General features: G+C 40.6%; 1 protein-coding gene across 6 annotated transcripts; it reads left to right on the forward strand.

Moving 5' to 3' along the window:
• The first annotated feature begins 13,698 nt into the window (after positions 1–13,698).
• LOC109210802 lies at positions 13,699–19,153 on the forward strand. Of its 6 annotated transcripts, XM_019374271.1 has the most exons (9): positions 13,699–13,879; positions 14,447–14,493; positions 14,994–15,259; positions 15,393–15,635; positions 15,722–15,773; positions 15,845–16,003; positions 16,777–16,924; positions 17,967–18,035; positions 18,912–19,153. In XM_019374271.1, exons 4-9 carry the CDS (start codon positions 15,523–15,525, stop codon positions 18,914–18,916), a joined length of 546 nt encoding a protein of 181 aa, XP_019229816.1. In that variant the 5' UTR covers positions 13,699–13,879; positions 14,447–14,493; positions 14,994–15,259; positions 15,393–15,522; the 3' UTR covers positions 18,917–19,153. The 6 variants fall into 6 exon arrangements, with proteins under 6 accessions (XP_019229816.1, XP_019229814.1, XP_019229818.1 ...); XM_019374269.1 differs by having other exon boundaries at positions 14,447–15,259; XM_019374273.1 differs by lacking the exon at positions 14,447–14,493.
• The last annotated feature ends 52,936 nt before the right edge of the window (positions 19,154–72,089 follow it).

Genomic DNA, 72,089 nt, shown 5'->3' on the forward strand with positions numbered 1-72,089 from the left:
TTTTTACCACCCGAGGGTATATAAGGGAGTTTTTCCAATTGGAGTGAGATTAATCGAAATGGAATTATTTATTTAATTTTTTAGAGTCGCCACGTGGAATAGTTTATCTGGTGTCCCAAGTCACCGGTTTATTTTAAAATCCCAAATCGAAGAAAATCGACTTTATTTAAAAGTCTGCGAATCAGAAATTCTAAGTAAGCAATTCTGTTAACCCGGGAGAAGGTGTAAGGCATTTCCGGGTTCCGTGGTTCTAGCACGGTCACTTGAACTATTAATAATTGGCCTATTTATCTGATTTATTATATGTTTTAAACCTATTGTGCATTTTTTTAACTTTTAAAACCGCTTTTAACTATTTTATGGAATTATTCTAGAACAAGTTACGATTGTCGTACACTTGTTTGTTTGATACACATTGTGAATCATGTCACGGGAACCGTACCCACGATCTACAATATGTTTAATTTATTAAAGTTATTAGAATTTGTGGTCGGGTCACATAAATGTACCCCCGGATTTGGAAATTAGGTATCACAACTATGTCACGGGAACGGTACCCGTAGCTATGATGATATTATTATAAACGCGCCTAAAAGCAAACTATGAATGTTCAAAAAGGTTTTCTATACTATGTTATAATATTAATATGAGGGCCATAGATTAGGTGATTCACTTGTGAATGGCACGCCTCGATTTATTTTAATAGATTTGTACTCAACTAAAGCCAGCTAACGGATGTTCCTATTTAAATCTAATTTGATGTTCAAGGTAAGGCTATTAATTATATACATGCTTAGAGTGAAGAGCTAGGCCTTTAATCAATTTTGATAAGGGGTTTGGGCCAACAGTAGCCCATTGATTATTTAGTTAGGGATCGATCGGCAATTGAAGCTGCATCGGGCTTGGAATTTAGCCCAATCCGATTTTAAAACCAGATCTGGCCCACATTGAACTTATATTAGGCGGGCCCAGTTGCGGATATCTACTGACTGGACCTATCTACCTTTACATTTTAAGCTAAAACTTACATAATACATGTTTATCAAAAACCAATTCACTTTTAAGTAGGAAAATCAGAATCTAAAATCAAAATACAATTCAATTTTGAAGATGAATTGCACTATTATGATTTGCAAAGAAACATAAAAGACATGTATTTATACTGGAATTCACAAGAGAAAATTTATAACTAAGCCAAGCTATTTGGGTTTAATGCCCAGGCCCAAAGGCCTAGGCCTAGACTTGTCAAGATTGGTTTTTTCGCAAGTCTGGCCCAACTTTAGTCGCAGAAGCAGGCCTTTTAGCCTTGAAGGTTTGGCCCATAGCCTTGGCCATTACATCACTTATGCTTACAAAAATATCACAGCAAAATAATTACACTCCTAACAGCAGTTGATTTAATCTTAGTACATAAAATCAGAACCTCACTCGTTACAGTACTCCAAATGAAAATAAAGCTTTCCAAAATCAGAAACATTACATTATGACCTATTAAATACATAAACTACTACACTAGCCACTTATATATTACAACTCCCATGTAATTGATAGCCTAGTGAATACTTGCCCTTTTTTGGATATGATTTATCCATCAAAAGCTCAATCTACCACATGAAAACACCAGTTTTAGCATGCAGCAACAGCACAATTTTAACTCTTAGCTTTTGAACCTGCTGATTTGGCCAACTAGTGGCCAAATCTACAGGTTATAGCTCATAGTTAGAAAACAAACCCAGATGACATCAAGTAAACAACAAATTATTCACTTAAATAAAAGAAGAAAGGAAAACATGACTTTAATGAACAAAAATCCAGAATCAGCAGTAACAGACAGACTATTTGGCTAAAGAAACATCTTCAAAACAAAGTTATTTTCAGGATAAAACTACAAAGCAACCATGTATTAACTAGGCTATTCATACCAAATTACTCCAAAATTTAAACTCACATAATAAAGACCAATTAGATCCATGTAAAACTACTACTTAGCATGAAAAGATATTCATTTTTTCCACATATAACTTGCAACTCTAGTTTTATATTATTTCAACAAAGCATTTAAGCAATACATGGAGAGAGGCTGAGGTTAATACCTTGAACAAAAAAGCAACAAAAAGATGAACAAAGCTGGCTGAAAACTCAGAAAAATGGAGCACCAAACAGAAAACCCAAACAAGCAGCACCCAGAATCAAAACCAGAGGGAAAACCAAGAAATAGCAACCCAAACTCCTAAAACCAGAGTCTTCAGCAGAAGACCAGCCCAGAAATCCTGATTTAAGAAACTAATATTTTAGCCCGGAAAAGTTTTTAAGGGGTTTTGTTTTTCAGAACCTTTCAAAATGCAGAAAAATTCTGATGAAAATCTGTGTATTCTTAGGTTATGAAATCTGAATGTCTGTCTGTATGAGTGAAGAAAAGATACTATATATAGGCACAAAAAATGCCATGTGTTAAAAGAATAAAGGAATCATTCCATCAGCCACAAAAGCATATTTTAACAGAAGTGGACAACTGGCTATCCCTAATTGGTTTCAGTACTTTTGTACTAACCAATTGAGGCCAGCTGCCCCCGATTCTAAAACCTTCCAGCATGGTCTTTATCCTATTTCAGATTTATCCACCCCTCTATGACCCCTTAAGTTTTTCTTTGTTCAAATAAACCCTTACAAGTTTATAATGATGCACATATCAAACAAACATGGACTAGCCAGCAATTAACAAAAATAATGATTAAAACAATAATCAAGCAATAAAGAAAAAATGCAATTGAATCCTACAACAGAAAACCTAGACTACACTAATCCCTACATGAATCGAATTATGATGGAACCGGCAGGAACTTTATGCAATGAAACTACTAAAGCATGCCAATTTACACTAACACAAGCAAGATGAAAAAAAACACACAAAGCTGGAGCATTGAGAAACCCTAAATCATGCAAACTAAAAAAAACAGTGAAGAAGAGAAAAAGAAGATTAACAGAAGACATGACGAAAGGAAAAAAAAACCACAAATGATTTAAAACAAACAAAATAACCAAATTCTATAACCATGAACTAATAATTAAACTAAATAAACATGAGCTTAAATCAAATTAAAAACAAACCTAATGACAGAACCTGATTGAACATGCATAAAAAGGTTAGTGACTTGAATAAAAAAGAAAAATAATGGAGAAGACAGTGTGAGGCCTTACCAGAACAAACATCGAAAGGAAATTTGGACCAGGGTTCATAAGAGGCTGGCTAGACTCCGGTCATGCTTTGAAATAGGTCCAAAAATACAATAAGCAATCTTTCTTGTTGAGAACGATTAGTTATTGTAAATTTAGACCCAAGTCGTGCCTTGAAGCTCGAAGGACCTGAAGAAAAATAAAAAAAAGTGGGTAACTTAGGGTTTCTGGGGTCTCAATTCAAGATTCGAGGAGATTGGGATTGATTCGAAAGGAATTATGGTGATATTTGGAGAGAGGATGAGAAGGTGATTACACGGTGTTATTCTGGTAGGGTTTGCAGAAACTCCGCCGCCGTAAAGCGAATTCCGGGCGGCGGAGCAAGGCGGAGCCTGCGAGGGAATAAGGAGTGACTAGGGTTTGGTTTAGAGAATGTTAGAGACAGAATGAGAGGGTGTATGGGGGTGGGGTTTGTGGTTTGCTCGGATACTTTTATATAAAATGAATGGTCAGTTCCCAACCGTTAGATTTGTGATGATCAACGGCTGGGATGAAAGGGAGACAATACGGTATCGTTTTGTTTACTTGGAGGGGGGGCTGGACCGGGTTTTGAGGGTTTTGGGCTTGGGTTTGAACAGATTGGGTATTAAAAATGGCCCAAATTCAAATTAAATTCCTTTTTTTCTTCAATTTCTTTCTTATTTCCTTTTTCTTTGTTTTTATCTTTCTTTTTCTTTAATTAAAAAAAAATCTAATCAAATTCCTAAATTAATCTAAATTATAAAATTAAGCTAATTATCTAATTATAATATTAATAAAAATTAGTTGATCCTAAATTAAAAGAGAAAAATTACTAATCTAAAATTAAAAGATAAAATGTAAAAATGAACCAATTTTTTTTTGTGATTTTCATTTTAATAAAGCAATTATTTTACTAATTACTCCTAAAAATATGAAAACAAAATCTAAATGCAATGCATCGTGTTTTTGACATTTTTGGGGTATTTTCATGATTTTTATAAATATTAAATGTGCACAAAAATGCAAACAATTAATAAAATCCTATAAAATGGTAAATAATTGGGAAAAAATCTATTTCTTTGATTTTATAGGAGTATTTTGAATAGGGCAAAAATCACATGCTCACACATACTATTACTATCCAGAATCCGGAGTCACAATTCACGAACATTCTAAGATTTTACTACAAGTATTTGGCCGAAAGAAAATGCAACTGTTTGCGAAATAAAGAAAACAGTAAAGTATGAGGTATAGAAGGGGACGCCAGGGCCTGCGGACACCGACAGGTCTATCTTGGGTCTCCTAGGTGATAAATCCTATAGCCAACCTCTCGATCAGCTCGAACTAGCTCAAAAATCTGCATAGGAAGTGCAGAGTACAGTATCAGTACAACGGACCCTATGTACTAGTAAGTGCTGAGCCTAACCTCGACGAAGGAGTGACGAGGCTACGGCGGGGCAATCACATCGTATCTTGCAAGAAGTGAATACAGTTCTCGAAGTATATCCTCACTATTCAACTACTGCCAATCTTTAAGTGCGATTTACGACTATCGTACAGCTAACACAGTCAAGGAAAAGTATAAACATATAGGTTGTTGCAGCGTGCAACCTGATCCCATCGTACTTCTCATATTCCTCCCTTATTCCATCTTATTAACATAAACAACATAATATAAATAAAAGTGTTGCGGCGTACAACCTGATTCCACCATATCACAATAATCACATTCATAGTTCACCCTTATTACACCACAATTCACCCTTATTACACCTCAATTTACCCTTATTACACTTGTTGCGGTGCGCTACCCGATCCCACCATATCAGTATCAGTTATTTATTGCGTACAACAATTTCACAATTCAAATCACATAAGCCTTCACAAGGCTTAACTTCCAACCAAACAATTAGGAAGCTTGTACACTACGAAACTTTACACAAGTAATACTACTCTGCGAGACCAATCCAGACTATATCATGAACGTACCGATAACTAGTCTAAGCAAATAATAGGGGACAACGAAGCTACGAAATAACTAATACCTTCAACAAAGAGAAGCAATGTCTATCAGGTAGCAATTAAGCATGGAAATACAAGTAAAGCATGCAGCAGTTATGACAGGGAAAGAGACAATATGAGAAGAACAGGAAAGAAATAGGAAAAAACAAATAAATTGGCAGCGCATAAGTACTCGTCACCTCACATATACGCCGCTCACATTGATTTCATATAGCAAATAAGTCAAGGGTTCCTATTCCCTCGAGTCAAAGTTAGACACGACACTTACTTCGCTCCACGGGTCACTCAATGCTAATTACCGCTTTTCATCTAGTATCCACCTCCAAACCACTCGTATCTTGTCACAATTAACTCAATAACATCAATTATTGCTAAAGGAAACAACTACAATGCATAAATTTAGATTTCCTAAATGTTCCCCCAAGAAGTCAAAAACCGACCCCGGTCCTGCTTGATCAAACCCGAGGTTCGAATAAAAATCCATTTACCCATTCACCCCCGAGCCCGGATATATAATCGGTTTTGGAATCCGACCTCAATTCGAGGTCTAAATCCCCAATTTTTCAAATCCCTAGTTTATACCCAAAAACCCCCAATTCTAGCATGAACACTCTAGATTTTAGGTTGAAAATTCATGAAATGTAATGGGTAATTAAAAGAAAGTAGGTTAGAATCACTTACCAACTAATTGGGAAGAAAGTAGCTTGGGAAAATCGTCTCTAGGTCTTCTAGTTTTGAAAGTTTAAAAGAATGGCAAAAAATCCCATAATGGTAATGTTTTATCACTAAGCGTCAGTGTTCATCACGTTCGCGTGAACATTGACGCGTACGCGAAGAGCTACGCCTTAATGGCTTACGTGATCGCGAGAGGCTACACACATTCGCGAAACTTTAGCCCCCCGACCTGCGCGTTGGCGGAAAAGACCCGCGTTTGCATAGTGTAACCTCAAGTTCCCCAGCCCAGCCCGTCTACCGCTATGCGTTCGCGAAGGGTAGTCCCCCCACTGCTCCGCGTTTGCATCCTGTGAGTCGCGTTCGCGTAGGGTATTTTTCCCCTAGTCCCACATTCCCTTTCGCGATCGCGTTGGACATACGCGATCGCATAGAAGTCTACGATCGGTTCCAAACCTGCACTACTATAGAGTAGCAAGGATGGTCAATGCAGTTTTACCCAACAAAGGTCGGGATCGAATCCACACAGAGTTAATTAGTTTGGAGTTAGGATTATATCCGAGTAGAGATGCGGGTTCTGCTCTTAATTGTACTTCCACAAATGGTTGGTTTTGTTTTCTACTTATACTTCTATTCTATAGCATGCAATAGTTAAAACTAGGTACAATATTTTTGTTGGTTGTTTTCAAAGATTTAAAGGGACTAAGGTAGTGACTTCCACCTAGGTGGATATATAACGGGTATTGAGAATTCAAGGCAAACTTGTTATGATTGGGGTCGTGATATAACAATCGCACGTAAGTGCTCACTCTATACCTCTCGGTAATTTGAGTGACTTTGCCCAATTTGGCTTCCAAATGGATATTCATGCATAACAAATGATATTGGCTCAAGTCGGGTATTACTATCTTTAGGCTTAACCCTTTAATTAGGGCTATCAATCTCTTGAATTCACCCCAGTTCCTTGTTAGCCTAATTTTCCTAGACTTAGTCCCTCTTTATCAAGAAGAGTCTAAGTCATAAAGGCACGAATCAGTGTTTGAAACCACCGATTCTACAATTAAAGCATGAATTAGGCTAAATATCACTAACCCATACACAATTAAGCCTTAAAATTCAAGACCCATTAAATACCCACACTAGGGTTGGGTCACAACCCTAGATATGGGGTCTAACTACTCATAATAAAAGTAGAAATCAAAGATGAAAATGAAATATAAGCCATAAGATTCAAATACAAAATAGAAATCTAAAGATTGAAGATTAATCTACTCTCAAATTACTCAAAAAGGTAAAAACCAGCTGTTCACGTATTCTCTCTAACAAAACTTGACCTAAAAATGTCAAAAAGGTCTATTTATACTAAGCTAAAATTTCCGAATAAAATGCCCATGCGGAGAATTCACAGACACGTAATTCTGACCGCGTCCGGGCTTGATCTTTCGCGGCCGTGGAATAATGAGCGTGGTCCACGTTTCTTCATAACTAGGCTTGGGTAGAGCTTGAATTAGCAGACTGCGCACTTTCAACCACGTTCGCGTGAGATACAGACGCGGCCGCATAATTTGGATGCAGACCGCGTTCTTCACTTAAGCCAAAAATGTAGAGTCTCAGCAAAAATCCATCCGCAGCTGCGCCATAGATTTCGCGGCCGTGCTTTTCCATCGTGGTCAGCATTGGTTCTTGAGCTCAAAAACAGCCTCTCTGAATCTCACTTTCGCGGACCGTGTAATAGTGGTCGCCTCAGCGGTAGTCCTTGCACGGCCGCTCTTTTCTGCCGTTGTCAGTGGTCCAGTCCCAGCCTTGGATTTGTGCAAGTTTGACTCCTTCCTGAGTTGATTATGGCTTATTTGCCGCATTTTGACCAAAACCTGCAAGCTAACACATTAAGTCAGTTTTCGCGAATACCTTTACGCATTTTCAACCCAAAACCTAAGCAAAAGAGAGCAAATAATAGGCTAAAATCCCTAGTTATCAGTCTAAACCAGACACCAGCTGAAGCAAAACACCAGATTTTTCGAAGTCTATAACATCCCGTAGCCTATCCAAAACTCACCTAAGCCCTCGGGGCTCCAAACCAAACATGCACACCAGTCCTAAAACATCATACGAACTTGCTCGCGTGATCAAATCGCCAAAATAACGCCTAGAACTACCAATTGAACACCAAATCGAATGAAATTTTGAAGAAAGCTTTAAAACTTCTATTTTCTCAATCGGACGTCCGAATCACGTCAAACCAATTATGTTTCTCACCAAATTTCACAGAGAACTCATAAATATTATATTGGACCTATACTGGGCTCCGGAACCAAAACACGGACCCGATATCAACAAGGCCAAACATCAATCAATTCTTAAAACTATTAAATTTTCAGTCTTTCAATTTTCAACAAAAATTCATATCTCGAGCTAGGGACCTCGGAATTCGATTCTGGGGGTACGCCCAGGTCCCATATTTCAATATGGACCTATCGGGACCGTCAAATTATGGGTACGGCTCTACTTACTTAAAACGTTGACTGAAGTTAACTAAAATTAACTTTTAAGGCAAAAATTCTTGTTTTTATCTGTTTTTAACATATAAGCCTTCCGGGTCAATACTCGGACTTCACACACAAGTCGAGGAAGGCTAGAATGAGATTCTAAAGTCTTCGAAACACAAAGTTTGGTTCTAAATCATATGATCACCTATTGGGTCATCACATTCTCCACCTCTAAAATAACCGTTTATCCTTGAACGGACATAGAAAAGTACCTGAGATGGTCAAAAGGTGGGGATATATACTCCACAAATCGGACTTGGACTCCCACGTAGCTGCCTCAACAGGCTGACCTCTCCACTGCACTCGAACTGAAGGATAACTCTTTGACCTCAACTGACGAACCTACCGGTCTAGCTATCCGGCTCCTCCTCATAGGTGAAATCCTTGCCCAACTAGACAGTGCTAAAATCTAACACGTGGATGGATCACCGTGATACTTCTGGAGCATGGACACATGGAACACCGGATGAACTGCTGATAAATCGGGTGGTACCGCAAGTCTGTAAGCCACCTCTCCCACTCGCTCAAGGATCTCAAAAGGCCCGATATACCTAGGGTTCAACTTGCCCTTTTTTCCAAACCTCATTACACCCTTCATGGGTGATACCCGGAGCAACACCCTCTCTCCGACCATGAATGCAACATCACGAACTCTACGGTCGGCATAACTCTTCTGCCTGGACTGAGCTGTACGAAGTAGATCCTGAATAATCTTGACCTTATCCAAGACACATATGCTACTATATCTTTCTTCATTCTCCTCCACGAATAATGTTGTCACAGGTCTTGATACATCTTGGTGGCGCTCGGATGAATGGAATACCAGGAACTATGGGCCTCCTCAAGAATCAACTCATGAAGCCATCCACATTGGGCACACAAATACAACCCTTCATCCTCAAAACTCCATCATCTCCACCAGTAACCTGCTAGAACACGGCTGGGCTCAGAAACATCCAACCTCACAAACTGGTTGGCCAAGGCCTGGAAATCCAATGCAATCGGTCTCTCACCAACTGGGATATATGCAAGGCTGCCTATACTAGCTGACTTTCTACTCAAAGCGTCGGCCACCATATTGGCCTTCCCGGGATGATACAAGATGGTGATATCATAGTCTTTCAATAGATCCAACCACCTTCTCTGCCTCAAATTGAGATCCTCCTGATTGAACAAATACAGCAAGCTCCGATGATCAGTGAATACCTCACTTGGCACACAGTAAAGATAGTGCCTTCAAATCTTCAGTGCGTGAAGAATGGCTGCCAGCTCTAGGTCATGAACAGAATAATTCTTCTCGTGAATCTTCACCTGCCGCAAAGCATAAGCTATAACCTTACCACCCATTATCAATATCGCACCCAAACCAATATGAGATGCATCACAATATACTGTATAAGATCCTGAACCTGTGGGTAACACCAATACCGGTGTCGTAGTCAAAGCTGTCTTGAGCTTCTAGAAGCTCGCCTCACACTCGTTTGACCACCTAAATGGGGCACCCTTTTGGGTCAACCTGGTCAACGGGGATGCTATAGATGGGAACCCCTCCACAAACCTATGGTATTAACCTACCAAACCCAAGAAACTATGGATCTCCGTGGCTGAAGTAGGTCTAGGCCAGTTCTAAACTGCCTTAATCTACTTAGGATCCACCCGAATACCTTCTGCCGATACAACGTGCCCCAAAAAGGCGACCGAGTCCAACAAAAACTTGCATTTTGAAAACTTAGCGTATAGCTGGCTGTCTCTCAGAGTCTGAAGTACGATCCGAAGATGCTGCTCGTGCTCCTCTCGACTGCGGGAGTAGATCAAGATATCATCAATAAACACAATCACAAAAGAATCTAGGTAAGGCTTGAATACCCGGTTCATCAGATCCATAAATGCTGCTGGGGCATTTGTCAAGCCAAATGACATCACCAGGAACTCATAATGCCCATACCGAGTCCGAAAAGTTGTCTTAGGGACATCGGACGCCCTAATCCTCAACTGATGGTAGCCAGACCTCAGATCAATCTTTGAAAATACTTTGGCACCCTGAAGCTGATCAAATAAGTCATCAATCCTCGACAATGGATACTTGTTCTTGATAGTGACTTTGTTCAACTTCCGGTAATCAATGCACATCCTCATCGACCCATCTTTCTTCTTCACAAATAACACGAGCGCACTCTAGGGTGAGACACTAGGTCTAATGAAGCCCTAATCAAGCAAATCTTGCAATTGCTCCTTCAACTCTTTGAACTCTGGCGGGTCCATACGATAAGGCAGAGTAGAAATGGGCTGAGTGCCCAGAACCAAATCAATACAGAAGTCAATATCCCTATCGGGTGGCATCCCCGGCAGGTCTGCAGGAAATACCTCTGGAAACTCTTGAACAACTGGCACAAAATCCATGGAAGGAACCTCCGCACTAGAATCGCGGACATAAGCCAAATAAGCTAGATACCCCTTCACGACCATAAGTCGAGCCTTCATATAAGAGATAACCCTACTAGTCCAATGACCAAGAGTCCCTCTCGACTATAATCAAGGCAACCCCGGCAAGGCTAAGGTCACCGTCTTTGCGTGACAATGCAATATAGCGTGATAAGGTGACAGCCAATCCATCCCCAAAATGACATCAAAATCAACCATATCGAGAAGTAGAAGATCTACGCTAGTCTCAAGACCCCCAATAATAACCACACACGAACGATAGATACGATCTACCACGATAGAATCCCCCGTATGTGTAGACACATATACAGGGGCATCAAGGAATCATGAGGCACAACTAAAGATGAAGCAAAATAAGATGACACATAGGAGTAGGTAGACCCTGGATCAAATAGAACTGAAGCATCTCTACTGCAAACTGAAACAGTACCTGTGATAACAACATCGGATGACTCAGCCTCAGGCCTGGCTGGAAAAGCATAACATCGGGGCTGGGTCCCACCACTTTGAACCATATCCGTGGGACGACCCCCTACTGGCTGGCCTCCACCTCTAGCGGCCTGACCTCCACTTCTAATGGCCTGACCTTCACCTCTAGCAGCCTGACCTCCACCGCTAGCTGTCTGACCCTACCTCTCACTAGCTGAGCGGGCGGTGGTGCACCCGGTGCCGGAATCATAGCATGAGAACTCTGCCGCTGTGGCGGAACACCCAATAACCTCGGACAGGTCCTCTTGATATGCCCATAATTACCACACTCGAAACATCCATCATGATAATGTGGTTGTGGAAACTGAGACTGACCCGAACGGGCCGGCTGACCATGGTAATAACTCTGAATAGGAGGTGCACTGATAGGAGCTGGTGGTGCACTGTAGGCTGGCTGCCTAGAAGGAGGCACATAAGGACCACGACTCCCTAAAGCACTATGGGATGCCTGAAGCACTGAATGGAATAGCCTAGAAGGATGGCCTCTGCCAAAAGTACCCCTGCCTCCAGATGAGGCACCGTTGAACCCACCGGAATTACGAGGTCTCTTGTCAGACCCCTAACCTCAGTGTGCAAGAATCACCTCGACTCGCCTGGCGACATTGGCTGCCGCTTGAAAGGGAATCTCACTCCCAGTCTCCATAGACATCTACAATCTGATAGGCTGAGCAAGTCCGTCAATAAACCTCCTCACCCTCTCTCCCTCGGTGGGAAGCAAAAGAAGAGCATGCCGAGCCAAATCCACAAAAGAGGTCTCTTAGAGAGTAACAGTCATACTGCCTTACTGGAGGCGCTCGAACTGACGACGGCCCTCCTCTCTCATGGTGATATCCAGGAACTTCTCTAGGAAGAGCTGAGAGACCTGGTCCCATGTAAGAGCAGGCAACCCTGCAGGTCTGGTCAACAAATAATTCTTCCACTATTTCTTGGCGGAACCAGTCATCTGGAACGCAGCAAAGTCGACCCCATTGGTCTCCAATCTACCCATGTTCCGAAGAACCTCATGACATCTGTCAAGATACTCCTGGGGATCCTCTGAATTAGAACCACTGAAATGGACTAGGAAGAGCTTGGTAAACCTGTCCAATCTCCACAAGGCCTCAGATGACATAGCTGACCCATCACCTGTTTGTGCCGCAGCAATTGGCTGAACTACTCCGACTGGATGAGCTGCTAGAGTCTGATACTGGGGAGCCATCTGCTCCGGAGTGTGAGTAACAAGAGTCTGGGCTCCTCCTCCAGCCTGCGAGACGGCCGGTGCCATGTGAAATGCACCAGTCTTGGCCAAACTCTCCATAAGGCCCACCATGCGGACCAAGGCATCCTGAAGCATTGGGGTGGCAACGAACCCCTCTAGGACCTGAGCTGGTCCTGCTGGAACGGTCTTGGCTGGAGCTCGTTAATCAAACTCTACCTGAGGCTCCCCCGCTGGTGCTGCCACTAGGGGCTCTGAATGCTGCTCAACTGAAGACGCGGTACGTGTTCTCGCCATCTGTGAAAGACAAGATTAGAAGAGTTCGATTAGCACTGAGAGAACAAAATCGCACGATAAGGAAGAATAGAAGTGAAATTGTTCCTAAACTCTATAGCCTATGGGAGATAAGTACAGACGTCTCTGTACCGATCCTCCAAACTCTACCAAGACTGTTCGTGAATCGTGAGACCTAGGCAACCTAGTCCAACTTGTCACGACCCGGAATCTCCACCATCGGGACCGTGATGGCGCCCAATATCACACTTGCTAGGCAAGCCAACGTTAGAGATTTATTAGCCAATTCCTTTACGTTTCAGTAATTATAATAAGCAAGCTAAGTGTAACGACCCGACCGGTCGTTTTGAGCTTTTGCACTTCGCTCGCCAGTTCTCGGGCATGACTAGCCCCGTGTAATGTACTATGACTTATGTAAATCATCGGTTTTGGTTTTCAGGATAATCGGAATAAATTTGAAAGATCAGTTCTCAGTTTGAAGCTTTAAAATTTGAAAGGTTGACCAAGTTTTGACTTGTTAGTACATTATCTCGGATTGGAATTTTTATGATTTGGTTAGCTCCGTTAGGTGATTTGGGACTTAGGAGCGTGATCCACTACAAGAATATTGGCCTTTAACGACAAAATTCTAACGAAGGGATATGAATCCGGTCGTTAAAAGTATATCTGTAACGACCAGATTTTTTTCCAATCGTTAAAGGCTATTTTTTGTTTAATATTTACGAAGGGATGATTTTCCGCCCTTAAAGATAAAATAATCCAGACGTTAAAACAAATTCTAAACAATAAGACAAATAAATAGGCGCTAGTTTTTCCCTCCTTTTTTACCCAACCCACAATCAGCCCACGCATCCCCTCAATTCCCGTCACCAACCCTCCTAAACAAAATACTTCTCTATGTTTTATCAGTCAACAACGATACAACTTGCAGTTACAAGAATACAAGCACAGGTTGAGCGATTGAAGATCTGCAAAAGTTGGTGTCTTCTCTGCATCCTAGGATTTTATTCTCCTTCTTGTCAAGGTAAGCTCTAAACTTCCATTCAACATGTATGCATTTCTGTGTGTCAATTATCTCTCTGTTTTCCAAATATTGGATAGAGAGAAAAAGGAGTACACAATAAAAAGTAAGAGGGAGTGGGGGTTTAGGGGTGTGTGGGGGCACTGAAGAAAGAACAAACCTCAATGAATGACATGGGATATGTGGAAAAGAGAGGTAATTTCTTCCTCAAAGCTTTAATCCCAATTACGTAATAAGTTTACACGAACAGAGAAAGCATAACACTAACACAAATCTCTAGATATAGCTGAAGGGTCTCGACCAAAATTATATTAATCTAACAAGAAAGTGGTGAATTTGGTAATAATTACATATTTTTCAATATATAATTACATCCAAATTTTAAGAGTATTGCTGATAAAAGTTTCTTTTTTGTTTCATTGAATTTTGCTCGCCTTTATCTTATATGTCAAATATGTGTATTCATCTTGTGGAGCAAATTATATTTGGGGATTGGGTTTGATTTTGAAAGAAAGGAAATTTTTTTAATAGCATAACTGATCAATTGGTTTGGAGAACATATTATTTTAGGGATCGGGTTTGACTTTGAAGCTGACAAACAATCTGATGTCTACGAGGTACTACTTCCTTTTTTTTTTTGGATATATCATGACATTCTTATTTCTTAAGTTGGTCTTGAGGCTTCTGTGGAAGTCTGATCATTCTTTAGTGTCATTCTTTTCTTGATGAAAGCATTCTCTAATGACATTTTACATTCTCTAAGCCGAGCTCCTTGTATAGGCATGTAAAGGCCTTTGTAGTATATATTCAAGTAGAGTGGCACCTGTTCCAAAGAATGATGTTTCTCATTTGATTGTTGTCGAGAGCAAGTCTTATGGGATTTCTGAGGGTATGTGGGCACGTGTCAAAAGTGGAATATACAAGGGCGATCTGGCGCAAGTACTTTTTATAGCTAGCTGCTATTTATATTTCTCTTATCATATATGTAAATGCAATATGAATTTTCTACTGGTTAATGCTGCTTACTGACCTCTCTTTATTTGTCTGAGAAATTAAACAACAATAACAAAGCACCTTCTTTTTAGTGCTTGCTAACTGTTTCATCATGGTCATGTAGGTTGTGGCAGTGAATGATTCACGGAAGAAAGTGCTGATTCCAAGAATAGACTTACAAGCCATTTCCAACTAATTTGTAACAGTTTATACTCGATTTCATAAATATTTTATGTTTCAGTTAATGTGAATTACTCTGTAAATATGAAGATATGAAGCATAACGCCGTACTCCCTACTTCTCTTCACCTCCCCATCATGAAAAAGAAAAAAAAGAAAGAACCAAAAGCTGTGTTAGGGAGGGAGGGACAGTGCAGGTCATGATTTATAGGTAATTGTGCTTTGGGTCATTTTGACCTCAATTTTCTTTGCTGTTATCATCTTTGCTAATTAAAAAAATTGCTGCTTATCATCCTTAATACAATTATAATTATGACTAGTCTTCTTAAAATACATTTATTCAGAGGCACTGATTCATTGAGCTATTGGGGTGTAATGACTACTGATGCTGAGCTCCCGAAGTTTGAAACTTCTAAAATTGATGGACCGTAGGATGTAGAGTGGCTTACTCAGCTTTAGGGTGATCGGAAGAAAATGAGAATCATAAATGATTTCAAGGTTGGTCAGAAAGGAGGTGACAAAGGAGAGGGCTCTTCAAGCTCTAGCAGGGAAAACAATTTTGAAGTAGATGATCTTATATTTTTTGGGTAGGTTTGTCTTTACTATTTACCAATGTGGAATTTGCACCCTGTATTTGTCATTTTTGTTTAATCATTTTTCTATGCTATTACAGTAGGAATGATTTAGACACTAGTATTGGCAAGGAGAAAGATGATATCTTTAAGGTATATGCAAGTCTATTAGCTTTATTTTTCTTTGGGTGAATGATGTCTTATTCAATGCGATTATTTTTCAGATAATGAAAGATGGTTCAGAGAGAGCTGTGGTAGCGAGCATTCAACTGCGTGAGTTGAAGCGTGCATCTTTTGATAGGAAGCTATTCACTGTGAAAGATCAACTAACCAATACAATCTCAGTTGGTGATATGGTTAGAGTTTTGGATGGTCCCTTGAAGGTTTGACTGTTATTCATCTTTATTTTTATTTATTTGATCATGATAGTATCCGAGTCAGCTTGTACATACCTTGACTAATCCACCAGCGACTTGCTATTTCCTTCCACTGCCCACCAAAGGTTAGGTAGATGTGAATAATCCACTAGTGCTTCTGCTGGCATTTGTAACCTTGGTTCCCAAGGTTTTTACTCCAGCTGTTTGACCACTAGGTCACCCCTTGGAACGTTTGACTGATATTCATGGAAGCAGTAGCATCTTTTTATTTGTTGATTAGTCTTCTAAAATGATGTAATGTAGGGTTAATAAATGCAGAATAGACAGGGAATTGTTAAGCAAATCTATAAATGAGACGTCTTTCTATATGACCAAAGTGAGCAGGATAATAGTGGTTATCTCTGTGTCAAAGGTCAGATGTGTGAAAAACTTACAGGCAGTGATGTGTATCCAATAAGAAGGTTTGTACTTTTCGGGGCATATTAGAACTAATCATATTTTTATGATACCCATATTTGTTCCCCCAATTTTTTTGTGCTTGTTATATTTAATCAGGGAAGTGAGCCCGGTCTCTCAGGTTTTGCAGATTTCTCATCATCCCCTAAATCCCCTGTTTCGCCTGAGAAATCTTGGAGAGCAAAGGATGATAACTGCAACTTTATGTTTTTTTATTAGTCTGCTCATAAATCCTCTCTTTCTATTTGATGTCTCGAATGAAGGCACTGCTCCCAATTTTAATATTTATTCCTTTTAACTTTTGTTCCTTTTTCATCAAACAGCCAAGCGTGGATAAAGATGGGATGTTTTCCATTGGTCAGTCTCTAAGAATCCAAGTGGAGCCTTTAAAGGGATATCTTTGTCGTGTATTAGCCATTCGACGTTTTGATGTTACAGTAAAGCTTGATTCCCAGCAAAAAATTCTTACAGGTTTGTACATTTCCTTGCATCGTCTTTTAATGTTATACGGGAAATTGTCACTAAACATACTGTCAATGTAATTAAATCTGAACACCTGGCAAAAGTTCATGGAAAGGGTTCTGTCACGTCTCTTTGGTACAATTTCTTTACCTGAATAAATTAAAGGAGAAGCTTTCAATTTTCTCTTTTATAAGTTGCATTTAGTCGTGATTTCAGTAAGATTGACGTGACCAAGAGAAGATTAGCAAAGAACTGGTTAATAAGTGCCAGCACCAATCATAACAGTTGAAAGTTGGATGTTCCATTTCTTAAGACAGATCTATATCTAACTCAAGAATTTACCTTTACTCTTATGACACACTAAATTATTGAATGGAAAGTAATGTAAGAGATTATTTATTTTTATGACACTAAAGTAAAGAGGGGAAAGTTATGCAAGTAGAGCCAAAAGATATAGAAAGAACATTATGGGATAAAAAGTTCTCCCAAATTCCTAAGGTGAACTGGGAGAACTTATCTTTTTTTAAAATAAGGTAAAGTAAATTTTACTAACAAAGTACCAAGGAGGTACTTCAAAAGTACAGGTGAACTGGTAGTATATGGTTTATCACTCATCCAATTTCCTTTTTATTGCTTTTCCAGGAAAAATATTGACTACAAGAGTTCTATAGGACCAAATCAGAAACTATTTAGAAAACTTAGAATGGTTTTACACTCATTATTCTCCATCATTTAGTTACACCTACTTCCCCATTAGGTCCTTCCTGAAAAGTTTCACCTATTTCCTTAAGTGAAAATATATTTTCTCCCTCCAACAGTTCCAAATTAATATAAACTATTATTACTTTATATTATTTCCAACTTTATGTGACATCTTTTTGACAAATTCAGTTATTTCATATTTCAAATCATCATTCAAACATTATACTACTCACCTTAACATAATGATCTATTTAAACATTTTACACTAAAGTTCTGCACAAGTCAAACATGCTCATGTGTAGTTATTCAACAAAAGTTGCCCACCTTAACTGATGCTTTGCTCTTCCAGATTATCTACCAAGGCCACTGCATAACAACATTCTGCATGTCGCACAAATTTCTGTATCCAGACTTAACGGTGCATTTCGATCCCTTTGATATTCTTATTAGTCCTTTCACTGCAGCTTCTTCCTCTAGACATATTCTGGCCCCTTCTATTTTCCCAGCAGATTGGCGACTTTCCCTATTCCCAATCTTCACAGTTTCTCCTAAAGGATAATTCCCACCCTCTTTGTGATGTTGTGCCACTGTTGCTTTAGTATTTACTGCCAAATTATATTTGGGGGATATCTTCTGCCAAGTTTATATCCTCATGCCATTACCCATTGTGAAGTGTATGTTTTATAATAATCATCTCAGATGTTTCAAATGCGCTTCCACAAGCCCACTCCATGAGCACGTTTGTCAATTATAACATATTTACCTATGTGAAATTTGTTACTGATGTGGAACCTACCCTTCTACATGGATGTATTAGATTGCAGAGCCTTCTTTTGTTTTTTAATATGTATTTTTGCGTTTTAGTTTTCTTTTTATATTGGTTGTCATGTACTAATCATCGATTTATTGAGACTTGATTTGAAGTTATTATCGACTCTTTCTCAAAAGTTTCTATATGCTTTTTTTTCTTTATCTCAATTGCCTGCCCCCATTATGTGTAGAATTGCATAAAGCTCTATATTGGATTTGCTTACTAGAATATGACATTTCGTTGTGCAGGTTTTAGTATGACTAGGATTGTGTGATTTAGAATATCATCAGTCTTTTGATCATTGTCCGCGAACATTAGGAAATATAATGCGTCATTTTTCTACGATAATATTGTCTACTGTTATGTCATCTGATGATTGTATTATTCACTATGGCAATCAGTGTAGCCTTTAATGAATATGATCTTCTTCTTTAATTGTTTATTCTTTGTTACTAAACTGACATAAACTTATTATTTTAACAGATTAAAAACTTGAAGTCCGAAGAACCGATTCTTGAAGAAAGTGCATAGCAAGTTGAAGAACAAGAGAATTTTGTTATGTTAGGGATGGTTTGAAGGCACTCATGTCTTATGTACATATGCTGTAATTTTATTTTTTCTCTTTTTAGGAATTGTTAAAAATGATGTTATACTATTTAGATTGCTTTCTGGTAATGTGATGCTTAATTCTTTGTATTAACAAATATCAATTATTTGGTTTGTTTTCAAAAGTTTCTGGTGTGGGTATGAAAGCATATAAAATAAGTATTACTATTCGAGAAATGTTAAAATTTCACATTTAGCGAAGGGAATGTGATCACCGTAACTATTTAACAATAGGTTTCTCAAATAGTTTATTAAGTATTAGCGAAGGGAAATTTGTCTATTAAATGTAATTATACAATTAACGAAGGGACTTTCGGTCGCTAAAAGCACTTGTAAGGACCAAATTAGCTGTTGTAATTGAAGACTTTTAACGATTGGATGACAAATTAGCGAGAGAAAAATCCCGTTGCTAAAAACGATGTATAACGACCGGAAATTATGCCATCGCTAAAGCGTCTTTAACGACCGGATTGAAAATCGGTCGTTAACTTTTTTAACGTCGGAGCTTTTAACGACCGGTGATGACCGGATTTTTCTCGGTCGTTATTGACTTATAGCGACCGGATTTGGACTTTTAACGATAAAATTTCCCCTCGCTAAAGACCAATATTCTTGTAGTGATCGGAATGTGTTTTGGAGGTCCGGAGTAGATTTATGCTTGAATTGGCGAAATTGAAATTTTGGCGATTTCCGGTTGATAGGTGAGATTTTGATATAAGGGTCGGAATGGAATTCCGGAAGTTGGAGTAGGTCCGTTGTGTCATTTGTGACGTGTGTGAAAAATTTCAGGTCATTCGGACGAGGTTTGATAGACTTTTTGATCGAAAGCGGAATTTGGATGTTTTTGGAATTCTTAGGCTTGAATCCGATGTGATCTTGGTGTTTTGATATTGTTTTGAGCATTTCGAAGGTTGGAACAAGTGTGAATGATGATATGGGATATGTTGGCATGTTTGGTTGAGGTCCTGAGGGCCTCGGGTGAGTTTCGGGTGGTTAAACGGATCAAATTCTTGTTTTGAAAGTTGCAGATTTCTTCAGTTCAGTGTTGCAGAGTTTTTCTTTTCGCGTTCGCGGTAGGGAAATCGCGTTCGCGAAGAAGAATTTGGCTTCTGGAAGTTTGTTCTTCGCGTTCGCGAAGAGACTCTTGCGTTCGCGAAGAAGGAAATCTCGGTTGCACAGGTCTGACTTTGGAGGCTCATATCTCACAATGTATAAGGAAATTGGAGATGATCCAAACACGAAAGTTGTAGCCCTTTGTGTCTAGTTTAAGGAAATGTAAATTAATTGGTATTTTGATTTTTGTACGAAAAGTTATGGTAGTTACACTACAGGTTGTCCGGGGAGAGTTCAAAAATCTCTGCTGCACAAGGCTGACTTTTGAAGCTTATATCTCGCAATATATAATGACTCAGGAAATGAGCAACCTAAGAAATTATAGACCTTGGGTTCTAGTTTTCAGAACATCAAACCATTTGTCATTTGGAGTTGTGCAAACGAAGTTATGACAATTATACTAAAGGCTGTCCGGAATAAGTTGGGAAATCGCTGATGAGGAATTTGTTCATCGCGAACGCGAGAGAAGGTCGCGAACGCGAAGAACAAACCCCTGGGAAGCAGAATAAAGTCCAAATTCGTCCCATTCTTCCATTTTTGGACCAATGAAGCTCGGGTGGGGCGATTTTTCGAGGGATTTTCAGAGAAAACAATGGGGTAAGTGTTCTTAACTCAATATTGGTTAGATTACTCGAATCCATCATTTGTTTTTAACATTTAATTGGTGATTTTAAGTTGGAAAAGTTTGAAAACCCTCTTGGATAGATTTCAGGGTCGAAATGTTATCGAAATTTTGTAATTTTGGTATGGTTAGACTCGTGGTTGAATGGGTTGTCGGATTTTGTGAGTTTTGTCGGATTCCGAGACGTGGGCCCCATTGGCAATTTTGAGTTAAATTTCTGATTTAGCGAGGTAGCTGCCCGGCGTTCGCAACACTGCTTTTCTCCCTCTTGTCTTCCTTAGACTCTATTTAGTACATTTTTTTAGACTCTAAGCTGTATTCAGACCTTAGTAGATGCTCGTGACTTGTGACACCCCGATATCGGACTGGGTTTTGTTTTCCGCAGTTGATATATTTTGCTTTATATTAGGATTTATCATTATTAATGACTTGATTATGAATCATTATATCTGTTATTTAAACTTGGGGTTTGTGTCGGCTGGCCTTGTCTTCACGAGAGGCGCCATTACGACCGGGTCTAGGTTTAGGGTCGTGATAAGTTGGTATCAGAGCCTAGGTTACATAGGTCTCGCGAGTCATGAGCAGGTTTAGTAGAGTCTCGTGGATCGGTACGGAGACGTCTGTGCTTATCCTCGGAGGTTGCAGAATCTTTAGGAAAAACTTCACATTCTTGAACTCTTATCGTGCATCCTTGATTCAGCTGGAAATGTAACTCTTTGAATTCCTTCCACGCGTTCGTATGCGCACATGAACGCTCGATATCAGGTATGCATCGACGGCTTGTGATCACCTGATCGAGGGGCGATATGTGATTTCTGTGCAATGATGTTGGGCCATTCTGGAGGACTTGAGGCCGGGTTTTTCCTGTAGCTTGAGCATTGAGGTGCTGATTGTGTGAGCTTGTGCTTTTTGAACTTATATGTTCGGTAGTGTCCCTATTAGGGGAAGTGATGGCTGGATGACTACGTGATGAGTATGATGTAACTATGAGATGTGTTCAAATAATTTGAATAAGACGAGAAGGGTCTGCTTGGGGGTAGTAAGAACTATCCGGTACCTGATTTTCATCGTGGTTTGACGTGTAGCCCGAGTTATGGGTGTGTTGAAGGATCTTTTCATATTGTCTAGTTGTGGAATGAAGTAAATTTCATGTTGTGATATGAGTTCAGACTCAGGAAGGTTAAGTGACCGGGTAATAGTTATGATTATGGGAGAGTATAGAGAGATACCAGTTTGAGGCTAAGCAAGTGGATTATCTCCTACAGAGTATTCTGAGATTTGTGTGATCCTTATGTCGTTGGTTGGGAGTCCTCTTTTATTAGTGAATTATATGTATTGCAATTTGTGTTTGGGTCGCTTGAGAGAGAGAGCTTGGCTGTTACGAGGGTAAATGCGAGACCTGCAGAAGATTTGAAGTACTAGATGGTCTGTGTTGCATGAGCTTATGGGTGATTGAGTTTAATCTCATTATGGTATTATGGCAGTAATAGAGTATAGGCATTATGAGTTATTGTGTGTTTTGATCTATGGCTTTGAGCCAAGTCGGGGAATCTGCTATTGATCAGGTGATTGTACGGTTATGTGCTATGTTGGTTCCAGTTTGAGGCATACTGGTGAATCAGTTATGGCTTACAGAGGTTAAGGTCGAGGATGACCCAAACAAAGAAAATTTTTGATAGGGGATGTGTTATGCTTTATGGGTGTATAAGAATCATGGAATGACTTGAGTTGTTATTGGTGAAAGATGTAATGTACATGGAGCAGGAATTTATTTGGTTGCATTAAGGTTGGGTTACTCCCTTGAGTGTTGTTGTGCTAATGGGACATGTGTCATTTGGCTTGTTTAGGCAGTGCAATTTGGATTTGAGAAGAGTAGAGGGCTCTTGAAAGAATTCTTATGGATTCAGAAATGTATATGTAGCAATTGAATTTTTTTTTCCGGATCTATATGCCGCTAGAATCAATCAATTATTTATATAGAGCGGTACCGGGACTTGCGGTAATTTTGTATGACTACGGATTCTGTAGTCCAGTATAAAGGAGGAAAAGATTGATTTTTAGGTACTTTCAGAGTGGGCATTTGGAATGTGGTACTTCTGGGGATATTTAAGAGAGTATTCAGCGGCTTATGAGCCTTAGATGGTGTGGTTTTACGTTAAAGTTTGTAGGTCAAGTTTTAGTTAAGGATAGTGGTGTACTAGCAAGGAATCATATAATTTGAAGGTAATTCGGAAGGAACTCAGAGGATTACGACAACTTGGTAGTAAGCTGGATCGGCATGGTAATGGATATGATCGGTTCTTGGGTGCTTATGAAGCGGTGGGTTTCCACAGGTGTTTCGTGGAAATGCTCTTAGGTTTTGATGGATTGTGTAGCTTGGTTGAGTTGGAAAGAGTCAGTCCTGATGGTTCGGTTTTGTGCACAAGGGGATTCGTAGATTTCTTGATAATTTCTACCGCGGTTAGAGATGTATAATTTCTGCTGGCATGAGGAGCATGGGAAATATAGTGATGTCACGACCCAATTCCCATACCCGGTCGTGATGGCGCCTCTCATGAAGACAAGGCCAGCCAACTAACCCAAATCCTTTCACTAACAATTATTAAACATAAATGAATAGAAGATACAACTTAATGGCACTAGAAATTTGTTAATTACTACCCGACCGGGGTGTCACAAGTCACGAGCATCTAAGGAAACCTTAACACAACTACAGGCCAATAAATATATACAAGTAAAATTTCTGGAAAACAAAAGACAACATCCGGTGCCGCGAACGCTGGCAGTCACCTTGCTCAGCTACAATAACAATGCCTTCAATCCGCTAATAACCCGCTACCGGGTGAACGATACCTGCAACTGCACGCGAGGTGCAGGGAGTAAAGTGAGTACTTCCAACTCAGTGAGTAATAAACATATATAATGGCTGAAAGTAAGAAATTCCGAAATATTACAATATAAAGCTATAATCAGCTATTCAGCACATAAAACGGTGGAACAACAACAATACCAAGACAAGTAAGACAAATAGGTATAAATGCATGAATGCAATGCAATGCACATGACCGCTGCGGCACGCAACCCGATCAATTTGGGTACCCGCGCTCACTGTGGGGGTTCAGACACCGGAGGGGCTCCTACAGCCCAAGCGCAATATCATTGTAGCATTCGCTGCGGCGTGCAGCCCGATCCACACTCAGTCCAGATATATATATATTCATGCAAGCCACTCGGGCACAGTCAAATTGTTCATTTTTAGTTTCAATTATTAGGAATTATAGAGCTAAGTGTTTAAACCTTTATTTATTTACTAAACATTTCGAGGCAGTGTCTAACTCAGGACTGATATCATGAAATATGCTAAGCATCATGGAAGCAGTGATAAGGATCCCTGAAGGATGCAAATGATAGGCACAAAGCCCCAAACATATTCATAAAATCCAAGTAGGATGATTACCAAACAATTTCTAGTCAAGAACACAGTACGAACATCAATCGGAACGGACTAGGTCACAATCCCCAGTCACAATCGACCCCGCACTCGTCATAGAGTACGTGTCTCGCCTCAATATAGCGTCACAATGTGATATACCGGGGTTTCAAACCCTCAGGTCTTCATCTACATCTATTACTCACCTCTAGCCGGCCGAAGACTAGCTCGCAATGCCCTTTCCTCTTGAATCGACCTCCTCGCGCATCAAATCTGGCCAAAACCACAACGAGTACGTTACAATGTGCCAAAGAAACATAACCTAATCGAAAAGACTCGAAAAATATCGAAAATCGCGAAATTAGCAAAACCCGAGCCCCGGACCCACTTCTCGAAATCCAGAAAACTTTACATCAAAATGATCCTTATCTCGCCACGAGTCTATACATATCAAACTCACAAGAATCGGAGTCCATTTGACCCCTCAAATCATCAATTTAAGCTCTCTTAAGTTTCAAGACCTAACCTCCATTTTTAGCATTTAATCCCTTAAATTTCAGTGTTCAATTTACACTATATAAACATAATCTGAGTCCAATAGTTCATACCTGATGAAGCCCCTTCGAATTCTCTTCAAAATCGCCCAAGAAACCGCCTAAGCCGAAGTCCAAAATATTTTTCTTCTCTTTCAAATTCGTGAACCACTGTTCACTTAAACCCAGACCGTTTTTCCGCTTCTGCGGTCACCGCGTATGCGACCAAACGATCGCTTCTGCGATCTCACTTAAATTCCCCCGGACCGCTTATGCGGTCTAGAACCGCTTCTGCGGTCGCCGCATTTGCGGATCCACGTCCGCTTCTACGTAAAACCCTGGTCCCTCAAGGACCGCTTCTGCGACCAATACGCCGCATCTGCGGAACTGCTTATGCGGTCCCTTTTTCGCAGATGCGGAAATGACAGAACCAGCAAACTTCAAACATGCAACAAACTCCGAATTCTCCGTTTAACCACCCGAGTTCACCCCGAGGCTCCCGGGACCTCAACCAAAAGCATATACATGATCTATTACCTTATTCAAACTCGCTCGAACCATCAAAACACTATCGTTAACATCAAAATCCTCAATTATCCTCAAATCAAAGCCTAAGTTTCTTAAAAACTTCTGAATTACGCATTCGATCAAAAACCCGACCAAAACACCTCCGAATGACCTGAAATTTTGCACACATATCCAAAATCACCTAACGGAGCTACTGCAACTCTCGAAATTCCATTCCGACCCTCGGATCAAAATCTCACCTATCCATCGGAATTCGCCAAAATACTAACCTCGCCAATTCAAGCCTAATTCTACACCGGGCCTCCAAAATCAATTCCGATCGCACTCCCAAGTCACAAATCATCCCCCGAAGCTAACCGAATCACCGGAAATCACATCCGAGCCTTCTAACTCATAAGTCAACGTCCGGTTGGCCTTTCCAACTTAAGCCTTCCTTAAAGAGACTAAGTGTCTCATTTTCTATCCAAACCAATTCAATTCAACTATAACTCACTCGTTGCTGATAATGAAACATGAAGAAGCAGTAAATGGGGGAAACGGGGCTGTAATACATGAGACGACGGGTCGGGTCGTCACATCCTCCCCAACTTAAACCAACGCTCGTCCTCGAGCGTACCCAGAGTTGTCCTAGAAGCTAGCCAACAGCTGAATAACTTTACCAAGCATATACCCGGGGTGATCCCACGTCACCCTATCTCATATAGGTCCGACAACACAATATAGCCGAAATCTCACAGTCCATTTAAACCATAAACCATAGAACCACATTGCACCTTCCGAAATCATACACAATATCAGAACCTCACATCTATACCCATAATAAACCCGAACCAGCTGTAATAACCCATACTTGCAACCTCAGGTGAAATCATATGATATACCACATAATCCAAACACTCGAAACGATAGCCTCTATTTACAGCAGTTGCCCATAATAACCAAATACCGATAGAAAACCTTTTATTAGCTAAAGTCTTATTCCAACACTTCCATATACTGCCAACAACAAATGAAACACGCGATAAACCGTAACCATTCCTCAGATCAACCATTCATGAAGCCACTTCCCTTTGACTAATATCACAACAGATTTCCGGGCCATACCTTGATATTATCTCTCTAACAAGCTGCAATCAATTCTGTTCGTATTCATTAATGACTCTAAGGATCACCTCGAATCCAACACACCACTCTGGTGATATGATACCTCAATACAGGCCTAAGCCACAACTTGCATAATACGCGTACCAACAAGAAACGACCTGAATATACTCAAATCATGAAAATAACTCAAACAAAAGAGCTGTACTTCAAGCTCATCAGTATCATCACAACACAAGGCTGAGACCCCGTCTCACATCATAGAAATAGAACACCTGAATCTACCCCGAAAGGTCATAACTCAACGCAGCCTCGCTACAATGCGCGATCCTATCCAAACACTGTTACACATGGAGCACCTCAAGACACTGTGATCAAAATTCGACAGCCACACACAATTTGATGTCTGAAACCAAGGCAATTCATTGCACCCACGGTGAAATAAACAACATACGACACGCCACCTGATAGGTCATAACCCACACTCCATTTACCGAGCAACATCCGATTACTCTTCCCGCTCGACTTCCACTATGAATCCCCAATAGATCTGCACCACGTGTGCCCATAACCAACAAAACATAGCGCCTCACAGCACAGAAAAAGCAACTCATAGATCTCCCCATATCACTAACAAGTTCAATAACGATCGAATCCACCTGTCCCTCAACAATACAACTCAGGACTAACCAAGCTAACTCAAGCTAAATACGTAGCCACATTGGCCTGCCAACAAACTCAATACCAAGAAGCCTGAAGCTGCTCCTTCCATTACTATAACTCCTGCCGGAGCCGTACGATACGGTGCCCGGCACCAAATAAATACCGAACTCCACAATCTCACCTGGCGACATGCCCGGCCACAAGAAACGCATCCGAAAGTCACTCAATACCGGAACTGAATCAATGGTAGAAACCTCTGCACTGACATCCATCACGAATGCCCTATTAAGAAAAGCAATCCTTCTCAGCCGTCCGCTGCATCTTTTGAAATATATACCACTCTGCAAGAACATAATCCAATGCACCTTGCCGCTCAACCCGTGGTATTTTCGGCCTAGCCCGTAGCACAATAGTCTATAATAACCCAACACTGAGACAACCACCTACAATCCAATATCATATCCAAAATTTGGCATACCAAGCAAAGAAAGATCCACTCGGACCTCTAATTCCCAATAACTGCTAGACGGTGCCGGTACACACGATTTACAACAACTGCATAGCCTGAACACGAGAACTCCTAGTCTCCAACTCCATATAGCACACAAATCACTATACCTGATCCCAAATTGCGCCGTACGAATACATATCACACCTCAAGTACCCAATCATCCCACGAAAGGTATTCTAAAGTTTCCCTGTGCCATCAAACAAACTCAGATATCAACAGTCGATCCCAAATGCCGCAACACTACCGAAGTATTATCAGTTTACATCACATTGCCCTTTTACTGGAACATATACCCCCGTCGAATCACTATGGTTGGCAATACCATTTTCCTTAATCATTTGAAGATCGATTCTTTAATCACCCGCAGCTGCACGTGCTGCTTATGAATTTAATGACTTTCCATTATAAACAGAACCGTAACCTTACACACACAAATCCCAATCCTCCACCACATATCGCATATACTATACCACACTAGTATAACATGAGAACTCCATCTTCCGTCCTAACCACAAACATCTACGTACTCCACTAGTCAAGAACTCTCCATCAATCCCATCAAGAAGAGAAATCATTACACATTCCATGCTTCGCATGCCCATAGGCAATTTGTACGTCTCTAAACCACGGTAAAACTTATAAGAACTCTCCCCCAATTCCATTGCACAAGCTAAACTGCCACGACTGAATCCTTCTACCCGAACCAAGCTAAGCAAGCTGTCAGAACTCAAGAGCCTTGCTGCACAATACCTGTAAAAGCCCATTAGCCCTCGAACACATACGAAGAATTAATCACATCCTTACCATACTGATTCGGTCTACTATCAAGATATTCCATCTATCTAATTTCCCTTTTTGATTCATCATCCACTTGATATTTCTCCCTCGCTATAGCATCACAATGCCTCAATCCAAGCTTACCACACGAGACTCGAACATAAGACCACACTGTCTAAGACCCATAGGCCACTGAATACTCTCTCAATTGTTTCCCAGAAATACCACATTCCAGAATACTTCACTCTGAGAACTTTCTGCGAATCTAAATTTGCTTCCTTTACTTTCCAGGTATCGACACATAGGATCCCATGATCAACATAAAAATACCACAAGTCTTGACATTTTCTATTGAAAACACTGTCTTTAGTCACATACACCACCTTAAAACACTTGAGTGTTACATGTAGATTCTTGAACACATTAAAACCATTCTCGAGAGTCATTCACTCTTATTCATCTACAAATTACCTGATTTAACGAATAGAACCACTCGTGCTTTATTGGCACTCCGATACCGTAAAATGAGACCCTCATCCCAATACAACCAAGCAACTTCCTGCTCTATGCACCGAGCATTCTTTACCAACAACAACTCTAGACATTCCGTAATTCTCATACCCTATGGAACATAATATAACCTTTTTCGAAATTTTGCTTCACTCGTGCCATCCTCGACTCAATTTCTGCAACTAGAACTGATTCGCCGACATACCTCGAGACGTAACCAACATAGCACATAACCGTGCAATCAGCTAATCAACAGCAACCTCCCCAACTTGGCTCGAAGCCATATATCAAGACACACTTAACAACTCATAACACTTTTACTCTAATGATGTCACAATGTCATAGTGAGATTAAACTCAAATTATCTACAAGTTTGTGAAAACACAGATCATCTAGTACTAAAATCCTCTACAACCCTCGCATTTATCCCCATATCAACTAAGTCCACTCTCTTAAGCGACCCAAATTTTTAAATTTCAACACATACCCTTCAATTACACATGAGATCTTCTAACATACACGTAAGGACCATACCACTCAAGAACACTCCGCAGGAGATGACCCCTGCTTTGCCTCAATTTAGTACTTCAGCATACCTTTCACCATCATATACGTTACTCAGTCATTAGTCTTCCTGAGTCCGAACTCATACCGCCGCATGCACTTCACTTCCCAACTAGGAGGTACGATAATGTTCTTCACGCGCCCATAATTCGGGCTACACATCAATCCACAATAGGAGTCGAATCACTTAACAGTTCAGCTATTATCCTGCATACTTCTTCATCACTACCAAGTCATATAATTACATCTCACAGTACTAACATACTCATCACATGGACACCAAACCGCCATCCCGGCTAATAGGGGCAATACTGAACATATAAGTTCAAAACACTTGCTCACACAATCAGCACCTTGGTGCTCAAGCCATAGGCAAGGATCCGACCTCAAGTCCTCCAGACTGGCCCAACATACTCACAAAGATTACATCTCGCCCCTCGATCGGGGAATCACAAACCATCAAGGCACATATAATACTGAGCGCTCACGTGCGCATACAGACGTGTGGAAGGAATATCAAGAGTTATATCTCAAGCTGAATCAAGAACGCACGATAAGAACTCCAAGAATGGGAAGTTTTCCCAAAGGTTCTGCAGCCTCTCAAGGAGAAGTACAGACGTCCCCGTACCGTTCCGCGAGACTATACTAAACCTGCTCATGACTCGCGAGACCAAGTAACCTAGGCTCTGATACCAACTTGTCACGACCCAATTCCCATACCCGGTCGTGATGGCGCCTCTCGTGAAGACAAGGCCAGCCAACTAACCAAAATCCTTTCACTAAAAATTATTAAACATAAATGAATAGAAGATACAACTTAATGGCATTAAAAATTTGTTAATTACTACCCGACCGGGGTGTCACAAGTCACGAGCATCTAAGAAAACCTTAACACAACTACAGGCCAATAAATATATACAAGTAAAATTTCTGGAAAACAAAAGACAACATCCGGTGCTGCGAACGCTGGCGGTCACCTTGCTCAGCTACAATAACAATACCTTCAATCCGCTAATAACCCGCTACAGGGTGAACGATACCTGCAACTGCACGCAAGTGCAAGGAGTAAAGTGAGTACTTCCAACTCAGTGAGTAATAAACATATATAATGGCTGAAAGTAAGAAATTTCGAAATATTACAATATAAAGCTATAATCAGCTATTCAGCACATAAAACGGTAGAACAACAACAATACCAAGACAAGTAAGACAAATAGGTATAAATGCATGAATGCAATGCAATGCACATGACCGCTGCGGCATGCAACCCGATCAATTTGGGTACCCGCGCTCACTGTGGGGGTTCAGATCCCGGAGGGGCTCCTACAGCCCAAGCGCAATATCATCGTAGCATTCGCTGCGGCGTGCAGCCCGATCCATACTCAGTCCAGATATATATATATATTCATGCAAGCCACTCGGGCACAGTCAAATTGTTCATTTTTAGTTTCAATTATTAGGAATTATAGAGCTAAGTGTTTAAACCTTTATTTATTTACTAAACATTTCGAGGCAGTGTCTAACTCAGGACTGATATCATGAAATATGCTAAGCATCATGGAAGCAGTGATAAGGATCCGTGAAGGATGCAAATGATAGGCACAAAGCCCCAAACATATTCATAAAATCCAAGTAGGATGATTACCAAACAATTTCTAGTCAAGAACACAGTACGAACATCAATCGGAACGGACTAGGTCACAATCCCCAATCACAATCGACCCCGCACTCGTCATAGAGTACGTGTCTCGCCTCAATATAGCGTCACAATGTGATATACCGGGGTTTCAAACCCTCAGGTCATCATCTACATCTATTACTCACCTCTAGCCGGCCGAAGACTAGCTCGCAATGCCCTTTCCTCTCGAATCGACCTCCTCGCGCGTCAAATCTGGCCAAAACCACAACGAGTACGTTACAATGTGCCAAAGAAACATAACCCAATCCAAAAGACTCGAAAAATATCGAAAATTGCGAAATTAGCAAAACCCGAGCCCCGGGCCCACTTCTCGAAATCCAGAAAACTTTACATCAAAACGATCCTTATCTCGCCACGAGTCTATACATATCAAACTCACAAGAATCGGAGTCCATTTGACCCCTCAAATCATCAATTTAAGCTCTCTTAAGTTTCAAGCCCTAACCTCCATTTTTAGCATTTAATCCCTTAAATTTCAGTGTTCAATCCATGATTTTACACTACATAAACATAATCCGAGTCCAATAGTTCATATCTGATGAAGCCCCTTCGAATTCTCTTCAAAATCGCCCAAGAAACCTCCTAAGCCAAAGTCCAAACTATTTTTCTTCTCTTTCAAATTCGTGAACCACTGTTCACTTAAACCCAGACCGTTTTTCCGCTTCTGCGGTTAATATGCCGCACCTGCGGTCACCGCGTATGCGACCAAACGATCGCTTCTGCGATCTCACTTAAATTCCCCCGGACCGCTTATGCGGTCTAGAACCGCTTCTGCGGTCGCCGCATTTGCGGATCCACGTCTGCTTCTGCGGAAAACCCTGGTCCCTCAAGGACCGCTTCTGCGACCAATACGCTGCATCTGCGGAACCGCTTATGCGGTCCCTTTTTCGCAGATGCGGAAGTGACAGAACCAGCAAACTTCAAACATGCAACAAACTCCGAATTCTCCGTTCCACCCGAATTCACCCCGAGGCCCCCGGGACCTCAACCAAAAGCACATACATGATCTATTACCTTATTCAAACTCGCTCGAACCATCAAAACACTATCGTTAACATCAAAATCCTCAATTATCCTCAAATCAAAGCCTAAGTTTCTTAAAAACTTCTGAATTACGCATTCGATCAAAAACCCGACCAAAACACCTCCGAATGACCTGAAATTTTGCACACATATCCAAAATAACCTAATGGAGCTACTGCAACTCTCGGAATTCCATTCCGACCCTCGGATCAAAATCTCACCTATCCACCGGAATTCGCCAAAATGCCAACTTTGCCAATTCAAGCCTAATTCTACTCCGGACCTCCAAAATCACTTCCGATCGCACTCCTAAGTCACAAATCATCCCCCGAAGCTAACCGAATCAACGGAAATCACATCCAAGCCCTCTAACTCACAAGTCAACGTCCGATTGACTTTTCCAACTTAAGCCTTCTTAGAAGAGACTAAGTGTCTCATTTCTTATCGAAACCACTCCAAACCAACTCTAACACATCAAATACTGATAATGAAATATGAAGAAGCATAAAATGGGGCAAACAGAGCGGTAACCCATGAGACGACGGGTCGGGTCGTCACAAGTGATTTTCTCCTAGATGGGATCAAATGGAAAGTTCTCACTAGTTGAGTATGTAGTTGATTGTGGCTCGGAAGGGATTATGAAGTTCTCATATTTATCATAGGATGACATGGTATATGCGGTATGTTGTGCAGGGTTGAGATTGGCATGTGCAAGGTCGCAGTTCAGTTTTGAAAGAAAGGTCATAAATTCTTAGACAACACGGGCAGTTTCAGATGACTAGGTAAATGATATTACTAAATGGCGTGTCTTGATAAGGGTATACACTTCAGAAAAAGGGCAATGTGTTTGAATTAAGGATACTTCATTAGTATTGTGGCACTCTCTTATTAGATTGACTGTTGATATTCAAGTTGGCTTGGTAGCACAGAAGAATTATAGGAGTATCCCTCGTGGAATGATCGAGTATCGGATGTGTGTTAGATGTTCGGGCAGTGTAGCTGGGATCGGATATGGTGATTCGTGTGCTTTATGGATTGGGAGACTGAGAGTTTTCATGATTATATGGCTTTGTGGTTGTGGACTGTGAGAAAATAGCTAAGGTTGGTCAGAGGGTAGTATGTGCTATGATTTAGTCATTGTGAACCTTCAAAGAGTTAATTATCTATTGTGGGTGACCAGAGTTGATTTGGGGTTCATTGGTAGGTCCAACATGGATGTGTGTTCTGCACCTGGTCGGATTTGTTTACTCCGAACTGCTATTGTTGAGAGATGTGCCATTCGATTGTTGTTGAGCTTATTCGTGATCTATGAGTTACTCTCCTGTGTTATGAGGAGTTGAGATTTGGTGGCTATATGCACATATGGTGCGGTTTCATTTGGGCTTTATAGCGGGATTTGAATGGGACGGGTATTTGGGTGTTGCATGATTTGTTGCACATTGGATATGTTCCTTCGGACTGGTGTGGCGATTGCGTCATTTGCTTCTCCATGGTTATGGTGATTCACTTTTGGGTGCTAGACATCAAATTGCGCTTGGTTGATGATTTTGAGCATGGTGACCTAGGGTATCTCATGTGAACCAGTGTTTGGATAGGGTCGTGCATTGCGGCAAAGTTATGTTGAGCTATGATCCTTCGGGTTAGATTCATGTGTTCTGGTTCTACGATGTGTGGTGGGTCCTCAGCGACGTGTTGTGGTGGTACTGGTGAGCTTGCAATAAAGCTCTCTCATTTGATTCACTTTCCATGATTTGAGTACATTTCGACTGTTGCTTATTGGTGCACGGGTTGCAGGGGTTGTGGCTTTAGATTGTATCGATGTGTCATGTCACTAGAGTTGCCGTGATTGGATGAGATGAGGTCATTAGGACCTAGAATGAACACTATCGGATTTGATTTCAGCATGTTGGAAGGATAATATCGGGATTCGGCTCAAAAATTTGCTATGGTCCTTGCTAAAGGAGAAGTGGCTTCGCGAATGGTTGATATGAGGAGTGTTATGGCTTCCTATGTGTTTCATTTATCATTGGCAGTATACGGAAGTGTTGGAATGAGGATTTATTTGATAAAAGGCTTATTATCGAAATTTGGATGTTTTAAGCAACTGCTGTGATTAGAAGTTATTACTACAGGTGTTTGAGTTATGTGGTATGTCATGTAATTGCACCTGAGGTTGCAGGTATGGGTTATTGCAACTTGTTCGGGCTTATTCAGAGTATAAATGTGAGATTCTAATCTTGTAGATGATTTCAGAAGTGGAAATGTGGTTATAAGGTTTATGGGCTAGGTTGGATTGCAAAATTTAAGTTACATTGTGTTATCGGACCTATATGAGATAGGGTGATGTGGGATCACCCCTGGGTATCTGCATGGTAAGGTTATACAGCGACTTGTTGGCTTTTGGAACAACTATGGGCACGTTCGAGGACGAACGTATGTTTAAGCGGAGGAGGATGTAACGACCCGACCGATCGTTTTGAGCTTTTGCACTTCGCTCGCTAGTTCTCGGGCATGAATATCCCCGTGTAATGCACTATGACTTATGTAAATCATTGGTTTTGGTTTTCAGGATAATCGGAATAAATTTTAAAGATCAATTCTCAGTTTCAAGCTTTAAAATTTGAAAGGTTGACCAAGTTTTGACTTGTTAGTACATGGTCTCGGATTGGAATTTTTATGATTTGGTTAGCTCCGTTAGGTGATTTGGGACTTAGGAGCGTGATCGGAATGTGTTTTGGAGGTCCGGAGTAGATTTAGGCTTGAATTGGCGAAATTGGAATTTTGGCGGTTTCTGGTTAATAGGTGAGATTTTGATATAAGGGTCGGAATGAAATTTCAGAAGTTGAAGTAGGTTTGTTGTGTCATTTGTGACGTGTGTGTAAAATTTCAGGTCATTCGGACGAGGTTTGATAGACTTTTTGATCGAAAGCAGAATTTGGAAGTTTTTGGAATTCTTAGGCTTGAATCCGATGTGATCTTGGTGTTTTGATGTTGTTTTGAGCGTTCCGAAGGTTGGAACAAGTTTGAATGATGATATGGGATATGTTGGCATGTTTGGTTGAGGTCCCGAGAGCCTCGAGTGAGTGTCAGGTGGTTAAACAGATCAAATTCTTGTTTTGAAAGTTGCAGATTTCTTCAGTTAAGTGTTGCAGAGTTTTGCTCTTCGCGTTCGCGAAGAAGAATTTGGCTTCTGGAAGTTTGTTCTTCGCGTTCGCGAAGAAGGAAATCTCGGTTGCATAGGTCTAAATTCGGAGGCTCATATCTCACAATCTATAAGGAATTTCGAGATGATCCAAACAAGAAAGTTGTAGTCCTTTATGTCTAGGTTTCAGAAATGTAAATTAATTGGCATTTCAATTTGTGTACGAAAAGTTATGGTAGTTACACTACAGGCTGTCCGGGGAGAGTTCAAAAATCTCTGCTGCACAGGGCTGATTTTGGAAGCTTATATCTCGCAATATGTAATGCTTCAGGAAATGAGCAACCTATAAAGTTTTAGCCCTTGGTGTCTAGTTTTCAGAACATCAAACCATTTGTCATTTAGAGTTGTGTGCAAAAAGTTATGACAATTATACTAAAGGCTGTCTGGAATGAGTTTGGAAATCGCTGATGAGGAATTTGTTCATCGCGAACGCGAAGAACAAACCCCTGGGTAGCAGAATAAAGTCCAAATTCGTCCCATTCTTCCATTTTTGGACCGATGAAGCTCGGGTGGGGCAATTTTTTGAGGGATTTTCAGAGAAAACAACGGGGTAAGTGTTCTTAACTCAATTTTGGTTAGATTACTCGAATCCATAATTTGTTTTTAACATTTAACTGGTGATTTTAAGTTGGAAAAGTTTGAAAATCCTCTTGGATAGATTTGAGGGTCAAATTGTTATTGGAATTTTGTAATTTTGGTATGGTTAGACTCGTGGTTGAATGAGTTGTCGGATTTTGTGAGTTTCGTCGGATTCCGAGACGTGGGCCCCATTGGCGATTTTGAGTTAAATTTCGGATTATGTTGGAAAATTAGTATTTTCATATGGAATTAATTCCTCTAATTAATATTGACTAAATTGATTTAATTGTGGCTAGATTCGGGTCGATTGGACGAGGGGCAAAGGCATTTCAGAGTAGGATTTTGCTCGGATTGAGGTAAGTAATGATTGTAAATACTGTTCTGAGGGTATGAAACCCCGGATTTCACATCGTTGTGCTACTTTGAGGTGACACACACGCTAGATGACGAGCGTGGGGTCGTGCACTGTTGGCGATTGTGACTTTGTCCATCCCGTACGACTATTAAGTCGCGTATTTTACTTGAGAACTATTTGATATTGTTATATTTTGGAAATATTATTGCGTTTGGGGCTAAATGCTGTGTCTAGGCCTTGCGCCGCTTGTTTGGAACCTTTGGGGCTTTTACTACTGTTTTTACCTCACTGTTTTAGCTAATGTTTACACTCAGCCATGCTATTTTCTTACTGTTTTCATAACTCAGTTTTATTCACTCCTTTGATTTCACAAATGATTTTAAGCTGAGTACTTGTTTTACTGTCAGCCCGAGGGGCTTAAGTGAGATCTGACTGAGTAAGGCCGAGGTCCTGTGTTGTGAGGTTATCATGGGATCGGGCTGCGCGCCGCAACATGTGGTGCCGCTTGGTGATAAATGAGTGGCCGAGGGCCTAATTTATTATGCCACGAGGTGGCTTGTGATTGATATGAGGCCGGGAGCCTATTGGATTATACCACGAGATGGCTTGATATTGCGCTTGGGCCGTAAGGGGCCCCTCCAAGAGTCTGTACACCCCCAGTGAGCGCGAGTACCCAGTGTGATGATCCTGATTATTATGTGAAGCCGAGGGCCGGATTGATTATGCCACGAGATGGCTTGCTATTACGCTTGGGCCGTAAGGGGCCCTTCTAGGAGTCTGTACACCCCCTGTGAGCGCGGGTACCTAGTGTGTGTGATGTGTTGTATCCCGAGGGGCTGTTGTTGTTTCATATTGAAGCTCGAGGGGCTGTTCTTGATCCATGTTGCCCGAAGGGCGGTTCTTGATTCATGTTATGCCCGAGGGATGATTATGAGTGATTGTGAGGTAGCCCAAGGGGCTGGTTCTGTAGACATTATGCTCGAGGGGCGGTTTATGGTACATATTTTGCCCGAGGGGCTGTTTACGTTTCTATCATTTTTACTCACTATTTTATCACTCATTTGAAACTATTGGAAGTTGTTTTTAAAAGGTTTTACTGAAACTGAGCTTGATTTACGAAGTAAATGATTTCTGTGCTGTTTTGGAAATGTACTGTATTTGCTGTAGCGTTATGACGTGGCTTAAGTGTTTTCTTACTGCTCAGCTTTCATTTACTTTTATTACTTACTGAGTTGGCGTACTCACATTACTCCCTGCACCTTGTGATCAGATTCAGGTATTATTTTGAACCCGGTAGCGGGTGTTGGTTGCTCAGTGGCAGAGTCATCGGAGTTAGCGAGGTAGCTGCCCGGCGTTCGCAGCACTGCTTTTCTCCCTCTTGTCTTCCTTAGACTGTATTTAGTATATTTTTTTAGACTCTTAGCTGTATTCAGACCTTAGTAGATGCTCGTGACTTGTGACACCCCAATGTCGGGCTGGGTTTTGTTTTCCGCAGTTGATATATTTTGCTTTATATTGGGATTTATCATTATTAATGACTTGATTATGAATCATTATATCTGTTAATTCAACTTGGGGTTTGTGTCGGCTGGCCTTGTGTTCACGAGAGGGGCCATCACGACCGGGTATCGATTTAGGGTCGTGACACTAAGACAAGTCGAAATGAACGTGGAAGTAAATAGATAACAACTTTCATTACATACTGTTACTACCCAGAATCCGGAGCCATAATTCACGAACATTCTAACATTTTAATACAAGTATTTGTCCGAAAGAAAATGCAACTGTTTGCGAAATAAAGAAAATAGTAAAGTATGAGGCATAGAATGGGACGCTATGGTCTGCGGACGCCAACAGGTCTATCTTGGGTCTCCTAGCTGATAAATCCTATAGCCAACCTCTCGATCAGCTCGAACTAGCTCCAAAATCTGCACAGGAAGTGCATAGTACAGTATCAGTACAACGGACCCTATGTACTGGTAAGTGCCAAGCCTAACCTCGACGAAGGAGTGACGAGGCTACGGCGGGGCAATCACAATATAACCTGCATACAGTATATAATAAAAGCAAAAAGAAAGGCAGGATAAAATAGAGCAGTAACTTGCAAGAAGTGAATACAATTCTCGAAGCATATTCTCAGTGTTCAGCTACTACCAATCCTTAAGTGCGATTTAAGACTACCGTACAGCTAACACAACCAAGGAAAAGTATAAACATATAGGTTGTTGCGGCGTGCAACCCGATCCCACCGTACATCTCATATTCCTCCCTTATTCCCTCTTATTAACATAAATAACATAATATAAATAAAAGTGTTGCGGCGTGCAACCCGATCCCGCCATATCACAATAATCACATGCATTCACGGTTCACCCTTATTACACCACAATTAACCCTTAATACACCTCAATTCACCCTTATTACATTTGTTGCGGGGCGCAACCCGATCCCACCATATCAGTATCAGTTATTCAGTACGTAGTGCAATTTCACAATTCAAATCACATAATCCTTCACAAAGGCTTAACTTCCAACCAAACAATTAGGAAGCTTGTACACAACGACTCGTATCTAGTCACAATTAACTCAATAACATCAATTATTGCTAAAGGAATCAACTACAATGCATAAATTTAGATTTCCCAAACTTTCCCCCTAGAAAGTCAAAAACTGACCCCGGGCCCGCTTGGTCAAAACCCAAGGTTCAGACCAATATCTATTTACCCATTCACCCCGAGCCTGGATATATAATTGGTTTTGGAATCCGACCTCAATTCGAGGTCTAAATCCCCAATTTTCCAAATCCCTAGTTTCTACACAAAACCCCCAATTCTACCATGAACACTCTAGATTTTAGGTTGTAAATTCATGATATGTAATGGGTAATTGAAAAAAGTAGGTTAGCATCACTTACCAACAAATGGGGAAGAAAGTAGCTTGGGAGAATCGCCTCTAGGTCTTCTAGTTTTGAAATTTTGAAAGAATGGCCAAAATCCCGTAATGGTACTGTTTTATCACTGGGCGTCAGTGTTCATCGCGTTCGCGTGAACACTGACGCGTTCGCGAAGAGCTGCGCCTCAATGGCTTACGCGATCGCGAGAGGCTACACGCATTCACGAAGGTTTAGCCCCCCCGAACCTACGCGTTCGCGGGACAAGACCCGCGTTCGCATAGTGTAACATCAAGTTCCCCAGCCCGGCTCGTCTACTGCTACGCGCTCACGTAGATTCGACGCTTTCGCGATGGGTAGTCCCCCCCACTGCTCCGCGTTCACGTCCAATGCCTCGCGTTCGCGTAGGGTATTTTTCCCCCAGTACCAATTTTCCTTTCACGATCGCGGTTGGACATACGCGACCACTTAGAAGTCTACACCAGACACCAACTGAAGCAAAACACCAGATTTTTCTAAGTCTAAAACATCCCGTAGCCTATCTGAAACTCACCCGAGCCCTCGGGGCTCAAAACCAATCATACACACTGGTCATAAAACATCATACGAACTTGCTCGCGCGATCAAATCGCCAAAATAACACCTAGAACTACGAATTGAACACCAAATCGAATGAAATTTTCAAGAAAGCTTTAAAACTTCTATTTTCTCAATTGGACATCCTAATCATGTCAAACCAACTCCGTTTCTCACCAAATTTTATAGACAACTCATATATATTATATTGCACTTGTACCGGGATCCGGAACTAAAACACGGACCCGGTATCAGCAAGGCCAAACATCAATCAATTCTTAAAACTATTAAATTTTCAGTCTTTCGATTTTTAACAAAAATTCATATCTCGAGCTTGGGACCTCGGATTTTTATCAGCTTTTAACATATAAGCCTTCTGTGTGAATAACCGGAATGTGCACGCAAATGAAGAAAGGTTAGAATGAAGTTCTAAAGGCTTCAAAACACAGAGTTTGGTTCTAAAACATAAGATGACCTATTGGGTCAACACAATTTATTAATTTAATTAATATGTTGTAATGACTAAAGGCTAAAGATTAGGGGTTCTTACTTAGTTTAATAAGAAATAATTATTAACCAAAATTTTAGATGATTTAAATATCCTAAATATAAAGGAAGTAACTTGATTACAATTGTGACCCATTGTAAAATTTATTTTTAGAAGGTAAAAAAGGCGAACGACATTTCACTAATAGCCTTCGTGTTTTTAATATAGATATAAATATAGATATGGATAAACTTTAAGCGTTATTTCATGTCACAAATTTAAAAAAATTCATAATCACACTCAATCAAACTATTCAAATAAATTGAAAAAGATTGAGTAATAGAATAATGAGGACCAAGTATATAATGCTCTTGAAAACAATTGTAGGAATGATCATTTCAATTTTTTACACCAAAATTGTTACTGATCTTTTTTTTATATATAAGAAAAACACTCGACCCTACTCATAATATAACAGAAGTCATTAATTATTTTTATAACAGAAAAGTATTATATTTTAACTAACAATAACAAAAAAATGAATATTGGCTACAACAATCTCTTATGTGAGATTATTAACCACCAAGTTACCACATATGCTGGTCAGCAGTGCAGATCGATGCGTTTAAAAATTAAAAGTACTCATTTTAATCAAGTTGATGTGTCTCAATAAAAATTAGGTGGAGTAAGGGGTCTCAAAATACCAACTGATACAAGTATATATGTCTATATTGAACCTTTCTCAAGGTGTCTATTCTGACTCTTTCTCTCGGTGTCAAGTTTTGGGAAACCCGCTCTTTTTATTTATTTGTATTTTCGGTGATTGGCTTTATTTATACGAAGAGGGTTGAACATTTATGGGGCTTATTTGATACTTCTTTTCACGATCCAAGTTCTCCCTCCGCGAACTGTCGTGAGGACACCTAGTCTCTACGATTAGGTAAGCCTAACAATTTACGGGAAAAATGAAATAAAGATACGAAACTAGCAATTTACGGGTAATATAATAGAGAAGTTTAAAAATGCCGATCGGCATATACAATAATAACACTCTCGACCAATATTAACACTCCCAAAATCCGGAATCTCATGAATCACAAACTAGAGGAATTACATAATGTTCTAACTCCAGAAGTCTAAACAAAGTAATTACAGAAGGTCGATAGCTAAAAGAGAGAATAGAGAGGGACTTCTAGGTCTGCGGACGCGGCAGATATACCTCGAAGTCTCTGAGAATCGCCTCGTCTCACCGATAGTATGGCTGAGCAGAAGAACCTGGATCTGCACACGAAAAATATGTACAGGAAAGGGCATGAGTACATCACAGCGGTACCTAGTATGTGCCAAGCCTAACCTCGATCGAGTAGTGACGAGGAAGGTCAGGGCCCTACTGGTTATCTATATATAAAACAAGGTAAAACAGTATGAAGTGCGACAGAATAATTAAAATTACTAACAATCGATAAAGAGTAAAATCAAAGACAGAATATACTCAGTACACAGAGATAGCAACGGGGGATCTCCCAGGATATCGTCCCGTAGTCCCAAACGTAAATGTGCAGAGGATCTCCGGGGATATCGTCCCATAGTCCGAATCATAAATGTGCAGGGGAATCTCCCGGAATACTAATTCGTAGTCCCAAAGCAAATATCCAGTACAGGATAATCTTCCGGGTGTCGTCCCGTAGTCCCAAATGTAAACGTGCAGGGGGATCTCCCGGAATACCAATCCGTAGTCCCAGAGTAAACATACAAGGGGAATCTCCCGGGATATCGCCCCGTAGTCCCAAAGTAAATACAGAACAGTCTCAAGAAAGAATCTACAGTTCTATTCGAGAATAAACAGGAATTCTACTCTAAACATGCTGCATAGAATACAAGTAAACAGTTAAAGCAGGTAAGACAATTAGATCACATAAGCATACTTTTCCTAAACTAAACAAGAGGCTTCAAGTACAAGTATTGCTCAATTACAAGAAAACATAGATATTTACTTAATGAAAACGGGGTTTTTAAACAATTAGGAGGTGTACGCACTCGTTACCTCACGTACACTGCATTCATATAACAACAGTACCAAATCCTAAGGGGAGTTCCCCCACACAAGGTTAGACAAGCCATTTACCTCGAACCAGCTCGAAATCAATCCGAAATCACGCTCTTGCCACGAGTATCCAACTCCGAGTGGCCCAAATTTTAATCAAATGAATTTCATAACGTAAATACAACTACAAACAACTAATTTAGCTAAACAAATCGAGGCTAAGGTAATAAAATAGAAAAATGCCCAAAAATCCTCTCCGGGCCCACGTCTCGGAATCGAGTAAAAGTTACGGATTATGAACACCCATTCAATCACGAGCACACTCAAACAAAAATTATCAAAATCCGACGCCAAAATCTCCCTCGAAGATCAAATTTTAAGTTGGGCAACATTTCCTCAATTCTCCCAATTTTTCACCCAAAATCCGAAATTAAATGACAAAACTAAGATTAGATTAATGGAATATAACTATAAAGGGATAAGGAATCGTTACCCTCTGATTTCCCCTTCAAAATCCTCCCAAAATCGCCTTCTCTCGAGCCAAAAATCAAATTTGGTGTTATGAGCTTCAAACCCTCGAAATTTCATATTTCTGCCCAGCGATTTCCGCATCTGCTGTCAAGGGACCGCACCTGCGGTCCCGCTTCTGCGGCTGGGGACTCCCACCTGCGGGATTTCATTAAACAGGCGGATACTGCACCTGCGCTCCTTTCTTCGCAGATGCGGTCAGCTTCTGCGGCCCTATAATCGCATCTGCGGTCACTGGCCATCAGTGCCCAAATCTCACCTGCGACCTACTTCCTCGCATCTGCGGGACGCACCTATGGCCTCCTCACTGCAGGTGCAAAAATACCAGAAGCAACAACTTCAGAAATAGCCTAAGTTCAAATTCAACTTTCGTTAAGCATCCGAAACTCACCCGAGGCCCCGAGACCTCAACCAAACATACCAATCAGTCCTAAAATATCATATGAACTTAGTCCAATCCCCAAATCACATCAAACAATGCTAAAACCTCGATTCACCCTCCAATCCAAGCCTAATGAACTGGAAATCTTAAGAAGTCTACATCCGATGACAAAACCAACCAAACCAAGTCAGATTGACCCCAAATTTTGCACTCAAGTCACATTCAACACTACGGATCTATTCCAACTTTCGGAATCGGATTCCAACCCGAATATCAAAATCTCACTATTGATCCGGAAACTTCAAAAATTCAACTTTCGGCATTTCAAGAATAAATAAGCTGCGGACCTCCAAACCACAATCCGAATACGCCCTTAAGCCCGAAATCACCCAACAGAGCTAACGGAACCGACAGAATCCATTCCGAGGCCGTCTTCACGCTGCTCCGACTACGGTCCAAGTTCTAAAGCTTAAACTCTCATTTGGGGAATAAGTGTCCCAAAATACTCCAAAACTCAAAACGAATCCTCCCGGCAATTCACAATAGTGAAAACCAACACGGGGAAAGCATTTAATAGGGGAACAGGGCATAAATTCTCAAAACGATCGGCCGGGTCGTTACATCCTCCCCCTCTTAAAACATTCGTTCGTCCTCGAACGAGCATAGAGACATACCTGAGGTGAAAAGATGAGGATAACGGCTGTGCATATCCTGCTCGGTCTCCCAAGTCGCCTCTTCGACCGGTTGACCCCGCCACTGAACCTTCACGGATGCAATGTTCTTTGACCTCAGCTTTCGAACTTGCCTGTCCAATATCGCCATTGGCTCCTCAACATAAGATAGATCCTTTTCCAACTGGACTGAACTGAAATCCAACATGTGTGACGGATATCATCGAAACATGAAATACCGGATGAACTCCTGCCAAGTTGGGAGGTAAGGCAAGCTCATAAGCAACCTCCCCAACACGTTCCAATATCTCAAAAAGACCAATAAACCTCGGACTAAATTTCCCTTTCTTCCCAAATCTCAAACGCCCTTCATAGGCGAAACCCGAAGCAAGACCCGCTGTCCAACCATATAGGAAACATCACGAACCTTCCGGTCCGCATAACTCTTCTGTCTGGACTGGGCTGTACGGAGTCTATCCTGAATCACCTTAACCTTCTCCAAGACATCGTGAACCAAGTCTATGCCCAACAATCTAGCCTCGCCCGGCTCGAACCTACCCACCGGGGATCTACACTGCCTACATACAAGGCCTCATACGCTGCTATCTGAATGCTGGACTGATAACTGTTGTTGTAGGCGAACTCCACCAGTGGCAAGAACTGATCCCAAGAACCTCCAAATTCCATCAGCCACGCACAGAGCATATCCTCAAGAATCTGAATAGTGCGCTCGGACTGTCTGTCCGTCTGAGGGTGAAATGTTGTGCTCAACTCCACCCGAGTACCTAACTCATGCTGTACGACCCTCCAGAACCGTGATGTGAATTGAGTACCTCTATCTGAAATGATGGAAACTGGAATACCATGCTGACGAACAATCTCCCGGATATAAATCTCTTCCAACCGCTCCGAGGAATAGGTAGTACACAGAGGAATGAAATGCGCGGATTTGGTCAGCCGATCCACAATCACCCAAATGGCATCGAACTTCCTCAAGATCCTTGGGAGTCCAACTACGAAGTCCAAGGTGATACGCTCCCACTTCCACTCCGGAATCTCTATCTGCTGAAGCAAACCACCCAATCTCTGGTGCTCATACTTTACCTACTGACATTGAGGCACCGAGCTACAAACCCAACTATATCTTTCTTCATCCTCCTCCACCAATAGTGCTGTCTCAAATCCTTGTACATCTTCGCGGCACCCGGATGGATGGAATACCACGAACTGTGGGCCTCCTCTAGAATCAACTCCCGAAGCCCATCAACATTGGGTACACAAATACGACCCTACATCCTCAACACCCCGTCATCACCAATGGTAATATCTATGGCATCACCATGCAGAACCTTGTCCTTGAGGACAAGAAAATGAGGGTCATCAAATTGACGCTCCCGGATACGATCAAACAAGGAAGACCAAGAAACCACACAAGCAAGGACCCGACTGGGCTCCAAAAGGTCCAATATCACAAACTGGCTGGCTAAGGCATAAACATCCATCGCCATGGGCCTCTCTGCTGCGGGTAGATAAGCCAAGCTCCCCAAGCACTCTGCCCGGCGACTCAAAGCATCGGCCACTACATTGGCCTTGCCTGGGTGATACAAGATAGTGATATCATAGTCCTTTAGCAGTTCTAACCACCTTATCTGGCGCAAATTAAGGTCCTTCTGCTTGAATAGATGCTGAAAACTCCGGTGATCAGTATAAATCTCACAAGGCACACCGTACAAATAACGCCAGATCTTCAAGGTGTGAACAATAGCAGCTAACTCAAGATTATGGACAGGATAATTCTTCTTATGCACCTTCAGCTGTCTGGACGCGTAGGCAATCACTCTACCGTGCTGCATCAGTACCGCTCCAAGGCCAATCCACGAGGCATCACAATAGACAGTATAAGACCCCGAACCTGTAGGCAATATCAATACTGGGGCTGTAGTCAAAGCTGTGTTGAGCTTTGGGAAGCTTTCCTCACACTCTTCCGTCCATTGGAACGGAGCACCCTTCTAGGTCACCCTGGTCATAGGTGCTGCAATAGATAAAAAACCCTTAACAAATCGACGGTAATAACCCGCCAAGCCAAGAAAACTACGGATCTCTGTAGCTGAGGATGGTCTAGGCCAACTCTGTACTGCTTCCACTTTCTTCGGATCCACCTTTATCCCCTCACTCGATACCACGTGACCCAAGAATGCCACGGAATCCAAACAGAACTCACATTTCGAGAACTTTGCATATAACTTCTTTTCTCTCAAAGTCTGAAGCACTGTCCTCAAGTGTTGCTCATGGTCTTCCCGACTCCGGGAGTATACCAGAATGTCATCAATAAATAGAATGACGAACGAGTCAAGATATGGCTGAAATACACTGTGCATCAAATGCATGAAGGTTGTTGGGGCATTGGTCAGCCCAAATGACATAACAAGGAACTCGTAATAACCATACCCAGTCCTGAAAGTAGTCTTCGGGATATCTGGCTCCCGAATCTTCAACTGATGGTAACCTGAACGCAAATCAATTTTAGAAAACACTCGTGCACCCAGTAACTGGTCAAAAAGATCGTCAATACGGGGTAAAGGATACCGGTTCTTCACTGTAACTTTGATCAACTAGCGATAGTCAATGCACATACGCATAGAACCATCCTTTTTCTTAACAAACAAGATAGGAACACCCAAGGTGATACACTGGGCTGAATAAAACCTTTTTCAAGTGATTCCTGCCACTGCTCCTTCAACTCCTTCAACCCAGGAGGAGCCATACGATAAGGAGGAATAGAAATGGGCCGAGTGCCCGACAACAAATCAATGCCAAAATCAATATCTCTGTCGGGCGGCATGCCCGGAAGATCAGCTGGAAACACATTAGAGAAATCCCGTACTATTAGGACTAAATCAACTGTATGGGTATCAATACTGACATCTCTCACATAAGCTAGATACGCGTAACGCCCCTTCTCAATCATTCGCTGAGCCTTAAGGAATGAAATAACTCTACTGGGAGTGTGATCTAGGGTACCCCTCCACTCTACTCATGGTACACCTGGCATAGCCAGCGTCACGGTTTTGGCATGACAATCAAGAATAGAATAATGGGGCAACAACCAGTCCATGCCCAAGATAACATCAAAATCTACCATGCTGAGCAATAATAAATCGGCTCTGGTCTCAAAACCACTAAGAACAATAAAACACGACCGATAAACGCGATCCACAACAAGAGAATCTCCCATGGGAGTAGAAACATAAATAGGGGAACTCAAAGAATCCCAAGATATGCCTAAATGCGGAGCAAAATAAGAGGACACATAAGAATAAGTGGAGCCTGGATCGAATAAAACCGATACATATCTATGACAAACCAGGACAATACCTGTGATAACAGAATCGGAGGCGACAACCTCGACACGGGCAGGAAAGGCATAGTATTTGGCCTGGCCTCCCCCTCTAGGGAGAACTCTACCTCACCGACCTCCACCTCTAGCTAGCTGGGCAGGCAGGGTGGCAACTGGTGCTATAATCATAGCCCGAGGACTTGGTGGAGCACGCTGTGGCTGAGAAGTCTGTGGAGGTGCACCCCTCCTAAGTTTAGGGCAATCCCTCACCATATGGCGTGTGTCACCACACTCAAAACAAGCTTTGGGAGGGTGTGGCGGCTGTGACTGACTCGGGCCAGGTCTGCTAGACTGACCACTGAAAGCACCCCGTAGGAGGCGCACTAGATACTGGAGGTGTATAATAAAGCTCCTAAGGTCTGGGAGGAGCTGGAATACCACTAGCTGCTGGAAGAGCTGAATGAACGTGGCGACTCATATAACCCCTACCATGACGAACTGCAGCTGGGGCACGGGTACCAGAATAATGACCCGACTCTCGAGACCTCTTGGCCTCCCTGTCCTCTCTATCCCGAGTATGCATACCCTCTACTCTCCTAGTAATGCTCGCCACCTGCTGATAAGAAATATCCATCTCCAACTCCCGAGCCATGCTAGACCTGATGCTGGGAATGAGCCCCTCAATAAACCAGCGAACTATCTCACGAACTGTAGAAACCAAGGCCGGTGCATGCCTAGCCAAGTCAGTGAAACGGATAGCATACTCTGACACAGTCATAGTACCCTGGCGCAAATGCTCGAACTCTACGCGCCATGCGTCCCTGAGGCTCTGAGGAACATACTCCCTCAAAAACATATCTGAAAACTGGGTCCATGTAAGGGAAGCTGCCTCAGTTGGACTGTCCAACTCAAATGTACGCCACCACTGATAGGCTGCTCCTCGAAGATGGAAGGCAGTGAAAAACCCCCACTCGATCCTGATATACCTATAGTGCGGAGGATACGGTAGCACTCCTCCAGAAATCCCAGAGCATCATCTGATGCTAGACCACTGAATATTGGAGGCTTGTACTTCTTGAACCTCTCAAGCCTCCGCTGCTCATCCTCTGAAGTCGTTGCCCTATCCTCGGACTGAACGGGGCTAAAGGCGGTACCGGTATAACCTCTGGGATTTGATTAACCTGAACCCGCTGCTCAAGAGTGCGGGCGGCGGGAGTTTGTGCTCCTCCCTCGGCCTGGGATGTGGCTGCATCAAGGGGAATCAACCCTGCCTGAGCTAGAGTGGTTTCTCATGAACTGTGCAAGGGTCTCCTGGAGTGCTGGAGTAGTAGTAGTAGTAGGCGTATCAGGTGCCTGGGTTCCGGCTCGAGCTGCTGGTGGCTCCTCTGTGGCAGCTCACGCGGGTGCTCTGGCTGCACCACGTGTGCGTGTCCTCGCCATCTGTAAGAGAATAGAAGACAGAGATTTAGAATTTTGATATAAAAAAATATCGCACGAAAAGGAAATCAAATGAAGTGGAATTTTCCTAACAGTTAAATAGCCTCTCGTAGATAAGTACAGACGTCTCCGTACCGATCCGCAAGACTCTAATAAACCGGCTTGTGATTCATGACTCCTATGAACCTAGAGCTTCGATACCAACTTTCAAGACCCAAGTTCTCCCTCCGTGAACTGTCGTGACGACACCTAGTCTCCACGACTAGGTAAGCCTAACAATTTGCGGAAGAAAGGAAATAAAGATACGAAACTAGCAATTTACGGTTAATATAATAGAAAGTTTAAAAATGCCGCTCGGCATATACAATAATAACACTCTCGACCAATATTAACACTCCTAAACCCCGGAATCTCATTAATCACAAACTAGAGGAATTACATAATGTTCTAACTCCATTAGTCTAAACAAAGTAATTACAGAAGGTCTATAGCTAAAGGAGAGAATAGAGAGGGGCTTCTTTGTTTGCGGACGCGGCACATAAACCTCGAAGTCTTTGACAATCGCCTCGTCTCACTGATTGTATGGCTGAGTAGAAGAACCTGGATCTGCACACGAAAAACAAGTGCAGGAAAGGGCATGAGTACACAACAGCGGTACCCAGTAAGTGCCAAGCCTAACCTCGGTCGAGTAGTGACGAGGAAGGTTAGGGCCCTACTAGTTATCTATATATAAAATAAGGTAAAACAGTATGAAGTGTGACAGAATAATTAAAAATACTAACAATCGATAGCAACAGGGGATCTCCCAGGATATCGTCCCGTAGTCCCAAACGTAAATGTGCAGAGGATCTCCCGGGTGTCATCCCGTAGTCCCAAATGTAAACGTGCAGGGGGATCTCCCGAAATACCAATCCGTAGTCCCAAAGTAAACATACAAGGGGAATCTCCCGGGATATCCCCCCGTAGTCCCGAAGTAAATACACAACAGTTTCAAGAAAGAATCTACAGTTCTATTCGAGAATAAACAGAAATTCTACTCTAAACATGCTGCACAGAATACAAGTAAACAGTTAAAGCAGGTAAGACAATTAGAACACATAAGCATACTTTTCCTAAACTAAACAAGAGGCTTCAAGTACAAGTATTGCTCAATTACAAGAAAACATAGATATTTACTTAATGAAAACAGGGGTTTTCAACAATTAGCACGTGTACGCACTCGTCACCTCACGTACACGACATTCATATAACAACAGTACCAAATCCTAAGGGGAGTTCCCCCACAAAAGGTTAGACAAGCCACTTACCTAGTACCGGCTCGAAATCAATCCGAAATCATACTCTTGCCACGAGTATCCAACTCCGAGTGGCCTAAATCTAATCAAATGAATTTCATAACGTAAATACAACTACAAACAACTAATTTAGCTAAAGAAATCGAGGCTATGGTAATCAAATAGAAAAACACCCAAAAATCCTCTCCGGGCCCATGTCTCGGAATCGGGTAAAAGTTACGGATTATGAACACCCATTCACTCACGAGCAGACTCGAACAAAAATTATCAAAATCCAACGTCAAAATCTCCCTCGAAACTCAGATTTTAAGTTGGGGAACTTTTCCTCAATTCTCCCAATTTTTCACCCCAAATCCGAAATTAAATTGCAAAAACTAAGATTAGATTAATGGAATATAACTATAAAGGGATAAGGAATTGTTACCCACTTATTTCCTCTTCAAACTCCTCCCAAAATCACCTTCTCCCGAGCCAAAAATCAAATTTGGTGTTATGAGCTTCAAAGCCTCGAAATTTCATATTTCTTCCCAGCGATATCCGCATCTACGGTCAAGGGACCACACCTGCGGTCCCGCTTCTATAACTGGGGACTCGCACCTGCGAGATTTCATTAAACGGGCGGATACCGCACCTGCGCTCCTTTCTCCACAGACGCGGTCCGCTTATGCGGCCCTATAACCGCATATACGGTCACTGGACATCAGTGCCCAAATCCACCTACGACCTACTTCCTCGCATCTGCGGGCCGCACCTGCGGGCTCCTCACTGTAGGTACGAAAATACCAGAAGCAGCAACTTCAGAAATAACCTAAGTCCAAATTCAACTTCAGTTAAGCATCCGAAACTCATCCGAGGCCCCCGGGACCTCAACCAAACATACCAACCAGTCCTAAAATATCATACGAACTTAGTCCAATCCCTAAATCACATCAAACAACACTAAAACCACGATTCACCCTCCAATCCAAGCCTAATGAACTTGAAATCTTAAGAATTCTACATCCGATGACAAAACCAACCAAACCAAGTCCGATTGACCCCAAATTTTGCACACAAGTCACATTCGACACTAAGGAGCTATTCCAACTTTCGAAATCAGATTTCGACCCCGATATCAAAATCTCACTATCGATCCGAAACTTCAAAAATTCAACTTTCGGCATTTCAAGCCTAAATAAGCTATAGACCTCTAAAACACAATTTGAACACGCCCCTATGCCCTAAATCACCCAACGGAGCTAACGGAACCGACGAAATTCCATTCCGAGACCGTCTTCACATTGCTCTGACTATGGTCCAAATTCTAAAGCTTAAACTCTCATTTGGGGACTAAGTGTCCCAAAACACTCCGAAACTCAAAACGAATCCTCTCGGCAATTCACAATAGCGGAAACAAATACGGGGAAAGCAGTTAATAGGGGATCGAGGCGTAAATTCTCAAAACAACCGGCCGGGTCGTTACACTTCTTCCCTCTCAAATTATTTATCGTGATTTCTATTTAATTGTCTTAAATTATTTGTCATTCCAGAAGTTAAAGTGTAATTAATTATTTCTTTCCTATTCTTCCTTTAATAATTAATCTTAAAGACTACAAATACCTTAATCGTGAGTAAGTATTAAATAAAGAGAGATTATATCTTAAGAAATAGATAAGGATAAAATAGTTAAAAATCTCTTATTTAATATTTTATTAAGGGGCATGTTAAAGAAAAACACGACAGATAATTTGAGATGAAGTAATTAAAAAAGAGCGAAAAAGAAAGGGAGAAAAAACATGAACCGCAGAATTGAACATGAGATCTCGCAATACTAAAAGACTTAGGCCTTATTTGTTTGTACATAATGGAGGTCTGCATCTTAATCATTCATATCTCAGATATTATGTGCGTTTTCTTTTAAAGTCTGAATCTTAATCATTCAGATCTTAATCACTAAGTATTTTTTTTTTACTTCACAACCACTTAATGGGTCATAATAGGTCTGTATGATTAACATCGATAACAAAGACTTAATATCATTAAGATGTTATCATCCACATTCATTATTTATTGTCGTCACTGCCTATCATTGTCAACTATCACCATGCCACCCACCACAAACACCACCACAATACTCAATCATCGCCGCCACCATTATCGAAAACCACCACCTACCATCCTTACCACCCCCACCACCATCATTCTCAACCACAACCACAAACTTATCCACCACAACTACCATAATTAACTGCCCCATGCCATCAACAACCATAGCCGATATTACCGACCATTATAAACTACCACCACCTTACTCAATCACGACCACAATCACTACCACCCACCATTATTAATTATTACCACCCACCACCACCATCCCCAACCATAATCGATGTCACTACCAATCACCACTAGCTACTTTCGAGAACCACCACCATCAACCAAAAACACCACCAACTACCACTTCTAGTTGGCACTCACAAGCACCATCGTTAGCCATCACCACCACTTACTACCATATACATATATATATATATACATATACATATATATATATATATATATATATATATATATATATATTAGATTTATTAGTATTTCATTTGAATTTTATATTTATTAATTTCCATATAATGATAAATTTTATATATACAGAGGTTAAAAAACAAACGGTCTTAATCATATAGTATTCAGATTCGAATGTGTTAATCTTAATGCACATCTTGATAATTCAGACGTCTTAATCTTAAAAAATTTAAAATTTGAAATAAATTTTTTAAATTGGGCATAGATTTGATTAAAATTTGAAAAAAATAGTTTTTAACATTTTGTTGAAAAATAGTTTTTGGAAGCAGAAAGTTGTGTTTGAATATGCATTTTATTTATAAAAAAACTAGATTTTCGTGAGCGGAAGAAATTTTTTCACGCAAACCAATTTTTGGAACTTGGAAATTTTTTCTTCGTTTTTTTTTAACAAAAAACTGTTCAAACTCTATAAACAAACATTGTTTAATATATTAGGCACTAGGAAGCCTGCCTAGTGGTATATTAGCTAAATTATTTTCAATTTTTTTTAAAAAAAATAAAAAAGTATCAATGTCCAAACGGGAGTTTGAAATGAGCAACTGGACCAAATCACGTTTCTTTCAAGCGATGTGACCAACAAAAAGTTTCAATTTGACTCTATGTAAAAAATACTACTCCTATTATCTAAATTTTTTGACGATGCAGTAAATCCATCCCCCTTTCATTACTTTAGCGAGGCCCAAGAGACCAAATGAGAGCCAAGTAAATGGCAAAATCAGTAGTAGACTTGCGATTATCAATTTAATCATGTCAGTTAGCATCACCATAATCATGTAAAAGCATAGAATGGAACAAAACGATTATGAACATCGGCCCAAGTAACCACCGGGTGCTCCACTAAGATTTGCTTCAATTGTTGATAAGCAATGGAATTTCGGGGGTTGAGCCCTTGAATGAACACCTAAATGGCCCAATCATCTGCGTCCGGGGGCAGGACCATCCGCTCCATCTGGAACCTCGACACGAACTCCCTAAGCATCTCGTTATCTCTTTGCTTGACTTTGAAGAGGTCTGATTTCCTCGTCTCGACCTTGATGGCTCTAGCATGGGCTTTAACGAAGGCATCTGCAATCATAGCAAATGAATCAATAGAATTTGGAGTAAGTTATGGTACCATATCATTGCATATTTGGACAAGATTTCCTCAAATTTCTTCAACAACACCGACTCGATCTCGTCATCTTCTAAGTCATTGCCTTTTATTGCACGTATAGGAGGTTACATGCCCGTGTGGATCTGTGGTCCCATTATATTTGGAAATATCAGGCAATCGGAATCTCTTCGAAATTGGCTTCGGTGCCTCATTCGAGAGAAAGGGTTTTTGAATGAACCTTTTGGAATCCGACCCTTTAAATATTGGAGGCGCTCCCGGGATCTGATCGACCCTCGAATTGTAAGTTTTCACCTTCTTGTCATTTGCCTCTATCTTCTTTTCACCGGACTCCACTCGCTTTGATAGCGCTTGGAGCATTTTCATCACCTCGGAAGTTTCTCTGGGTCCGAATTCATCTGGTCCTGCGACAATCCGTTCATCTCTCCGAATGTCTTCTCTAACCCGCTCGGGTGTCATGTTCTGGGCATGATTTTGAGTTTGTAGTTGTGCTATTGCCACTTGTTGAGCTTGTAGCATTTCAAAAATCATTCGTAAGCTAACACCATCACATTCTCCTTCGGGTGCTTCTCGAGCTGATGGCCGGGGTGCCCCGCGAATGTTGTTTTTGGGGTCAATTGTCAAGTTGATGTTGATGGCAACTTGTGAGTCAATGTCGACCGGATCAACGATTGGGACACCATTACGATCAACAAGGGGTATGCCATTGCTTGGTACCACGTTATTTTTCATTGTGGTGGCCGGCTCGGTATCAACGTTCAAGTGAGTAGACTAAAAATTGACATTTTAGATTAACCTAAATCAAACTTCAAAGAACAAGTGTAAAATAGAGTGTGTTATGTAGATTCGTATTACATCACCACTATTATCCTTAGCCCCACGGTGGGCACCAAACGATTTACATTTAAAATGAATAACAGTTTAATTTATACATGATTTAATTTAAATCAAATGAACTAAGAACAATAAATAATTGAATTAATGGAAAAAAAGGTGATCAAACCAAATGCAATGGATGATTAAGTCTAGATCTGTAATGGATGTTTGAAAATCAGTTCCGACTCAGCTCTCGGAACGGGCTCGTTTGCAACTTAATAAACAAGCAGCCGAAGAACACTTTGAACAATAGCTAAAGAACAAAAATTAACTTTATTGCTTTCATATGCGTGCCATAGTGGTCCTGAAAATATAAAAGTTCTCCCCTTTATATAGTAGGGGAGTTTCAATCTTAGTACAAGTCTAAGTAAGGTAAAGATCTTTGGCTTCTAGTAAAAGTTGTTACGCATTTAATTTCGGGCGAGATTTGCGCCATAATATCCGGTGGTGAATGGATATTTCACCCCCTCGTTTGTTCTGTCTAACTGCCTTTCTTGGCCCTGGTTCGACACTTTGCTCGAGCTCAATGCTTTGTCGTGTAGGGTTTCGAGCGCACCATTCGTCCTCCCGAGGTTCTGGTCTGTGGGGGATCTCGGCATTACCCGAGGCCATATCGGGTTGCACTATTCTGTCGTTGCCTTACCGAATAATCTGTGGTAACTTTATCTCTAATTTTACCCGCACACAAGCATTTATAAAAAAATATTTATATTTTTAAATTTGAAAATAATTTATGATAACCTTAATTTAAATTTGTTGTCAAACAAACATTATGATATGTCTAAGATTATAAATTTTAAATTTTTTTAAAGATATTTCATTTGACAAATATTGAAAATCATCATTTTCTTTTACATCATGGCAATTGAAAAAATAACACATCACTCCCATTTTGAATAGATTTTACTATTTAATCACTTTTTGTCTCATGGTAGAATGCCTTGTACGTCAGATTTCATTAGGCAATTTAGAGTTATTTAGTGGAGTAAAAGGAACTGGGTAATATAATTTAATAGGCGAAATGACCTGATGGGCAAAGTAAATTGAAAACCAACTCAAAGAGTGTGATCTTGGAATTTGAAATATTTTGAAAGTCCCGCCCACTTGTCCAAAATATTTTGGGAACACCTGCCTATTCCTCTAACTCTAGCCTATAAAAGCCCCCATTTCAATCTTAGATCAATCATTCAATCAATCAATCAAATCAAACCTATTCTCTCTCACGTTGCTCTGCTATGGGTCGTGCAACAAAGGCTAAGAGGGCTAGTGCTAGGAAATTGAAGAGGTATTCTGAGCTAAAACAAAAATTAGCTTCACTTAGAGATTCCTCATCATCATTGTCTAAGGGGAAGGGCAAGGGCGGCTCTAGGATAAGGCAAGTAAAGCTCTTGCCTTAGGCCCCAAAATATTTAAGGCCCCAAAAACATAATGTACTATTATATGATTATATAATATATGTAATTTATATTTATAGAATTATTGATAAAATATTTATAGAATTATTGATAAAATATTTTAAATTTTAATAATTTTTTTTTTAAATTTGGTAGAGGTAGGATTGAATAATTTAATAGGATAAATATTTTCTCTCACTAAATTGAATAATATATTTACCTTCTCATTAAATCTATATTTCTACTTCTTTATGTATAGTCTTTTTTCATATTTTTCACTATTTTAATTTCTAATTTCAATTCAGATTATCTAAATTAGCTATTCCTTTTTGTCACATTTGATTGATCCACACATCAGAAAGCAAGTTCTTTTGTATCTCTTCTTTTTTAACTAAGAAATCCCCAAGATAAGTGTACATAAGGTTCAAAACACGATTGATAATAGGCTCAACCATTTTCACTTAATGCTACATTTTTGTACAAGAGAGAGTTCAATACCATAACGTGCGCCTAACCCACACATTATACGTTGCTCTCTTACCACTAGATCAAAGCCTGTAGATTCTTTTTTTATATAATATATGGATTTTATGACAGAAATTTCAGGGTCTTCTAATATATTTTAGATTTAAACCACTAGTTCCGTTGAGTCGTCCCGGTTAATGATCAATAATTATTTATAGATCACTGCGCTATGTACATTTTGTTCAACCAGCTTCATTCACATTTTATACCTAAATAACTCATCCACTGCTTTTTGTTTTATCTTAATTGAAACTCCATAAAATTTGATTGAGAATGGGCGGACATGTAGCTCAAGTAGGAGACTAGTAAAGCTTTGATATAGGTCCCAAAAAATGTTTAGTAACAGACTTTATGATTTTATTTCAAGTTAGACAATATTAAAATTTGCAACAAAAAAAAAAAACCTTGGACAAAAGAAAGAAAGAAAGATTGTCTACTCTTTAACACCAAAAATAGTTTAGAAATTTAAATTAAATTAATTAAATCTTCATATTAGTAAATATTTTTTTTTATAACAATATCATGACATATTGAAAATACATGTCTAACATCTTATTTATTAAGTTAACTCTTACTAATATAATAATAATAATACTACTCTGTGAAGTTAAAGGCTTTATCATTTAAGAATGTTATACTATAAATAACAAATATGAAAAAATGGCAACACTAATTTTTTATGCATATGTATGTATATGTACTAATAAAAAAAAATATAAGGCACTTATTAAAATTTGACTTTAGACCACTAATTTTATTGAGCTGCCCTTGGGGAAAAGCAAAGGCAGAAGCTTCTTCCTGCAATGCCAGTGAGAGGACTTTGAAGGAGATGGAAGAGAACGAGGTATGAGTGATGAGACAGAAGAAAATTGCCATTGAAAGTGAAGTGGAAATTGTTGCCCTTTTAGAGATATCAGAGAAAGCATGGACACTATAGAGGCTACGTGAAGATTAGGGGGGTAATCCACAGGTGAAGAACATCATCAGAAACAAGGCTCTGGCGGATAATCTAAAAATCTAATTACTACTAATGGTTTATAGTTTAGATAGTTTACTGATGTGAACTGACTTAGTATTCTCTATCTTCTTTTGGTTCATTTAATTTTCAATTCCACTATTGAGTTAGTTATCCATTGTAATCGTGTGTGTTTACCACTGATTATCCATATATAATACAATACTATATTACAAGTCGTTTAGATGTGATGTGAGTTAGTCTATGTCTTGCTTTGATTTTCTACTATTTTGTTAAAAGTTTTACTACTACTACTACGTTGTTTATCAATGATTAAATGTTGAGTATTAATGTAAGTTTGTATAATACGTGTACTATTTTTTTTTCTTTCCCTCCTCTGTTTTCTCATTTCACTCTTCTGTTTTCTCATTTCCCTCTGTTTGGAAATTAGTTAAAAATCAATAATATGCAATTTCTGATAGCAAGCATTGTATGGGTCCATATTTGGTAACCACGACAACGGATAAGCAAGACATGGGACGGGGTCACCAAAACACAACGACTGACGGTCGTTGTGATAAAGGCGACGATCAAAAGCGGGCAGCTGAAATAAGATAGTAACGGTAGTTTAAACATAGGAAGAGACGGGAAGAATATGCCTTTTGGATATTCTTTATGTTGTATTTTTTAGGGTTTTTTAGTAAATGTCCCTTATAAATAGGAGGAGTTAGTCAACAAGAAAGGGGGAGAGAACACATTGTAAAAAGGAGAGAGGAATATACGAAAGAATTGTCTTATTCACTTTACTCAAGCACATGTTGTTTAACTTTCATCCATAAATCTCAAGATTCCACATTCATATCGGCTACATATCGTTTCACGTAATCAGAAAGAGGAGGCATCTAATCACACAATCATTGGGTGACAGTCCCTTTATATTATAACCATTATCATTTCTTGCATTCATTGCATTTTCGGGATATTATATATTTTTAATCATAACGCATTGAACATATCACTTAACTCTCCTAAACCGTTCTCATTATAGCAGAATCTCGTTCCATTTGATCTAGAAATTATTAAGTTCAATTGAGATTCACTCCATTAATTTGTTACTAATAGCAATTATTTGCTCAAACAAACAAATTATTGCAAGCCTATAAAATTACATTGAGAGTGTGTACAGTTAGTGTACATAAGTCAAGGATATAAAGTTTTGAGGGCATACGAAAGTCTTCTCTTAGAGCCCAAACATGCGGCTAGAGTTGGTAAACATATGTGGATGCATCACTGCGTGAATATGTACCCTTTGTTGATTGAATGGTGGAATATAAGATAACCGCAAATAACAAAACTATACGACACGTTCTTAATGATTTCATGTCTCTTTGAAGCAAAATTCTTACTAATAGTAATTAACGCATTTCTTATAAGTTTCTTACAAGTTGTATTAGCTAGTAATATTGGTCTACCTCCTCCTTCATGTACTGTTTATGTTTGATTATATAAAGGTTGGGGTATAGCCTAAACCCACCACCACCAGGGTGGATAATTTTTGATTGAAAAAACAAAAAAAGTAATAAGAGATTAAAGAAAAATGGAATAAAGGATATTTGATGACCCCTCGGAATTGAACTAATTAGAATTCTAACTGAGTTATATATAAAATTTTTCGCAGAGTATCCACATTGCAAATGCAATCACAATGCAATGCTATCACATATCGGTGCACAGGCCCTGTAATTCCACATGTCCTACATGCATGCATAGCGCATAGCTTTTTAAATAGACGCAACAACATGAGGAGGACGTGGCCTAAAATCCCCCATATTTTATCCGCAAAGCAAGTCAATGTCAAATGCTAGAAGCAAGGAGCCCTATATAAACGTCTTATCCTTGGGAAAATGTTCGAAATTGCCCTTCTATTATGGTATATAGTTTAAGTTTATTCCCATTATACTTTTCGTTCAGATTCACCCCTGTCGTTAACAAACTTTTTAGAATTGCCCTTAACCCTAACGCCCTCCACCGTGGCACCCAATCCCTTTATTAATTTGTCTATGTCAATTGCCAAGTCAGCAGGTCCCACACACTAAAAGTCACGGAAAAATATCTTCTACTCTTTCTTTTCTTTCTTTCACTTTTTTCGCTCTTTTCACGTTTCTTGTTCTTCTTCGGCGGCCAAAATTCTCAAAGGAAAGCCATCTCTATTCCTAATATCTCAAAAACCAGATCTGATTTCACGGAAAGCCATGTGAAGTTTTGAGTTATTAAATGGATCTTTGAAGTTTGATTGAGGGAAAAATGTGGGTGTAGCTTAGATTCAATCATTATTTGTTTCAATGAAGCTGACTTGACAAAGAATCTGGAAAAAAAATCAGGTTTACTTGACATTTAGTTCTTCGACGTTTTCACTATGTCAGTTTTAAAATATGAGTTTCATAGAAGATTTGGAGGTTCTCTGTGTGATTTGAAGCTAGAATTGAGGAGCTAAATTGTTCCTAATGCTTGATTATTGTTGGGAAACGAATTAGAGCAAGAAATTGAAACCACCATTATTGAGCAGCTTTGAAGTTTTGAAGTGGGTTTGAATAAAACTCAAATTTTTATGTTTGAAATCAGTTTTAGGTATTGTCAAGTATACTTGGTATTTAGTGGAAGAACTTGGCTTTGAATTTTGAGAGCATTTAGATTGATTTGGTTCGGACTAAATCGAGTTTTGGACAAGAAGAAAATGGTGCGGCTACTGAACTAAGTCAAAGAAAATTCGGGTTAATAATTTGTTTGTTTTATCTCAAAGCGGAGGAAAATGGATAATGGCTAAAAACTCATGGGCGGATGAAGGTGATTCTTTTTGTTTTGGAGAGCAAGAAACCAGATGATATTCTTTGGTGGTTGAAAATGGATGTTACTTTAATGGTGAATTTGTTTTGGATTGAAAGAGGAAGATGAAGGTCATGGAGTCTGGTGTGTGATGATGAGGTTACTTTTAACGTAGGACTTGCTGATATGGCAGCTGATGTGGACAAATTAATAAAGCGATTGGGTGCCACGGTGGAGGGACATTAGGGTTAAGGGAAATCCTAGAAAGTTTGTTAACGGTAGGGGTGGATCTGAACGAAAAGTATAACGGGGAACAAACTTAAACAATATACCATAGTAGAGGGGAAATTTTGGACCTTCTCCCCTTATCCTTTGGAAAAGCAAGCAACCAAGAGTTTAACCTCCCACTTTTATCTCAAACTAGTGGTCGTAGACCCGTGGTTTTACCATGGCCCCATCGCAATTAAGTTAAAATATTTCTTAATCCTGTGAGTAGTAAGTCAATGTCACGATCCAAAATCCAGTAAGGGTCGTGATGGCGCCGGACACACTGTCAGGCAAGCCAACACCAAAAGGTTAATCAAATTCCCATTTTAGTAGTTGTTGAAATCGTTTACTTTATACGTTAAGAAATAAATAATGAAATTCACAGAAATAAACATGAATTCTTTAACAAACTTAATATTGAATAATCCCAGAACCCGGTGTCATAAGTGCATGAGCTATCTCTAGGAAACAATGCAATACAACAACCGTCCGGAATACAAATTGGACAGGAAGTAAATACAGTAATCTGAAAGATACTCTGCCGGCTGCGGGTCGTCTCAAGAAGTGCAGCTCACCTAAGTCTCCGTATCAACCATGCTGCTACGCCCACTAGACCACTAGAGATACATGTGCCTGTGCAACAAAAATGCACAGCAAGTGTAGCATGAGTACAAAAACAACATGTACCCAGTAAGTATCCCGTCTAATCTCGAAGAAGTAGAGTCGAGAGGTCGACTTTGAAACTTACTGGTGGTCCGACAATAATATACTAATAAGGTGAATAATCATGGATTTATCAGAAATTGCAGTAAACTCAAGTAAATCAAGAAACAAGTAAACAATCCTTTTTATATTTAGAAGTTTCCAAATTCATTATCCATGGTTTTATTAATTTACCTCATACCATGGAGGCAATTTCATAAATTACCAATTTTCCTGCCAAGCAATAGAAGCATGCACAAATCATGCGGAGGTCGTACGACCCGATCCAACAATATTTAAACTGTACACTGTCAGAGGGTCGATGGTGCGAACCATAGATGCATCTACTATCCCGCTCGCAGAATCTTATGTGTGACGCGATCAAATATAAATAATAGAGTTACCCCGTTCGCGAATCATACGTGCGATGCAGGTACTCCTGGATACACACATTCAAACAGTTAATTAAGAATTCATCGGGCAACGCTTATACAAGGAAAAGTCATTTCTCTTTTAACGTTTAAGAAAACGAAGTTTAACTTTTTAGAAATTCATTTACTAATTCGATATGCTTTAAGCAATTTGAATTGTCAACCAGGTTACCAATATTTCAAGTATAGCATTCTTTTGGGTCCTAGACTACCCAGACATAAGCATAATAGTAGCTATGCACAGACTCTTGACACCTTGTGCGTACGTAGCCCCCACAAATAGACGCACATAACCAATTATTTTATCTATGGGGACAATTCCCTCTTACAAGGTTAGAAAGGAGATTCACTTCGCTCTCAAGTTCCATAACCGGCATTCCATGCCCTTCCGAAGACTCAAATTGATGCACAACGTTCTAAAGCTAGCCAATAATTATGTAAACCCATCAATACATGTTCAATTACTCATAATAATCCAATTTATAACAATCCATAACCTTGATCGAAAAGTTGACAAAAACACCCTCGGGCCCACGTGCCCGAATTCCGAAATCGATCGAAGATAAAGTTTACCCATGAACTCACGAACTCAAATATATAATTAATTTCCAATTCCATGCCCAAATTTCGTTGTCAAAATCGAAAAATACTAATTTTTAGGTTTTTCTTTAAAACCCTAAATTTTCCTTTAGATTCTCATGAATTTTGATGTTAAATCTAAGGTATAATCACAAAATATAATTAAAAATTGGTTAGAGGCACTTACCCAATGATTTGACACGAAAATCCTCTCTCAAAATCGCCCACTCTCGGACCTAGGGTTCAAAATATGATAAAATGAAGCAAAAACCCGAGTTACACTGCTGAAAACAAGCTGCAGATAAAGCCTTCGCAATTGCGAACAAGGAAGGGCTGGAAAAGGTGGCATTTGCGACAAAAAGTTCGCAATTGGGAACCGGGCATCGCAATTGCGATGGAAATGTTCGCAATTGCGACCACACCAGAAGCATCAATTTTTCCCGACACAAAAATGAGCATAACTTCCTCATACAATGTCCGAATTCAATGATTCTTTTTGCTATGGCTCCGTAATTATGATACGGATCTAGTGGTTCAATAAAAACCAAATTTGGAGCTCATTTGCTTAATGTGGTACCCTTTATTCCTAAAGAAACGACGTTGAAACAACAAATAAGAGCGCAATACAACCCGAAACACACCCGAGGCCCCGGGACCCCGTCCAATCACACAACTCAGTCCCAAAACATACCACAGACCCGCTCGAAGCCTCAAATCACATCAAACAACGCTAAAATCATGAATCGCACTCCAATTCACGCTTAATGAACTTTAAGTTTTCAAACTTCTATTTTCGTTGTTTAAACCTTTCAAATCACGTCCGATTGACCTCAAATTTTGCACACAGGTCATATTCGACATTACGAACCTACTCCAACTTCCGGAATCGGAATCCGACCCCGATATCAAAAAGTCCACTTCCGGTCAAACTTCTCAAAAACCTTCAAATTTCCAAATTTAGCCAAAATGACTCCAAAATGACCCACGGACCTATGAATTCACTTCTGATCGCGCTCCCAACACCAGAATCACCATACAGAGCTATTCCCAGATTTGGAATCCTAAACGGACATCGATAACAGTGAAATGCAATTCAACCCAAACTTATATAATTTTTGCAAAAATGCTAACTTCCACAATAGGTGCCGAAACATTCCCGGGGTCTTCCAAAACCCGATCCGGACATACACCCAAGTCCAAAATTATCATACGAATCTGCTGGAACCTTCGAATCCTGATTCCGTGGTCGTATACTCAAAAATCCAATCTTAGTCAATTCTTTCAACTTAAAGCTTCCGAAATGAGATTTCTCTCTCCAAATCAACTCCGAACTTCTCGGAATTCAATTCTGACCATGCGTACAAGTCATAATACCTGAAGTGAAGCTACTCAAGGCCTCAAACCGCTGAACGATGCGCTAGAGCTCAAAACGACCGGTTGGGTCGTTACATTCTCTCTCACTTAAACATACGTTTGTCCTCGAACGTGCTGGGAACTGCACTGAAGTAGTCTAAAATCACTGCCTAACACCTCATGCACCTACCCGTGCTACCACAACTCAGTTGAGCACATTAGCTCGAGCAAATTTGAAGATATTCCCTTTTATTCAAGCAAATAAGCTTAGAACCAAAATTTCGACACCCGAAATTCTCTACCAGGCTTGCTGCCAACCTACAAATACCGTATTAATCACCACACGCTGTACCAACATATGATTGCATACCCTTGTTGAATCCACACTATGCGCTGCATAATTCACATAGCCATAATAGCATTCTCTGATAACAATAGCTGAAATTCCACGAATCTGATACTTCCATTGCACCTCATGATATATATAAGTCTTGCCCCCAACTTTTGCGCTACCGCCACGACGAAGGGATGTGTAGAAATTCTTAACCAATTGCCAAGTAAACAAATCATTGAGGCTATACTTCTGACAAAAACCATTACCTCATTCTGAACCAATTAATGGTACCTGCTCTTTACCATACTTCATATAATCCGCTCGCACTATTCTTAGACCCAAATATCTTGCCTCACCCAGTACAAACTGTTCAGGCAATAAGCCACCCCAAATATGACCAAAAGCCTCATATGATGCCACAATGTGCCAATAGGCTACAAACTTGGACGTGATACATAAGGGAAGCGAACTGAGGGAGGGACTACTCAACTCGTGCAACTAATATGAGCTTTCCTCAGAAAGTGGGAAGCAAAACACACAAAACAAATATAGGGAACTGTACTCAACACCACACTGTTGCGACATGCAACCCGATCCAAACAACTTACCCGTGGTGGCGTGCGACCCGATCCACACATAAAATTCCACATAAGAAGATACACACCGAGCTAAATTGCTCATCACTACAAAATACCGGATATCGGTCACAAGTACGATAAGTGCACAATACCATCCCTGGGGAGACATAGAGCACCATAGGCTACAAAACTCAAGCACAACTGAGGTGCGATATATGATCTGAATCTCAAGAGCCACCCTGCTCACATAACACCGTCTCTAAGCGGAACCTCAACACATAAGAAATTTAGCAAGCCGTCTCACAACTCACACGGGGCAATATAGCATCACATGGAATAGCCGACGATGAAATAACATCTAACGTCTGAGTGCTCCTCCATAAGGAGCGCTATGCCAAAATGAACACCTCCGGCCTGATATAGAGCCCACACTCATATCTAAATCCATTCATAGACCTTAAGACAATTCTGATAGTACCGAACAAGGACAAATATCTTTCCTGATTCCATAATAACCCCCTTTTTCCCATAACACACAAGAACAACCGTCATAATCGGAGTAATCCTCCACAGTCCACAACCCAATAAACCGAGTTCCCTCCAGGCATAAATTCTCAAATTAAAGATATCACCAGAATCTTCATACTTGGTTTAATTCTTCAATGAATCAAGTGACTACATGACACACTTATACCACCTTCCCATGTGGCACGCTCCCATAACTTTCCGTAACAGATAACAAGTCTGCACATCATACCACCGGCCGCACTAATGTTGAAAAGCGATCAAGAATCCTTAACCAGGATGCAAAGCCCTTTTAACAAAACACCGATCTCAGGTGACGTGGAAGACAATGCCAGCTTACTCTAAACTTTGAAACCCCTTTCCTGCTCATCCGAGCCCGTGACATCTTTGTCAACACCGAACCGCAACCTTGATCCTCACTTTAAAATTCCATACCACTCACTGCACCCAACATGCCAATATGAGATAGCACAAGATTTTCATCATAACTCCGGAACCACTAATAGATTAATACTTCATCCTATAGAAACTTTTCACTTAACTCATTTCAGGAGAACCATATCCACACACAAGTCAATTCTTATAACCGTAGAATATGCAAATCTCTAAGTAGTGATCTAAGCCACCATAGCCCTTCCGGGATCCGCCTACACATAACAGGGCCATAACACTAGAATACTTCCGAATTAAATCAATTGCGACAGCCGTCAAGCCTCGCACGTATCGTCACAAATCACCGGCATAACTCAATCACGCTGGAGGAACTGACCACTGCCACCAATATGCCAATTCAACCATGGCTAACCAATCTAACTTCTACTAATTTATCCTTAATCACCACAGAAACAATAATAACTCCATTCAAAACATAACAACTCAATCTGCATTCCTCCCGAGTGGCCTTGTATCACGAGACTATGCTGTCTCAAATCCCACAAACCGTCTCATGCCCTCCTTGTGCGCATATTTCCATCTTCATCTGCTATACCCATTCTGAAAATCCCTTCGCGAATCCGAAGTCATTCCCTTTCATTCCTCCAAAAGCTATACTACAAGACAAAGATATCATAGAACCTTCCGAGCCTCTTTTCATAATCCACTGCAAAGCTCAATTCTTAACCATATTTTTTGACTCGAAATCCTTAGGCGCCATGCCTTAACCTTTGAATCCACTAGGACTGTTATTAAGAGTCACCCACTTCGACTTGGTCCTGAATATAATCAACTCCAAGACTCTTCTAGAACATGAACACCCTCTTAATGAAGCGCCCGCATCTACACGAAGCGTAAATCCCGAACCTTCCCCAAGCCTGAACATAATTGATAAGGCCATTTATGGCACACATCTCTCGAACCATTCGCTCAAATTACCACTTATATTCTTTTCCCTTAGCTGAAATAACTTATGCCGATAGCCAAAAACCTCACAAGTAGTTAACCATGCAACCCAATCGTAGGAGGTGGGACTCTCCCACTTAGCTTGGAGCTACTATTACACAACTCTGGAACCCACCAAGATTCTTTATCTCTAATTGACATAACCTTGCACAATCAACTGCCAAAATTCTAGGAATCTTTCTGTAAAACCCTTTATGAATACTCTAAATCATCAACCACATTCGCATGACCGATCTCTTTGCCATATAGCCAATAGAATTCTTCGCAGAAGCTTCGCCAACCATGCGACTGCTGATCTGCTCATAGTAGATAACCCACCTGTGGAAATTACATGCCGACATCTTCCAACGCTGCTGCACGGGGTACAATCACTATGACCTAAATAATCCACCCTGAGCCCGTGCTCATTCACCAACTGTACTAGTCCGTTCACTTCTTATGGACATCAACCAAATGTGCGACAATATCATCCAATTCAAAGTTATATTGCATCCTTCTTCGTATCAAGCAACCCCCTTTCTGTTGCATCCGATCTCCTTCCGTATAGTAGCCAATATTCAAATTAAGCCAGTGGACGTAATCACCGTCCATTAAAATTCCCAAATCACTCTAACTTTTCCTCAAGGTGTGTAGTTACCCTGCCACTGAACCCATATGCTATTCTGCCACTCTCCCACTTTGGTCAAACTCACTCCTTTAAGAAACTAGTCGACTCCTGTTTCCCACACTTGGCCTTCTAGGAGTTTAATCACCACAAGACACTTCCCACATGCCCTTCCTCATCCTTCGCTGCCCAGTCAAACTCGTAGGAGGAAATGTCACGCACCACATCTGCAGTACCATTAAAATTCCTCAATTCTTGATTTATAACAAGCGCTTCGCATCGCATAGATTGATTAGGAAAGAAGTAAAGGCATAAGCCTCAAAGGAATCAAACCGCACGATGAGGAATCAAGAAGGGAAGTGCTCCTAACAGCCATGTAGCCTCTCGAAGATAAGTACAGACGTCTCCGTACCGATCCGCAAGACTCTACTAGACTCGCTCAAGACTCGTGAGACCTAAGGGAGCCTAGTGCTCTGATACCATGATGTCATGACCCAAAATCCACTAAGGGCCGTGATGGCGCCAGACACACTATCAGATAAGCCAACACCAAGAAGTTAATTAAATTCCCATTTTAGTATTTGTTGAAATCGTTTTCTTTATTCATTAAACAATAAATAATGAAATTCAAAGAAATAAACATGAAATTTTTAACAAACTTAATATTGAATTATCCCATAATAATCCCAGAACCCGGTGTCATAAGTGCATGAGCTATCTCTAGGAAACAATGCAATACAACAACCGTCGGAATACAAATTGGACAGAAAGTAAATACAGTAATCTGAAAGATACTCTGCCGGCTACTGGTCGTCTCGAGAAGTGCAGCTCACCTAAGTCTCCGTATCAACCATGCTGCTACGCCCACTAGACCACTAGAGATACATGTGCCTGTGCAACAAAAATGCACATCAAGTGTAGCATGAGTACAAAAATAACGTGTACCCAGTAAGTATCCCGTCTAATCTCAAAAAAGTATAGACGAGAGGTCGACTCTGAAACTTACTAGTGGTCCGATAATAATATACTAATAAGGTGAATAATCATGGATTTATCAGAAACTGCAGTAAACTCAAGTAAATCAAGAAACAAGTAAACAATCCTTTGTATATTTAGAAGTTTCCAAATTCATAATCCATGGTTTTATTAGTTTACCTCAGACCAGGGAGGCAATTTCATAAATTACCAATTTTCCAGGCAAGCAATACAAGCATGCGCAAATAATGCCGAGGTCGTACAGCCCAATCCAACAATATTTAAGTTGTGCACTGCCAGAGAGTCAAATGGCGTGGACCATAGATGCATCTATTACCCCGCTCGTGAATCATACGTGCGACACGGTCAAATATAAATAATAAAGTTACCCCGCTCGCGAATCTGTAACGACCCAACCGGTCATTTTGAGCATTTGTATTTTGCTCGTCGATTCTCGGGCATGACTAGCCCCGTGTGATGTATTATGACTTATGTAAATCGTCGCGTTTTGGTTTTCAGGGTAACCGGGATGAATTTTGAAGAAACAGTTCTCAGTTTGAAGCTTAAGATTTGAAAGGTTTGACCAAGATTTGACTTATTGGTATATGATCTCGGATCAAAATTTTTATGATTTGGTTAGCTCCGTTAGGTGATTTGGGACTTAGGAGCGTGATCAGAATGTGTTTTGGAGGTCCGTAGTAGATTAAAGCTTGAATTGGCGATGTTGGAATTTTGGCGATTTCGGTTGATAAGTGACATTTTGATATTGTGGTCGGAATTGAATTCCGAGAGTTGCAGTAGGTCCGTTGTGTCTTTTGGATTTGTGTGCAAAATTTCAGGTCATTCGGACATGGTTTGATAGGCTTTTTGATCAAAAATGTAATTTGGAAGATTTTGGAATTCTTAGGTTTAAATCTGATGCAAATTTTGTGTTTTGATGTTGTTTTGAGCGTTCCGAAGGTTGGAACAAGTTTGAATGATGTTATGGGATATTTTGGCATGTTTGGTTGAGGTCCAGAGGCCTCGGGTGAGTTTCGGGTGGTTGAACGAATGAAATTGCATGTTGAGAAGTTGCCGATTTTTGGGCTTCAGCTGTTGTAGGTTTTCCTTCTTCACGATCGCGTAGGGAGTCTCGCGATCGTGTAGAGCTTTTATGGGGGCAGTTCAGGTTCTGCTTCTTGATCGCGTTACTTGAGTCGCGATCGCGTGAGTTGGGAAAATTGTGCATCGCGTTCGCGTGGCTATACTCGCGATCGCGTAGGGTTAAGGTCCGATGCATCGCGTTCGCGTGCGTCTATCCGCGTTCGCGTTGAGTAAATTTAGGGTCTGGGAAGCTTGTGCTTCGCGATCGCGTTGAGGGTCCTGCGATCGCGATTAAGGAATTTTAAGTGCTGGGCGGAATGTTTTAAAAGCTCATTTCCGCGATTTTAAGGCTAAGTTCCTCCATTTTTGGGCGATTTTGAAGCTTCTTGAAGGGATTTGAAGAGAGAACCAAGGGGGAACACTTGGAGGTAAGATTTATGGACTTTATAATTGATTCTTATGTGATTTCTACCTAATTAATCATGGAATTTAAGCCTAGTATTGAAGATCTAGGGCTTGTAATTGGAGACCTAGAATTTGGGATTTGAGGGGCCATTTGAGGTCCGATTTTGATGTTCTTGATATGTTTAGACTCGCGAGAGGATGAGGATTTCATAGATGTTAATTTTGTCGGGTTCTGAGACGTGGGCCCGGTGGCCGGATTTGGTCAAATTCGGGATTTTCGGTATAAATTGGATATTTTCCAGTGGGCCTTGTTCCCTTAGCATATTTTAATGGTTATGTACTGATTGTGGCTAGATTTGGAGCATCCGGAGGTTGATTCGTGAGGGAAAAGGCATCGCGAGCTAGATTTTAGGCCGGATTGAGGTGAGTAATGACTTTAAATGTTGTCCTGAGGGTATGAAACCCCAGATTGTACATTGTGGTGCTATATTGAGGTGACGCACACGCTAGATGACGAGCGCAGGGTCGTGCACTGTTGGGGATTGTGACTTAGTCCATCCCGAATGCTTGTTTTACCGTGTATTTGATTGAAAACTATTTGCTATCATTGGGTTTTGGGCTGAATGCCATATTTGGGCCTTGTGCCAACTATTTGGACCCTTAGGGGATTTTTACTGATTTTTCCTCACTATTTGACTTTATTCTTGTACTCAGTCATGTTATATACCACTGTTTTCATAACTCAGCCATGTTTACTCTGTTTAAATACATTAAATGATATTTTTTAATTGATAATTGGGTTGAGCATCATGTTTACTGTTGCCCGAGTGGCTTATGAGATTTTGACTGAGTAAGGCCGATGGCCTCTGTGTGTGAGGATACGCTGATTTATGATTATGGGGCCGAGGGCTTGAGATATTGTACGCCACGAGGTGGCTTGTTGATTTTGAGGCCGAGGGCCTGAGATTTGTATGCCACAAGGTGGCTTGTCGTTATGAGGCCGAGAGCCTATTGATGATGGCACGAGATGGCTTGATATTGCGCTTGGGCCGTAAGGGACGCCTCTAGGAGTCTGTACACCCCTAGTGAGCGCGGGTACCCAGTGTGATGATTCTGTTTATTATGTGAGGCCGAGGGCCGGATTGATTATGCCACGAGATGGCTTGTTATTGCGCTTGGGCCGTAAGGGGCCCCTCCTGGAGTCTGTACACCGCTAGTGAGCGCGGGTACCCATTGTGATATGAGATTTAGCCCGAGGGGCTAGTATTGTTCCATGTGTTTTCCCGAGGGGCTGGTATTGTTCCAGTTGTTTGCCCGAGGGGCTGGTATTGTTCCATGTGGTTGCCCGAGGGGCTGTTTCTGTTGGTATTTTGCCCAAGGGGCTGATTCTATTGAAATTGTGCCTAAGGGGCGATTCTTTATGTGTTATCTTTTTTAGTTGCCTGTCATTTACTTGCTTAACTGTTAAAAAGGAATTTTGAAGAAGCTTAAATTGAATTTAAGTGACTTTACATATTTTCACTGTTTCACTGCTTTTACTGGCTTTTAGTGCTTCGTTATAGCATGTTGATGTGCCTTTACGTGATTTCTCATTACTCAGTCTGCATTTATTATTATTACTTACTAAGTTGGAGTACTCACTTTACTCCCTGCACCTTGTGTGTAGATTCAAGTATTTCTGGACCCGGTAGTGGGTATTGGTTGCTTAGAGGCAGAGTCATCGGAGTTTAGCAAGGTAGCTGCCCGACGTCCACAGCACTGCTTTTCTCCCTCCATATTTCATTATACTATATTTAGTGCATTTTCAGAATTTTTTGTATTTAGACCTTAGTAGATGCTCGTGACTTGTGACTCCCTGATGTCGGTCTATGTCTATTCCGTAATAGTATTATCTACCTTATTTTGGGATTTATTATTATGATTTAGACTTAGTTCTATTATTTAATTGCTTAAGAGTGAAGATGGAGTGTGTCGGCTGGCCTTGTCTTCACGAGAGGCACCATCACGACCAGGTCCGGGTTTAGGGTCGTGACAAGTTGGTATTAGAGCCTAGGTTACATAGGTCTCACGAGTCATGAGCAGGTTTAGTAGAGTCTTGCGGATCGGTACGGAGACGTCTGTACTTATCCTCGGGAGGCTGCAGAACCTTTAGGAAAAAACTTCACATTCTTGAATTCTTATCGTGCGTCCTTGATTCAGCTTGAAATGTAACTCTTCGAATTCCTTCCACATGTTCGTATGCGCGCATGAGCGCTCAGTATCAAATATGCGTCGATGGCTTGTGATTCCCTGATCGAGGGGCGAGATGTGATCTTTGTGTGTTGATGTTGGGCCAGTCTGGAGGACTTGAGGCCGGATTTTTGCCTATAGCTTGAGCCCTGAGCTGTTGATTAAGCGATCACGTGTTTTTAGATCTATATGTTCGATTGTGTCCCTATTAAGGGAAGTGATGACTGGATAGTTACGTGATGAATGTGATGTGACTGCGAGATGTGTTCATATGAATTGAATAAGACGAGAAAGGTCTGCTTTGGAGCATCAAGAACTATCTGGTGCTTGATTTCCATCGTGATCTGATGTATACCCCAAGTTGTGGGTGTGATGAAGGATCTTTTCATGTTGCCTAGTTGGGAAGTGAAGTAAATTTCACGTTGTGATATGAGTTCAGACTTAGGAAGATTAAATGACTGCGTAATGTTTGTTACGGCGGAAGGTTAT

The sequence above is a fragment of the Nicotiana attenuata genome, unplaced genomic scaffold (assembly GCF_001879085.1).
Source record: "Nicotiana attenuata strain UT unplaced genomic scaffold, NIATTr2, whole genome shotgun sequence".
Classification (NCBI taxonomy): domain Eukaryota; kingdom Viridiplantae; phylum Streptophyta; class Magnoliopsida; order Solanales; family Solanaceae; genus Nicotiana; species Nicotiana attenuata.

What these genes read in the sequence shown, in the direction of transcription:
- LOC109210802 (XM_019374269.1), top strand. Translation starts at nt 15,523, where the DNA reads ATGAGAATCATAAATGATTTCAAGGTTGGTCAGAAAGGAGGTGACAAA. An exon ending in AGAAAGATGATATCTTTAAG is followed by an intron (nt 15,774 to 15,844) that starts GTATATGCAAGT and finishes ATTATTTTTCAG; the next exon opens with ATAATGAAAGATGGTTCAGA. An exon ending in CCAGCAAAAAATTCTTACAG is followed by an intron (nt 16,925 to 17,966) that starts GTTTGTACATTT and finishes TTGCTCTTCCAG; the next exon opens with ATTATCTACCAAGGCCACTG.